Source organism: Mesoplodon mirus (genome assembly GCF_964341445.2).
Source record: "Mesoplodon mirus genome assembly, chromosome: 3".
Lineage (NCBI taxonomy): Eukaryota > Metazoa > Chordata > Mammalia > Artiodactyla > Ziphiidae > Mesoplodon > Mesoplodon mirus.
In genome coordinates, this window is record NC_138978.1 from 141,192,317 (window position 1) to 141,264,405 (window position 72,089).

A 72,089-nucleotide genomic window follows, 5' to 3' on the forward strand; every position below is an offset into this window, starting at 1 on the left:
CATGTCCTGGCGATTGTAAATACTGCCACAATGAACATGGTGGTACATGTCTCTTTTCGAATTATGGTTTTATTAGGGTATATGCCCAGTAGTGGGATTGCTGGGTCGTACGGTAGTTCTATTTTTAGTTTTTTAGGGAACCTCCATACTGTACTCAATAGTGGCTGTATCAATGTACATTCCCACCAACAGTGCAAGAGGGTTCCCTTTTCTCCACACCCTCTCCAGCATTTATTGTTTGTAGATTTTTTGATGATGGCCATTCTGACTGGTCACAGAAAGAACTTTGGCATGGTGTTCATCATCTAACTTATCCTAACATGCAGACATTTATGAGAGTAAAGTCATGTCTTTGCCAGAGTGGGTTGCTTATCTGGGCAACTGGGTCAAATCAAGAAGGGCAAATGTAGGCTGCCAGAGTAAATAAGGAGAGGAAAAACAAAAAGAACGAGCCATATCATTCATCAGTGATTTTCTCCCCAATATTCTTAGACTCCACCTATCTCCATCTTACTGGTAACACAGGAACTAGACTGAACAATCAGGTAAAAGGTCTCTACAGAAACTGAGGTAATATAGAAAATTAAAAAAAAAAAACTTAAAATTGTAAATTTTCTTCCTAGGGCTAATTGAGATGATACTTCAATAATAACATAAGATCAGGTGAAGTCTAAAGAAATTTTAGAAAACCTGGATACAGTAAGAAAACATCTGTTCGCCAGCATCCAAATGTTAGAGAGACACCAAGACATGTGGGCCAAGTTCTGGAGAGAAGGGAAACACAGATGCAAGCTTGACATTTGGTGCAGCTTTTCTCCTTGGGGCATTTGCTGATTCAAATGTTGCAGCCTAGGAGCTGAAAAGCCAAGGAGTTCAAAAGACTGTAACCACAGAAGCCAAACGGCAAGAGCTGAAGCTAAAAGCAACAACTAATGGAATGACAAGCTACACGTATCCTTAGTCTCACAGGGCTGGGGGAACCATTACATTTAAAGCCTAACAAATACAAGGGTAGTTGGGAATAGGGAGAATCCAAACTTTCACGTGGTAATCCCAAAAGGCAACACCCATAGAGGAAGGAGAAGACAGAAATAGAGCACCCTTCACACAGACTGAAAAAACAGCTTTGAATGAGCTGAATGAGAATGGACTAAGGTTTCCAGTCCCTATGGTAACTGTCTGCCATGGGCAAAAGGAAATCTTTTCAAGAGAACGATAACAACATCCAGAATATGGAGGTATCTTTATAGTTTCCTAAAATAAGTTAAGCCCAATTTTAATATAAAAAATAATTGGACATACCAGGAAAAAGACTAAATGATCAAAAGCTCAAAAAAGAAAGAAAGATAGATAGAAAAAAGACAATATAAATAGACACAGGAGGACAAGAGTTAGTAGGCATTGGTTAAAAAACAAAACACAACAACTATGATTAAACAAAGAAAATAGACACATGGCAAATAAGCATATGAAAAGATGCTACACATTCCATGTCATCAGGGAATTTTAAATTAGAATAACGAGATACCACTACACACCTATTCAAATAGCTAAAATCCAAATAATGAAATACCAAAGTTGTTGATGATGCAGAACAACTGAAATTCTCATTTGCTGCTAGCAGGGTACTTGGCAGTTTCTTACAAAACTAAACATACTTTTACCATACAGTGATCTAGTAATCATGCTCTTTGGTATTTACCCATAGGAACTGAAAAGTTATGTCCGCATAAAAACCTGCACATGGATGTTTATAACAGTTTCTTTCATAATTGCCAAAACTTGACATCAACCAAGATGTTTTTCAATAGGTGAATGGATAAACAAACTATGGTATATCGGTACAAAGGAATAGCATTGAGCAATAAAGAGAAAATGCTATGAAGCCATGAAAAGACATGGAAGAAGCTTAAATGCATATTGCTAAGTGAAAAAAAGCCAATCTGCAAAGGCTACATGCATATTATATGATTGCAGCTATATGAAATTTAGGAAAAGGCCAAAGTGTGGAGACAGTCAAAAGATCAATGGTTGCCAGAGGTTGCGGGGAGGGAGAAAAGGATGGGTGAAGCGCGGAATTTTAAGGGCAAAGAAACTCCTGTGTATGGTTCTGTAATGGTGGATACAGGTTATTGCACATTTGTCAAAAATCATATAATGTACAAAACAAAGGGTGAAGTCTAATGTAAACCATGGACATTAGTTAGTAATAATGTATCAATATGGGTTCATTAACTATAACAAACATCTTACGCTAATGTAAGATGTTAATAATAGGGGAAACTGGGTAGAGAGCTAAGGAGGTATGAGAACTCTGTCCTTTCTGCTTAATTTTTCTGTAAACCAGAAACTGCTCCGAAATAGTCTGTTAATTAAAAAAACAAATCTAGACCTGCATGCATAACTTGCACGTAACTCCAACCACAGCAGCATTATTCATAAGAGCCCCAAAGTGGAAATAACCAAATGGCCATTTACTGTGAATGGATAAATGAAACATAGTAATATCCACACCATGGAATATTATTCAGCCATAAAAAGACATCAAGTACTGATGCATGCTACAACATGGATGAACCTTGAAAACATGCTAAGTAATTGTATGATTCCATTTGTATGCAATGTCCAGTCTAGACAAATCTGTAGAGACAAACTATATTAGTGGCTGCCTAGGGTTTGGAGAAATGGGGGAGTGAGTGACCTATAATAGATTCTTTTTCTTTTGGGGGTGGATGAAAGTTCTAAAATTGATTGTGGTGGTAGATGCATAACACATTAAATTGTACACTTTAAATAATATGGAAAGTAAATTATATCTCAATGAAACTATTATTTAAAATTATGATTAATGTATTAAAAGAAGGGCAACATGTACAATTTAAGCAAAAATTATCTGTGAAATGCAACCAAAAGAAACTTCTAGAATTAAAAAAGTTGAAATTAAGCACTCAGAAGATTGGTTGAACAGTACCTTAGTCAAACAAAAGAAAGGAATACAAATGTCAATTAAAAAATAACTACACAAAAATTTGGAGGGAAAATGATGGAAAACAGAGAAATAAGTACTTAAGACATATAGAGTATATGTAAAACACTGTGTCTAGCCAGCCCCAAGTCACACAGCCTAGGAAGGAGACACACAGCCTACCTGAATCACAAGGACTTCTCCAAAGTAAAAATGAGGTTCTGAGGCCAGAAGTGGAAGGAATGAATTACAAAGGAAAAGAACAATGGTAAACTATAATGTAGATATACATCGGTAAATACATAGGTTCCCTGGGGTTGTGATCTGGTACAAACAATAAAGAGAAAAAAGATAAGACTCATAGTAGAGGCTGCTAGATTCTGCTGAGGAAAATGTCCAGGGAGGGAAGAGTTGATTTATTTCACTATTTTTTTAGAGTCCACATATAAGTGACATCATGCACTATTTGTCTTTGTCTTATTTCACTTAGCATCGTGGCCTCCAGTTTTATCCATGTTGACTTAAATGATAGGATTTTCTTCTTTTTTAAGGTTGAATAATATTCTATTCTATATATATACCATATTTCCTTTCTCCATTAATCTACTATGGACACTTAGGTGGTTTCCATACCTTGGCTCTTGTGCATAATGCTACAATAAACATGGGAGTACAGATATCTCTTCAAATTATGATGATATTTCCTTTGGATATATACTCAGAAGTGGGAGTGAGGAAGAACTTATGACACAAATCGACCATATGTAAAAGATGTTGTAGGAATGAAAAAGTCTGAACACCTAGAAAGAGTGTGGAGTATTTGGAAAGGTCATTGTTCAAGGTCATACATAGTTTAAAGTTATGACATTTCATTGAGCCTGTGTGCATGAAGGCTTGCTTATATTTTGGGATTTGAATACAGTGCAAAGAAGTGTTGTTAAATTTTCGATCAACATCAAAAAAAGTGTGGAAATGTTTTTTTCTTTGATTATGAAACTGCAGGAAAGGCAAGCCTAGAATTCTAGGCCCACTAGAATTTTCCCTGATGATAGTGCTAATTTAGGAGAAGAAGAAGGATCCAAGGCTATAGAACAATTTTGAAAGCAAAATAAGACTGCCGAGTCTTCACCCAGTGTATGAGATTAAGTTTTAATGGCATATGATGAAGTGGCCACGACACAGCCGGCAGAGCTCGTTGAGTTGTGGAAAATGGCTCTTGAAGCTACAGGAAATGGACAGTAGACATAGAAAAAGAACAAGGTAAATCCCAAAGAGTAGAAGGACAAAATTAATCAAGAGAAAAGTCAAAAATAGAGAAGAAAAGCAGTAAACGTGACAAAGAAAACCAAAAGCTTGCTCTTTACAAACACCAATAAAATAAGCAATATTTGGCAAATATGATAGAGATGGGACTAGCTATAAAACAGAGAGAATTTTTTTTTAATTACAAAAGAATACTATGGTAGCTTTATACCAACACATCTAAAAATCTGGACAAAGTGGCTGATTATGATTAGTTATATGCAGCCATTATTTACTCCTGTTTTGAGTAGAGAATACAAGAAGCTTTATGAAAATAGAAAACATAATCAAAGATATACACCTTAGAAAGACATCAGTTATTTTCCAATGTATATAAAAAATTAGAAGAGTCCTAATATGAAAATCAGATATGGGGCTTCCCTGGTGGCGCAGTGGTTGAGAGTCCGCCTGCCGATGCAGGGGACACAGGTTCGTGCCCCGGACCGGGAAGATCCCAGATGCCACGGAGTGGCTAGGCCCGTGAGCCATGGCCGCTGAGCCTGCGCGTCCAGAGCCTCTGCTCCGCAACGGGAGAGGCCACAACAGTGAGAGGCCCGCGTACTGCAAAAAAAAAAAAAAAAGTGAGTGACAACTTAAATGATATATGGAATATTTTGCTGACTTACAAGGGCATGCATAATTAAATATGACCCAGTTGAAATGTTAACTTTATTTTAATGTGTATGTTGGGATGGAGTCTTCAAGGTGCCAGAAAACAAGCATTCATCCATCCTGTTTGGAACTGCAGCACACAGACACCTTCAGTTACCAGTTCTGTTCATGCCACAGAATCATCTTCAGAAAACATACTGTTTTTTATGGACCTGGTATATATCTTAATTAGTTTGAAGAATTCCCCAAATACCTGTTAATATGTAGTGCTCCAATTCCAATCTTGCCACGTCCTGTACCAGTGACACAGCACATAGGAGTTTCATTTCTCTTTCTTTCTCTGGGTTGTTCAGAACCCAACGAAAGAACAATGGAATGACATCAAAGAGATCAGGGTTCTTGTCCCAGATTTACCATAAAATAATAGTGTCCTCTTGGGAAAATTAAAGTTATTCTAGGCCCCTTTCCTTTTCTTTACTTTGACAGAGCTGCACTAGATGACCCCAAGTAACATTGCACTCTTTGCAGTAGTAGCTTAGATGTTACTGGTTTTCTGAAACAAATGAAGACAATGACACATGAAACTGTGCCACATCTCTGTAACTATGTTTTCTTAGAGTTGCCTCCATTTTACAGATGATAAGATGGCTGAGCACAGAAGTAGATGTCTTGACCAGAGGTTGCAGAGTAGATGGAACTGAACCACAAGTTTCCTTCTTTCCTGAAGCTCACTTAGCCAAAACATAGCCTTCTGAATATTAAGCTGTAAAGCATATTATCAGTATGCTTTAAAAGAAGCGGTTCTTCTAGGATTTCCAATTAATAGCAGGAGGTTTTGAAATTCTTCAAAGATCATCTAATTTTGTGAGATTTACAGCTCAATTATCCTGTCAAGCAAGTTGTATTAGTGCCAATCATCTGAGCTGCTGGATGCTTCTCTGAACTTCTTGAAGTTTTCTTCTTGCTCTCTGAAATTCGTGCCAGATAAGCCTTTTTCTAGAGCGTATATACAGACTTGTGTATTTTTATAGAGAAAAGCAATGCAGTGAGTCAGGACGGGGGTTAAGCCCTCATTCTCAGAGTGGTATTGAGCTTCTGGTGAAATATAATCATCATTTCCTCAGAATCGAAAAGCAGTTATCTCTAGTTTTTAATCCCATTAACTATTTATACATTTATGTATGATACATGTATTTATTGTACCTACTAGGTGTGTTCTCTTTGGGAAGTACAAAGCTCTTTGAGATATAGGTTGTTCATTTTTTTGTTTTCCCACAAATACTGTGACCTTTTGAGCAGGAAGGTCTATATTTTACTAACATCTAGAACCAGCAGTTAACACGGTGTCTAAGATGTAGTCAATAAATATGAAATACATAAATGAACACATTTTTAAGGAAGGGCCAGGAAACGAACAAATAGAAATTTTTCATTTTCAGTCACAAAGCAACCAGAGACATAAAAATGATACAGACAACGAGTGCTACGGTCATTCAAATAAGGCATAGAATAGATACAACAAGGATCTCCTTATTGGCACAGGGAACTCTACTCAATATTTTGTAATAACTTATAAGGGAAAAGAATGTGAAAAAGGAATCACTGTGCTGTACACCTGAAAGTAACACAACATTGTAAATCAACTATACTTAAATTAAAAAACAAACAAACAGACAACAACAACAACAACAAAAAACCGAAAGAGGTCATAGAAGTTTTTATGAGATTCCATAAGAGAAGCCAAATGAGGACGGGCGAGACGGCTTTTGAATCAATTCAGAGGAGAGGTCACAGAGAAACTTGTCTTTGACCTGAACTTGAGTTTCCATTAAGATTGCAACTCAGGGATATTACAGATGAAGGTAATCACATAAACTTACTACACTGAAACTTGCAGAGCTTATGAGTGTTGTTCAAGATCCCAAAGCAAGTGCATTGTGGAATCAGAATTTTAAGTGAGACCTAATGAACTAAAAACAAGCAAACAAAAAAAAAAAACCTTTTCTGTGATAACATGTTGCCTTTGAAGTCGTTATTTTGGTGGGTTGGTAGAAAGTGGTTCCAGTGTTTCTGGCAGCAATGACTAGTTCTGTCCCCCCCGCGGCCCCCCACCCCCGAGTTGATCCTCAAAGTTTCCTTTGAATGGACTTGCTAAAATGCAGACATGCAAGTATTCATGACGCCTGTGTCCAATCATTTCTCCTGCCATTGCCTACTTCACTTCTGGATTATATGAACAATTCACTGTCTTCATTTATGCTTTTCCCTCCTCCAAGAATTCCTTTCTCCCTATGGGGCACCTGGGAAACCCACTTCAGTTTTCAAACCTCAGTTTACATATTATGTCTTTTGTGCAGTCTTCTTTTTAGTGTTGTGATCACATGCTCCTTTTTGCTACCCTTGCACTTCTGCATGCCTGATTGTTGCACTCGCTACACTGTATTGTGATTGTGTTGTTTACATATATCTGTGTTCTCCTGGGCAACGTTCCTTGGGGCCAGGGACTACCGTTTTTCATCTATTGATGTTACCTTAGCATGTTACTTGTTGCGAAGTAGTTAGTTATAAAAATGAGATTTGTTTAAATTGAAAATTGTTATGTACATATTAGTTATTATCATTTACAGATATAACAGGAAAAAATATTAACGCTGGTGCTGAAAGTTCACTTCTAGTAAATGATGGTGGTACTTGACTTCACTTATGTTATTTTCCCCACTATTTTATATCTTTCTACCCGATATCTCTTCTTTATTTCCATCTCTTTCTTTATTACTAAACCAAGAAAAACAGGGATGAGGGTAGGGCTAGGCCATACTTGGCTGGAATAGTAAAGAAATTGTGTGGGGGTTTTGGTGAGAAAATCCTGAAGCATACAGGTCTGCATCTTCCTTTTATTTTTATTTTTTTGCGGTACGCGGGCCTCTCACCGTTGTGGCCTCTCCCGTTGTGGAGCACAGGCTCCGGAGGCGCAGGCTCAGCGGCCGTGGCTCACGGGCCCAGCCGTTCCACGGCATGTGGGATCTTCCCGGACTGGGGCACGAACCCATGTCCCCTGCATCGGCAGGTGGACTCTCAACCACTGCGCCACCAGGGAAGCCCCTGTTTGAAGTTTTTTGATAAATTAGATTTGATAACACAGTTTTATAAAAACTTAGTTTGGACATTTCTGAACCTCTTTTTTTGTTTCCTTATGTAAGAAAGCTGCTTGTTTAGGGTTAATACTAATTCAATGGGGGTAAGATTTACACAGGACCAACCCTAACATTCATAGTGTGTGGCACAGGAAACAACTTTGAATGGCCATTTCAAGGAACAGTATACTTAAGTGTATACAATGAGTAAAATGGATGAACTACACAAATTTATGAGTTGAAAACCATAGAATCATAGAATTTTCTCACTGTAAAGGCTCTTACTTTTCCAACTGCTTAACTTCAACCTCTGTTAAAGCACTTCAGTAACAGGGAGTTCTTGAGTTTAAAATGCAGTCGCTCCATTTTATAGTTGAAAGGTTCTACTTGTCAAAATATTCATCCTTTTATCAACCTAAACCTCTCTACTTGGTCTAAAATCTTCAGTGTGGGACAGTCTAAACCCTTTTTCATAGGACAACTCCTAAAATCGTTTAGAGCGACCACCTACTTCTCTCCTGGTCTTGCTTCATGTCATCTATTCCCAGTTCCTTCAATTACTTCTTATTTTAGATTCCAGACACTTTACTGAATTCATCACTTTCTTCAGTATAATAACTCATTTGCTGAATGTGATATTTTAAGCCTAAAAGGATTTGTTTTCTGTAAAGAATTAAAACATAAAATGTCCAATCAACCAATAATTCTTCACCTAACATGATTCATATACACCAATTGATAAGGAAAATTTAAAAATTCAAATTACTTCATTCTTAAAGAGTGATCATAGTATGTCCTTATTTATAATGTACAGGAAACATGAATTTTCTTTCTGTGCATCTATAACAGTGCCCTCTTGCAGGGTACAGAGGATCCTCCATTGATGCTGCCTAATGATGTGTATGTGATATCCTGATATTTACTAAGAAGTTAGACATTCAGGAGGATTTTTTGTTCCCAGCAGACATACACATATGAATTTTTCTTCTCTATGTTTGTGTGTTTCTAACTTTTATTATTCATCTATTGGCACTTAAGTGCATTCACCAAACTGCATCATAAACATCAAAGTAGATTACTTCACTTTTCCTTTTATGAGATTATTATACTTATCAACCAATATTTGAGCCCTTAATATGGGCAAATCATCCTAGCCCGTTAAGCACAGAGGTAAAGAGCATGGAGTTGAGAGGGCACACACCAAGATTTGAACAAATTATGTAATCTCTCTAAGTCTTCATTTTTGTATGTGAAAAATGAGAATAATTACAATGATTGAACTCATAAGGTGGATCGTAGAAAACATCTAGGTGCTACGTGCAAAGAGCTTGTTTGACTACCTGGCAAATATATCCATTCTTTATTAACATGATGGTGATGATGTTGATGGTGATGATGATGATGAAGAAGCTACCAGCAGGTGTCCTTATTAGGTTGGTAAGGATGGTGAATAAGCCACAAGATCATGTCTGTGAACATTTGCATTCTAAGGCTACACTGCCTTTGCCTTCCCAACTCCGGCTCCACTCCTCATCTGTTTAAACATCTCCCAAGATAGCTCAGGTCTTCTCCTCTATGAAGCTATTCTGAACTACTCCTCTAGAATGAACTTAAAATACATTGCTTGCACTTATATTAATTTATATCAAGTACAAACTTCTGCAGTGGAATCACTCATCCTCCGTCAAACTTATATGGACCTTTACCTCCAACACTGATACCTAGCAAATCCTTCCACTACATTATAAATTATTAACCATAAGGTTTAGCATGTTCTCTCTTCCAAGGTATTTAGAACTTTAAAGGAGAAAGAAGCCTGCCCAAGTGGACAAAGCTAACACTTATCAAGCATGAGCTCCCAACATTTGCACCAGACAATTTCACATCATCTCATTATAAACTGACAATAATCTTTGTGAGGTTGGGGTCCTAACCTTCTTTTTACTGTGGATCCCTTTGACAATATGGAGTAGCCCATTTAAAGAGTCTTAAAATAACACTTTTAAATTCATAAAATATAATACATAGAATCTCAAAAGAAACTAGTTACTATGTTTTAAATGCAGTCATTAGACTATTTTAAGAACCAAATTTGTGATATAGAAACAAATGGGTATTTAAACTCATTAAATAAGAAGATATAACAGAGACTCTATTAACTACTATACTTAAAAATAGTGATGTTGGGGAGATGGGTTCACAACTCTGATACATGTGTACTGAAATTGAACAATTAAATAAATAGATGGTGGATGGTGGTAGCCACATTTCTCAATATTGAAGTATGAATTTACAGATAAACAAGAGGAGAAGGCTAAACTAATCTCAGAGTTAATGGATTATAGTTGCAGACATCAGTATACACTCAGCTCAATATAGATATAGATAGTTATATATAGAAATATTTACTGATATGTGTATATACATGGGTTAGTATACATATATATTTCTTTGTTCTCTCAGTTAAGAGAGCCTAATCAAATAATAGCCCATTAGCAACAGCACATCTAGAGCCCAGATCTTGGTTTCTATTACTACTCTCCAATTAAAGGAATCAGGGCTCCTCAGAGAAATGACTGATTCTAGGACTGGGGCAGGAAATACACAAAATGAGCCTGGAGCATCTTGTGGTACCAGAAAGTCAGGAAGTGTTAAACACACACACACAAACATGCATGCTAAACACAGATACACACAGATACACAGACACACACAAACTCACACACCCCAAAGGGAGTATGTCAAAGGAGCGCAGTCGCCAAAAGCAAAAGCTCCCAATGGCCAAAGCTGGAACAATTCAAACAACAAAATAAAGTAGTATTGGATTATAACCCAAAGGATAAAATAGATATCCATGAGTCTATACTGATATAAATAAATGTCAATAATTGAATAAATTAATGTTTAGGGGGAAATAGACAAATCTGTGTGGAAGAATTCCAAATACTTTATGTACATACTCTGTCCTCAAGGAGGTGGATCATAACTCTCCACTCTTTGGGTTTGTGCTTCACATAGTGACTTCCTTCCAACAAGTGTAGTGTGGAAGGGGTGGAGGAGTAACTTTACAGTGGAGAAATCTGAGACACTACCTCAGCCAGGTTATCAAGGTCAACATCAACAGGCAAATCACATTGATAGCATGTACCCTTGATAAGATGTTATAAAAAAGGCACTTTATCTGGTTGTCCTCCCAATAAACCATAATCCCAGTCTTACCATGAGAAAAGCATTGGACAGTTTACATTAGTGAGGTATGCTACAAAACACTTGATCACTGCTCCTCAAAACCATCAAAGTGGGGGCTTCCCTGGTGGCGCAGTGGTTGAGAGTCCACCTGCCAATGCAGGGGACACGGGTTCGAGCCCTGGCCTGGGAAGATCCCACATGCCAGGGAGCAACTAAGCCCGTGCGCCACAAATACTGAGTCCATATGATGCAACTACGGAGGCCCATGCGCCTACAGCCCGTGCTCCACAACGAGAGAGGCCACTGCAATGAGAGGCCGGCGCACTGCAACGAAGAGTAACCCCCGCTCTCCGCAACTAGAGAAAGCCCACACGTAGCAACGAACACCCAACACAGCCAAAAATAAATAAATTAAATAAATAAAATTTAAAAAGAAACTGTCAAGGTTATCAAAAACAAGAAAAGCCTGAGAAACTACCATAGCCCAGAGGAGCCTAAGGGGGCTTGATAACTAAATGTAATGTGGTGTCCTGGATGGAAGCCTGAAATGGAATTAAGGGCACTAGGCAAAAGCCAAGGAAATCTGAATAAAGTACAGACTCTGGTTAATATAATTGTATTAATATTGGCTCATTAATTGTAAAAAAGGTACCACACTAGTGTACGGTGTCAATAATAGAGGAAATTGGGAATGAGATATATAAGAACTCTGTATTATCCCCTTAATTTTTCTGTTTATCTAAAACCATTCTAAAATAGATATAGTCTATTAGATAAAACAAAAAAGGTAATGATGATTTGATTGTAACATCAGACTAGTGATACTTTGAGATATCTATAAAAACTGCCTTAGGAAATTGTCTGTGGAATCTGCTGGGGTATAGTCACAGGTACTCCTAATGTTATCGTGGTTTGTTGTCTGCATTTAGATTTAAAGGACATGCTAAATACTAAATTGCAGCTAGAGGTTAGTGAAATTAAAGATGTAATATTCCCATCCAGATTCCACATACACTTTGATACATATTAAGAATCCCCTGCTCTTTGGTGAGGTCTAATTTTATGAAAGTGAAACTCAGAGAGATGAATTAGGTTGTTCCAGCTTTTAAAAAGCCCGCATTCTAGGGTCAAGAATTCTTACTGAGCCTTGTTGAAACTGTTTGCTACACTACCTCCTAATTTTGGAACTGCTAAACAGAGAGTTGGGAACTCTTCCTAGATTAAAAGTACTGCCTTGGCCTTGTGCAATTATACTGTTTAGGTTGCTGGACAAATCCAAGGATAAAACTGGCCTGGACCTAGTGATGGGCAATTCCAAAAGCAAGCTGAATGTGAGAAGTTCACTCACAGAGAACCCTAGTGTCAAAGAGCCTCTCTACTTGGGAATGGTTCAACGCTGGGAAAATAAACCCTGTTTCAGCTGTAAAGAGAGCACATCCTTGGCCTTTTTTCCCCCTTAAGTCCAGAAACTGATGATCTGGTCAGCTTAGGAGAGGGAGGGAGGGAAGGAGGGAGGGAGGAAGATGAGACAGAGAGAGAAACCTGTTAATAGCTAGTGCCAATTTAAAGAGAGAAGGAAAGGGTTTATTATATACGTATATGCTAATATTATTCTTAAAGCCAATTCTGATAAATCCTTCGGGAAAGAAAGAGATGCAGTCATCTGTTAATGTGGCTTCAGCTTGTTTGTTTCCAAATGTTACAGCTGTCACCAGACCAGGCATTCCACTTGGGGCAAGGCCAGGGGGTTAGAGGGGGAACATCTGTCCACTAAGGACACCACTAAACAGCAACAAAATCTTGGGGCGACCCCTCTCTCTTTCCTCGAGTGCTTTTGCTAGCCGGTCCTACTTCCCTGTCAGAAGCCATCCTGGAGCCATTGCACCATGACAAAGTCATGAGCAACGGAAGGCGAAACTGCAAGGCAGCGCCGTGCCAGGAAGGTGGACTACAGCTCTGTTGTTATGTTTTATGATAATAAATTTACATACAGGGGCAATTTTGGGGGGATGTTGCTCCACGTGAAAGAAAAATTCCTCTAGGACTCCCCCTCCTGAAACTACCACAGAATGGGAAGTACCCACTAAAGCCCGGGGGAAATGGGTAAAGAATTAAGAGCCTGGAACTAAGGGGATGTTTTTATGAAAAACACCCTCTAGTATGGAGTTATGGCCATGGGCCGGAGTTTCTGATGACATAGGAAATTTATGGTTCTATTATAAAGGAAGATTAATTATAGAAAAGCAAATGACTAGAGCAGAATTGGTTGCCAGGATAGGGAGAAAACACTGTCTCAGTTGAAGGAAACAACGAGAAAGAGCATGCAGGTACATTGTAAATATTTTCATGGAACCATTGTAATAGGTTGTGCATGCAAGAAGAGAAATAGGAACAAGTAGCTCCAACTTTTACAATTAAAATAATCATATAACTGCTTGGCTTGGTTACTAAGAAATAACCTGTGATTAATGGGAACTTGGGGAAATAATAGGACATCTATAAACTAGGCGATATTTTTTAAAAAAAAATCTTTATAGAACATTTTGCGGTTTGATTGTGCTAAGATTGTTTGGCCACGTACCTGGTAATGTAATCAACTACAATATATAAACCTGTGATTGTAAACAATAGAAGAAGAATGAAGAATAAAGACATGAGAAAGAGAAACATGCAATGCTGATACTTTAAGAAGTGTAATAGAATTATTTCCTTTGCCGACGCTATCCATCCCTCGGGTATCCCTGGACTCGCTGGAGCTGGACTCCAGCAAGTGGCGCCCGAACAGGGACCTGAAGGGTAAGTGTAAATAGAGTGAGTTCGGGATAGCTAGGCTTCCACCTAGGGTGCTGCAGACCCCCTTGCAGAGTATAGGTAAGGTAAGTGAAGGGTGGATAATCTAATAAGTAATATAAAAGGTAAGTTAACTATGGGTCATAAGGAATCTAAAGAGAGAAAATTATTTATTGATATTATTAAACATATGTTATCTGGAAGAGGTATTAAGGTAACTACTAGTCAATTAGCTAACTTTTTAAACTTTATTCAAGAACAATGTCCATGGTTCCCAGAGGAAGGTACAGTTAATTTGGATACATGGGCTAAGGTAGGGGATCAATTAAAAACATATTATTCACTTCATGGGCCTGAAAAAGTTTCTGTAGATACTTTTGCTCTATGGAATCTCATTAGAGATACCTTAGATCCAGTACAAGAAAGACAGAGAATACCTTATATGGGAACTCCAGATGAAAGTACTCCCTTAATACCTCCAAAACCACCTCCTAAGAAAGTATTGGCAGCTACATTTGAAAAATGTAAAATAGATGATGATGATGATGATGAGTTGTCGCCTCAGGACCAAAAAGACCTGGAGGAGGCTGCTGCTGCTTATCATAGAGAGCCAAATCCTTGGGATTTTCCTGTTATTAATTCTGAGACAAAAACACCTTTGCCAAAAATTAGTTATCCTGCATTACCAGATTATAAACAAGAGATGCCTTTGAGACCACCGCCGCCTCCTCCAACTAACAAAATGATTAAAAATACATTTAATATTAAGCCAAAGACGCATTCCAGAAGAATGCAGGTCTCTGATGATCCAGAATTTGCTGCTTGTTTCCCTGTAGGTTTTGAAGGAGCCTTTGATGATGGGGTGACATGGGAACCTCTGCCTTATAAGATTCTCAAAGAATTAAAGGCTGCATGTGCTGATTATGGACCACTAGCTCCCTATACCCTCACTTTGCTAGATGCTCTTGCTAACAGATGGATGACACCATATGATTGGGTCGGCTCGAGTCTGTCTCTCAGGTGGGCAATATCTGTTGTGGAGAAGAGAATATGAAGACTTAGCTAGAAAACAAACTGCAATTAATAAAAGACAAAGGAAAGCTGATATCTTGTTGGATATGTTAATAGGTGAGGGAGATCATGATACTGCACAAAGTCAAATGTACCTAGATAAGGAAGTCTTGACGCAGGTCACTAGCTGTGCTGTTAATGCCTGGAAATCTCTTCCTTTGGTGGCTGGGAAAGCAACGACCTTGGGGGAAATTAAGCAAAGGGCTGATGAAGCATATGAAGACTTTGTGTCAAGATTAACACAGGCAGTACAGAGAGTAATTACCAATCAAGAGGCAGCTGATATGCTTGTTAAGCAATTGGCATTTGAAAATGCAAACAGTACCTGTCAAGCATTATTGAGACCTATTAGGAAAACTGGAAATATAACTGATTTTATTAAACAATGTGCAGATGTAGGACCTGCCTTTATACAGGGCGTTGCTATAGCAGCTGCATTAAAAGGGGAAATGTATCCACAATATGTACAAAATAAAGAAAAAAGGAGCTCCTGTCATTATGGCTCGGGGTACTCCCGGAAATTATTGTTATGCCTGTGGTAAGCCAGGTCATTTTACTAGAGCATGTCCTTATAAGAATGCAGATAACCAACAAGAAGCACCTAACATGCCTCCACTATCGGTTCCTTCACCTATAAATTCAAAAGTCAATCTTGCAAATACTTTATGTCCACGGTGTCAGAAGGGTTATCATTGGGCAAAAGAATGTAGATCTAAATTTCATAAGAATGGACAACTTTTACCACCTAATTCTGACACAGGCAATTTGGGAAACTTCCAGGGGGCCCTGCCCCAGGCCCCCAAAATGATAGGGGCAACACAAATAAATACATCCCAACATCTGAACCCCTTCCTTCCTTTTGTTCCATCTCAGAACTCTTCAGAGCAACCCCAGACAGTGCAGGATTGGACCTGTGTTCCACCACCTCAACAATATTAACTCCTGATGCTCCTCCAATAAAAATTCCTACTGGAATCAAAGGGCCATTGCCAGAAGGTGTATTGGGTCTCATATTGGGAAGAAGTTCATCATCTCTTGCAGGGTTAACAGTTTTGCCAGGTGTTATAGATTCTGACTATACAGGAGAACTACAAATTATGGTGGCTCCCCCTACAAAAACGCAACAAATATTTAAAGGTCAAAGAATAGCTCAATTGCTTTTGCTCCCATATTATCAGACGGGACAATCTGTAATTGATAAACCTAGAAATGAAGGAGGTTTTGGATCTAGTGATATGGCTTTTTGGGTAGAGGAAATTACCCAGTCTACACCTACAAAAGCACTAAGGGTTAATGGAAAAGAGATTATAGGATTATTGGATACTGGAGCAGATGTGACCTGTGTGGCTGGTAAGGATTGGCCTCCAGCCTGGCAACTAAAAGTACTCATAATGAGCTTACAGGTTTGGGGAAAGCTCCATCTGTAGCAAAAATTTCACAAATATTGCATTGGACCAATGCGGAAGGTCAATCAGGTAATTTTGTCCCTATGTAATACCTTCTTTGCCATTTACCCTTTGGGGAAGAGATATATTGGCACAAATGGGAATGCTATTATATAGCCCAGATGAAAAGGTTACTTCTCAAATGTTAAATATGAGATATGATCCCAATAAGGGATTAGGTAAGGAACAACAAGGTGATATGTTGCCCATACTAACTAAACAACATAAATTTAGGCAAGGTTTGGGTTATCCAAATTTATAAATATGGCCATTGCTTGAGCTGCTGACCCCATTTCTTGGAAATCAGATCTTCCTGTATGGGTAGAACAATGGCCGTTAACTATGGTAAAAATTGTCAGCAGCAAGACAATTGGTACAACAGCAATTAGAAGCAGGACATATTGAAAGTTCTAACAGTCCATGGAATACACCAATTTTTGTAATAAAGAAGAAATCAGGAAAATGGAGACTCTTACAAGATCTAACGGCAATTAATAATACTATGGAAGATATGGGAGCTTTACAGCCTGGATTGCCCTCTTCTGTTGCTGTTTCAATAAATTATAATATAATTATTATAGACTTACAAGATTGCTTTTTTACTATTCCTTTGGACCCTCAAGATAGAAAAAGATTTGCTTTTAGTGTACCCTCTACTAATTTTAAACAACCTTATCAAAGATATCAATGGAAAATATTACCTCAGGGAATGAAAAATAGTCCAAACTTATGTCAAAAATTTGTGGATAAGGCTATAACAGAAATAAGAATTAATAATCCGGAAGTACATATGATACACTATATGGATGATATATTGTTGTCCCATTCACATAGAGGATATTTACAAGAAGTCTTACAGCATTTAACAGAGGCATTGCAAAAAAAAATGGACTCCAAATAGCTCCGGAAAAGATTCAAACTGAACCACCTATGACTTATTTAGGGAGAATAATACATACATAAACTGTGACACATCAACCATTACAACTTTGGAAAGATAATTTACGAACATTAAATGACTATCAAAAACTATTGGGAGATATTAATTGGATTAGGCCTTATTTAAAAATAACTACAGCAGAATTGAAGCCTTTATTTAACATATTACAGGGAAATTCAGATCCAACCTCATCTAGAAATATGACTCCTGAAGCAGAAAAGGCTTTTCAGTCTATTGAATCTGCTTTAAACAACTGCTTCTTACAAAGAATAGATTCCACAAAAGAATGGTGTTTGCTAATCTTGCCCACTCCAGTTACACCTACAGGTATACTTTGGCAGGAAGGACCTTTGGAATGGATCCATTTACCAGCTACTTCAAAGAAAATAGTTTGTTCCTATCCTATGTTAACAGCAACTTTAATAGCTAAAGGAAGAAAAAGAAGTAAGGAATTGTTTGGAAAGGATGTAACTAATATAATTATCCCTTATAATAAAGATCAACTAAAAATTTTATTACAGAATGATGAAGTCTGGCAAATAGCTCTTAGTTCTTATACTGGACAAATTCTGTTTCATTTGCCAAAACATCCGCTATTACAATTTTTTGCTACACTCCAGTTATATTTCCTAAATTCTACGTTGATCAGCCAATAGAAGATGCAGCTTTAGTTTTTACAGATGGATCATCTAATGGAAAAGCTGCTTTACTTATTAATAATGTTCCAAAGGTAATTCAAACTCAGGAAACTTCTGCTCAAAAAGCAGAATTAATTGCAATAATACATGCTTTCGCTGAGCTGCAGAACCAGACTTTTAATTTATATTCAGACTCACAGTATGTGGTTAAGCTATTTCCTCATATAGAAACCGCTGCTGCAGCAGATACAAAACCTCACCATCGGAGAGAGACCAATTCTTTGTCTGCCGCGTCCGCGCCCAAGACCTCGCAAGAGACAAGCCATCTCTATGAGAACTTCGAATCCACCAACTTGGGGTCAGATTAAACGACTTGCTGACGACGCCGAGAAAGTGGTAACAGACCAGGGAGCTACCTTAACACCTGGAAATCTTTTTGTTGCTATGCTTGCTATATTGGCCTTCCAGGTAACTAGGGGAAATGTTTTGGGTAATTCTTATTGGACTTATCTCCCTGATCCACCGATTTTACAAACTGTAGCCTGGGATAATGAGGATATACCAGTATCTACTACTATGCCCAGGTTAATGGGAGGAGCCCTAAGCTCCTATCCATATAATAAATTTAAAACAAATAATAATTTTACTTTTCATGGAAAATCAAGGTTCCATCCTATATGTTTTATATTTCCATCAATTAATAATTCTGTAGCCTCTCGTAAGGATGGATGTATACCGGTTTTTCTTAAAGGACAGCTTACTGCTTCTCCTTCGAGTCAATCTAATAAGAGACTTCTTTGGTCTTTGATTTATCTAGCACCCGGAGAAGATCCAACTTATAATCAACCTTCCTCTCATCCTTTAAAATTTCCTCCTTGTAATCCTCCTTATGGTATTCGTACAGGAGTACAATCATCTATATTACAATCTCCGGAAGACCAATTGGATAGTAACTGGGATGCTGTAGATACCAATACAGGATTTCCTACATGGAATTATTGTATATATTCTTCAAGAATCGATATTCCCATACAGGATACCACAAAAAATGTGCATGATTGGAGTAATCCTGATCCATCTAAGGATTATAGATCTTATTTACAACATCATGCACGTTATGATTGGAATAATTCATTCATTCCTGCTTCTATGCGTGTTAATAGATGGCACACTGGAGGATGGGTGCCTCCTATCCTAACTATGGCTCAAGATAATATGTATTATGCACAGACCCAGCTTTGGAAAGCTATTGCTGCACCATCGCCAGTTATTCTTCATAGACCTAAAAATATGGGCATTTATTTTGTGCAGGGTTGTATGTCAGCGCCTTATGTATTCTTGGTAGCCCCAAAATATGTGGATCTAAATATTTATCATAATACTTCTGGTTCTACATTTTGGACACATTGCTATGATTGTATTTTGACAAGTTGTATAAATCCCTCTATGAATGTATGAGTTTTAATGATTCTTAAACGACCACCATACATTATGTTGCCTGTAAAACTATCCTCTGCCTGGTATGATGATTATGGCTTACAAGTTTTGCATGAAACTGAAGTTTTATTACATTCAAAGAGAGTTGTTGCAGCTTTGATTCTAGGAATATCTACATTTATAGCTGTAATAGCACATTTTCTCTTTCAATAAGTTCCTTAGCTCAACAAGTACCTACAGCTCAACATGTAAACGAGCTTTCAAAAAATGTATCTTTAGCTCTGGCTACTCAGGAAGTTATAGACAGAAAGTTAGAAGCAAAGGTGGATGCCTTAGAAGAAGCAATTTTACACATAGGGCAGGAATTAACAGCGCTCAAAGTAAGATTAGCTTTGAGGTGTCATAAAAAATATAGATGGTTTTGTGTTACTCCTCTAAAAGTGAATGAATCATTATATTCTTGGGAACAAATTCAGACTCATATTATGGGAGTTTGGAACAAAAGAGATGTTAGTTTAGACCTTACTAAATTACATCAAGAGATTCATGACATAGGAAATACAAACTTAGATTTATCTCCGGCACAGTCTGCTCAGAACTTTTTTGAAAGTATTAAGTCATTTGTGTCACATAAAACCTTATTCTCAATGCTCATTAATGGAGGAATCATTGCAGTAGTTGTACTAATTCTGATATTTTTACTTCCAGTCATCGTCAGAATAATTATTAAAAGCATCAAACAACTTTCCGTGGAGCTACATACTGCACTTTTAAAAAATAAAGAAGGGGGAGATGTCGGAAGCCATCCTGGAGCCATTGCACCATGACAAAGTCATGAGCAACGGAAGGCGAAACTGCAAGGCAGCGCCGTGCCAGGAAGGTGGACTACAGCTCCGTTGTTATGTTTTATGATAATAAATTTACATACAGGGGCAATTTTGGGGGGATGTTGCTCCACGTGAAAGAAAAATTCCTCTAGGACTCCCCCTCCTGAAACTACCACAGAATGGGAAGTACCCACTAAAGCCCCGGGGAAATAGGTCAAGAATTAAGAGCCTGGGGCCTCCCTGGTGGCGCAGTGGTTGGGAGTCCGCCTGCCGATGCAGGGGATACGGGTTCGTGCCCCGGTCTGGGAGGATCCCATATGCCGCGGAGCGGCTGGGCCCGTGAGCCATGGCCGCTGGGCCTGCGCATCCGGAGCCTGTGCTCCGCAACGGGGGAGGCCACAACAGTGAGAGGCCCGCATACCGCAAAAAAAAAAAAAAAAAAAAAAAAAGAATTAAGAGCCTGGAACTAAGGGGATGTTTTTATGAAAAACGCCCTCTAGTATGGAGCTATGGCCATGGGCCGGAGTTTCTGATGACATAGGAAATTTATGGTTCTATTATAAAGGAAGATTAATTATAGAAAAGCAAATGACTAGAGCAGAATTGGTTGCCAGGGTAGGGAGAAAACGCTGTCTCAGTTGAAGGAAACAAGGAGAAAGAGCATGCAGGTATATTGTAAATATTTTCATGGAACCATTGTAATAGGTTGCGCATGCAAGAAGAGAAATAGGAACAAGTAGCTCCAACTTTTACAATTGAAATAATCATATAACTGCTTGGCTTGGTTACTAAGAAATAACCTGTGATTAATGGGAACTTGGGGAAATATTTTAATAGGACATCTAGAAACTAGGGGATATTTTTTTAAAAAAATCTTTGTAGAACATTTTGCGGTTCGATTGTGCTAAGATTGTTTGGCCACGTACCTGGTAATGTAATCAACTACAATATATAAACCTGTGATTGTGAAGAATAAAGACATAAGAGAAACATGCAATGCTGATACTTTAAGAAGTGTAATAGAATTATTTCCTTCACCGACGCTATCCATCCCTCGGGTATCCCTGGACTCGCTGGAGCTGGACTCCGGCACACGTTCAGCATAAAAAGAGCCTATCCAGCAACGGAGTGGGGTCACCTTTTGCGGCGGTGTCCGGGCCCGGTTAGGCCGGAACACCCCTCCCCCGCTCCCACCCCTTCCCGCCCGCTTCACGAACTGGGGCTTCTCGGCTCTCCCTAGAGGCTCTGCGCTCTGGGGAGGCCGAAACCTCGACTCTCCGCTTCCCCCTCTCACCTGCCTGCCCCCTGCCCACCCCCCGCTCCCAGCGCCGCGCCGGGTGCGCTGGAGAAGCTCAACACGTGTCAATTGAATTGAACTGCTGCGGGCGCAGGCTGTACGCCGCCGCCGAGCTCCGATCAGCACGACGTTACCGAGTGGAAATTTATGGAGTGAACGGTGTAAGCCAAAAGTTGCTCCCTGCCAAGGAAAATAAAACGCGGGTGATAATCTCCCAAGGCAGGGGTGAGGGGCCAGGACAGACCCTCTAATCATCTGAGGTGCAGACTGTGAAATGCCTGAGAACGGGGAGAAATTCTGGTGGATCTCCACTCCCCTACCGCCCCCACTCCCGCCTCCTTGTGCTCCACGGGCTGCCTCCTCCATCCCCCGCCTCTCCAAACAATTCCCACACAATCGAAACATCCGGGGAACTCGGGCGCGGAGTTCGGGCGGAACGGCCACCGTTGCCCACGGTAGTGTTTTCAGGTAGCTCTGGACACCGAAATGGTAAAGGGCTTCTCCGGGAGGAAGGGGGGACCCAGTGTGGGGATGGGCACCGACGCGCACTCGCCCAGGCTCTGCTTGCTCTCGGAGGGGACGCACGACCGGGAGAGCGCAGCGCTGGTGGCGAGAGGAGGCAGCGGCAGCTGCCGCTGGGGTTTGACAGCTTTGGCTGAGCCGAGTGCTAGGCGCTTTACAGTAATTGCGGTCCTCCACCGGCCTTCTGGGTAGCGAGGGGAGTCTCGGCGCGCGGCTGGGAGAGCCGTCCCCGCCGCCCCCCATCCCCTCGGCTCAGGATCAACGGGCCGCCCGCGCCGCCGCCGCCGCCGCCCGAGTCGGTCTCTCGCTCGCCCAGGACGCGCGCCCGGGCGGGGTGTGCGCAGCCAACTCGGTCCAAGCGGGGGAGGGGAGGACAAGGGGCGAGGGGGACGCCACCCAAGTGGTCTGGGGTTCGAACCCAGATAGGCGAAACGCGCCGGGAATCGATGACGGCTGGGGAAACTCGGGCAAACCTTTTTGAGGAATCACCGCTCCGACACCCCACCGCCCAGGCGCTGCAACGGAGGGTGAGCGGAGGGTGAGCGGAGGCTGGGGGAGCTCAAACTTGTGAGAGCTGGAGGCGGCGGCGGGCGGGCGGCTGGCTGTCGCCTGAGCGCTGCGCCTGCAGGGGGAGGGGAGGCGGCTGCTGGGAGGGAGGGAGGGAGGCCGGGCGGGCGGGCGGGCGAGAGGGCGGAGGGAGGGGGAGGAGGAAGAGGAGGGAACCAGGGAGGGGGGACGCGTTGGGATCGCGGCGTGCGGCGGCAGACGGAGCCTGGGCTCCCAGCGGCGAGGGGAGGCAGGGCTACGCTCCTTGCTGAACGCGGACCGAGCTCGGCGGCAGCGGGGAAGACGCGCCGGAGCCCAGACCGCGACCGAGAGCGGGAGCGAGGCGGCAGCGGCGGCGGAGGGGGAGCCCGCGAGCTGCCGGGCGGGGAGCCCAAGCCGCGCTGTCGCCGCGCAGGGAAGACTTGGCCAACACACTCACACACACATAAACACCCAGCCCGAGCGGGCGCTCGCGGCTAATCGTCAGCATGGCTCTGGGGCTCCTGCCCGAGCGCGGGCGGCAGCAGCGGCGACGCGAGAGCTGCTGAGCCCGGCCCAGCCGCCGGAGCCCGGAGGATCGCGTGGGGCTGTCGCCACCTGCCCGGAGGCTTTGAGCCCACCCCCGCCCCCACCCGGCCCAGAGCCCACCCCTCGGCGTGGCCGACCCCGAGGGCAGCCGGCTGGCAGCAGACGGCGAGGGAGGCGAGCGAGCGCGGCCCCGCGAGCGGGTTGCGGGCAGCGGGGGACGGCAAACTTTGCTGTTCGCCGCGCTTCCCCGGCCCGGCCCCTTCTCCCATCGCCAAGGTCGCCACCCCACTTTCCTCCAACCCCGCACACCTCTCCCCACCCACCCCACCTCCCGTCGCTCCTCCTCGCCGCCTCGACTCTGCTCCGGGGAAAACTTCAAAGCGCCGGATCGCAGGCTCCCTGCTTACTCCCCGGCTGGGGATTTCAGGTCAGTGCCCGGAACACCTTTCCCCGCGGAGGCCGCGCGGGCTGGCGGGCGTGCGTGCGGCGGGCTGCAGTCGGCCCCCTCCCTCGGGGCCCAGACTAGCGGCGGGTGGCTCCTCTGACTCTCTGGCGTACCCCTCGAAGCTTGTGCCTCGCGCTTCACTTTGGCTGCTTTGCTCGCGTTCGTTTTTATTTCCTAGCTGTAAGTTATTAAAAATGCAGCCAACCTAAGCGGCCCGGCGTGGGCTTCGGGGAGGGAGGGGCGCGGCGGGGGTGGCTGCCGCCCCCCTGGGGGCTGGGAGGAGAGCAGGGAGTTCGCGGATTAGAAGTTTGCAGGCAGTGTGTGTCTGTGTGCGCGGGAGCGCGGTCGTCGCTGAGTGCCGCGAGTCCGGCGGCGGGGGGCGTGGGGGTGAGCTGGGCTGGAAGCTGGGAAGCTCGGCTCGGCGTTAGCTTGCTAGCAGGAAGGGGAGGGCGGCGGGTTCCCGTCTGCTTTCGTTTTCGACTCGGGAAAGAACTGTAAAAACCTCCAGCCGCCGCTGCCTCGTCTCACCTCTCCGGGGGCAGCTCGTTCTTGCTCGTGGAACGACGGCGTGTGCGTGCGCGAGGGTGTGTGTGGCGGGCGCCCCGGGCCGAGCCGAGCTCGAGCTGCCGCCGCTGCCGCGCGACTCGGGAGGGGAGTCCCGGTTTTTTGGTTTTTTTCGCTATTTTTGGATTGCTCCAAAGCGTGAATCACATGGATTAAAAAAAAACTACTAGGAAATCGAAACAGGCGACAGCCAGTTCCGACTCGGCCCGCCCGCCAGCCAGCCAGTTAGGTCAGACGCTTTGTTTTGTAAATGTTCTTTAAAAATTTTAATCTGCCACTCTGGTCCACCCGCACCTTCCCCGCGACGTCGTGGGGTTGGTTTTAAGTTGGTTTTAAGTTTAAGATCTACCCCCAGGGGTGGGGGTAGATCGTGCGGAGGCGGGGGCGGCGGCGGGCCGGGGGGCGAGACCTGGGTCCTCCTCTGGGTAGTGTGGAGTCTGGTGGAAAGCCCTGTAGGGCGTGTGCGAGTCTGCGGCCGGAGGAAGTTGGTCCCACTCGGAGGGCGTGCGGCGCAGAGGCCGAGGGCGAAGAGGAACTTGCGCACCCGGGCGCGATCCTCGGCCGAGGCGGGGAGGGCGAGGCGCCGCTGCACCGCGGGGCCCGCGCTCGGAGCAGGCGGGCGGCTGCGCTGCAGAGCCTCCGCCAACTAGGGGGCTCGGGGCGGCGGCGACGTGCTCCTGCTGTTGACCAAGCAAGCCCCGGGGCGCCGTGTGCGGAGTAGGGCGGCTCGAGGCACGCGTGGTCCCGGCGGGCTTCCCGCCGCCTGCACTCTCGAGTGGGCACGTCTCCGGGTCCCTGAGATGGCTGAGCCTGGCCGCGTGTAGGCCGAAGCCGGGGCGAGGCTTAATTTGCAGTTAATGAATCTTTTCCAGAAAGTCCGCGATCTCCAGCTAGAGGCTGTGAGTGCCCGCGCGCGAGGGCGCGCGCCGCCGGCGTCTAAAGGGTTGGGGGGTTGCGGGGATGGAAGAGCGAAGGAGGGGGGAGGGTTATGTGTATTTAAAAACAAACCTTAAAAAAAGAAACCAGCGCGCTTCAAATAGGTATTCGTACAGCCTCTTGTGTCTAGAGTAGACAGCTCAGGGTTTTAGCTGGGTTTTTTTGTTTGTTTGTTTCTTTTTTGAGAGAAGGCCAGAGGAGGGGTAGTGGTATTTGATTCTAGGGGTAGTCTCTGAAGAAAAATCCTTAAAATGACTTGGGAATAAAAACGAGGAGGAAATGGCCCACCCCAGAAGGTGGTGGGTGGTGAACGCAGACAGACTTGGGTATTTGTAGCCATCTGACACTTCCTGTGGCACTGGAAACGGACACCGCGGGCCGAAATCAATCCTTACGAGGTGCTGGATTCGGTTTGGCCAACAGAATTGCTTGTGTGGAAGTCATTTTAATTGTCGGCCTCCGAGACTCCTGTACGTGGACACTTGGAAAATACATTTGCTTCTCGACCCTTCCCACTCCACCCCCGACCTGTTATCTGGTCTGGGCTTTGCAGTGTTGGTTCCCGTGTTTATTTTGGGCATGATTTCACCGCGAGGAGGAAGCGGGGAGATGGCGGTGATTAATATGCCGTCCAGGTTTAACCCGAGGCTGGCCTTTAGTGTGCGGGTTTACGCCGCCACTCACCGGGATTGCCTGGGGTAGTGGGGGGGCGCGCGCGGGGTTCGGGCGCCAGGCGCTCCACGGGCAGGTCGGGGTTAGGGCTCGGACGGCCCCAGCGCTGTCCTTTGAGGCGCTGTCACCAGTAGGTGACTGAGAGTTAATTGGGAAGTGTTCTCCGGATCAATGGGCCGCACAGCTCATTAGCGATTCTCTCCAGCCCTTTGCAGGGCCGGCCGGGCCTGTGCCTCCCACAGAGGCCGGGGCCCCGCGGCCCGGGCTGCGGAGAGCGCCTCTGGGAAGTGGGGAGGGATGGGCGGCGAGGGGCGACCGGGAGGCGAGTGTAACTTGGCCGGGCGGCGCGTTGCGTGCGGCGCCTCGAGGCCCGCGCAGCCCGCTCTTTCTTCCTGCTCTCGGTCGCCTCGACCGTGTCTTTAACTCGCTCCCGCTCGCGTCGCTGCCTGGCTGCTCCTCCCCGCCTCCCTCGCCTATCTCTTGTTCTCTAAGCACGACGTCTGTGCTCCCCGCCCAGTTTGGGATTAGACAAGATAAAAATAGGACTGCCCAGCGCACAGAGCTGTGACTGTGCCCCGGCAGCCGTGTTGGCGGGAGCGCTGTGGGCCGGGGCCAGGGCGGACCCGCTGTGCGCTCGGGGCAGCCCGAGCCCGTAGAGTCCCACCCCGACCCTGCAGGCGCGGTCACGCTCCAGCGTTCTGTCCACCGGGAACCGTGCAGGCAGGGGGACCTGGGTAGGGTCTCCGCGCTCTCGCGGGTGTTGTTGGTGTGCCTGTGATAGATGGGTCTAGACAGGCATGCAGGCTCCCTCCCGGCTGAAGGACGGGAAGGGGGGGGGGCGGGCCGCGGAGGCGGCGGCAGACTCCCGTGAGCGAGCGAGCCTTCGGGCCCAGCGACCAGGGTGGAGGGAAGGCTGCGAGGGTTTCTCTTAACCCTTTAAAGACGATAGGGAGAGTGGGGGTGGGGAGTGTAGTAGAAATCCTGGAGGCAAAGTAGCCCCCTGGGGAGAGGAGGCGGGAGTCTGGGCTTAGGGTTTTCCTTTCTCTTCTGTGTATGCAGTCTCACATCCTGGTACATTGGGCTCGATTCTTCGACGAACCAAACGCAGCTGCTAGGTGATCTAATTTGACCCGATACTTCTCAATGGGGAAGGTGTGAACACACACGGTGGGCACCCTCACTTAAGGAACTGAGTTGGGGAGATGCAGAGGTTAGACCTTACCGTTCCCAGAGGCCCAGTATGTGAAGGTCTGCTCAGAGCTTTAGTCAGTGGGGCCTCTGACCGAGAGTGTTGCCTACCAAAGACCCAAGCCTGAAATGCCTGGCCAGTGCGTACAGGTATGCGTCGGAGAGAGCAAAGGGGTCCTTGAGTTGTCTACGTAAATAAAAACACTTTTAACCATGAACTTGTGGCGAGTTCAAATAAAATATGTGCAGGGAGGCAGCCTCCAAACAGGAGTTGGACAGTGATGTGTACAAGACCGATCATTTGTATACACATCCATGGGGTCAACATTGAATGGGTCTAAAAATTGAATACAACTCTGCAGGCATTGGTCTCGTTCTTTCCCTGAGGTAGAAATTGGTGGGTGGGTTACCCTATAGAGAAATGAATCATTAGTCACACTCCTCTCTCCTTCCCCCTCCTCTTCCTTTTAGGGTTTGGAGTCTTAGGGGATCCTCTAGTTACATTAAACTGCAAACCCATATTGGTCTGGGAACGAGCCCCATTATAGACAAAGCAAGAATGTAATTCGTGGGGAGGTGTACGTGTTAGACAGGAATGCACAGATTAAGATGTGCGCCTGAATGACATGTGCTGAGACAAATCAAGACACTTGGACTCTGGTGCCCACATGGAACAAGAGATACAGAAGAGAGAAAGAACTGGCCGCGAGGAATGTAAACATGGGTATGCAAATACTGAGACCTAGAGCGAGATTCTAGGAGAAAATCCCAGACTTTGTTGAGCTGGAAACTGGAGCAGAATTTCTGTAAGTTCGTTCGAGAGACAAAAGCCCATTTAAAGGTGTGAAGAGGGTCACTTGGAAACACAAAAAGCATTCACATGCATACGTCCATGCTTAGATACACAGGCTGAATGACAAAAACCCCTCCATGCCTGATGAAGATTTTCCTGCCCGGTGAGACAGAGCAGGGCACGGAAGTGTGGGCCACACAACCACATTCGCACACTCATTCACTGGGAAATACTGTGTCTTCGGCTAGAGGGAAACTGAGGGCGACGGTGCCTAGCTAAGGGTGGATGGCCCTTGGTTACTAAGATTGCTTCTGGTTATAGTTTCTTCCCACCTAGAGTGGGGAAGAGAGTATGTCTTGAGCAGGTAGGAGGATTTCTGAAAGATTTTTGAGTTCTGGACCCTGAGAGGATGGATGGTGGAGGAAAAAGAGGAGTAGCTTTGCATTCTGGGTCGGAAGCAAGGGATGTTGCGCTCCTCTAAGCCCTGTTTGCTAAGGTGGCGCAGGGCCTAGTGAACTGAGAGAGACTGAACCGAAAGAAGTGCGAAGCTCGGCCTCTGGGCGGAATCAAGGGGAGGTATGCTTTCTTTCCCTTTTTTTTTCCCCCTTGAGGAGACCGTGCGGGGACGGCCAGCGTAGGGAGGATTAGCAGGCGCCTCTGTGACCCCAGACGCGCGCGTAAACTCGGCTTGGGTTTGGTTTGCCCGCGGCGTCGATTTGCCGCGGCCCCTCTTTGTCTGAGCCCAGCCGGGAATTCCAGCTTTTATTGGGAAGACCGCACTCGGGTGGAGCCCGCGCTGGGTCGGGCACGACAGCCGGGCCCACGGGGCTGGGCAGGAGGCTCGCCGGCCTCCGAGCCGCCCGAACCCCAGGACGGTCCTCGGGGTGCCCAGCGGCCCCGGCAATGCCACCTCGGTGGTTTCCTCGAGGGCGGCGGGCCCGGCAGACCCAGCCCGGCGGGGCGTGGGGCCTCACGGGTCCCCTTGGGCCGCCGTACCGCCCCTCTCCCCCTGGCCCCACCGCTCCCCCCGCCAGCCCGAGGCCCAAAGGAGCTCTGAAGGCCCTTTGTTAAGCTCCAGGGTCACATCCGTGCCCCGGGGGCCGCGCAGGGGCGGGAGGACCTTCTCCTGGCTGGAGGCCTCCAGCCCTCGGCTCACATGGTTCGGGCCTGGAGGGGCCTCGCGCAGTCAGGAGGCCCGGCCCGACCGGGCTGCCTCGCCGGAGTGTACGGCCGGCAGGATTCCGTCTGTTTGCAAGGCTGGCTGCGCTGCTGGGGCCTAGATGGTGGCGCTGGCTTGAGAAGCAGCCGGGGCAGGAGTGGAAGGTCTTCTCAGGCCACCCCCGTGGCAGCCAAGCCGCCTGTGCCCCGAGCACTTGGCCGTGGACGTCTCCCAACCTCCAGCCCGGCCCGACGGCTTTCGCTGGTTGCCCCCCATGTGTTCCTCCGGAAGGGATAGCTGACTTTCTGTTGGATGGGAATTAACCAACGAGCTCTTCCCCCCGCAACGTTTCTGTAAGAAGGTCCCCTTTCCCAGCGCAGGCTCATTTCCGCCGGCCCCTAGTTGAGGGTGTTGGAAATGTGGGGGGGGGGGGGGCGTCCCCGCACTTTGTTATTTCTTAGAACCATGTCTCCCCGGCCAGCCATCGCCCCTCAGCACCCATGGGCTCCGGCGCCCCGTGATTAGACTAGCGGGGAAGTTCGCCAGGAGAAGATCCTGACAGCCTAAAATAGAATTTGATCTAAAAGACAGTTTCCAGTATAATCTCATTATGCATCACAGACTCCCGGTGTTATTTTGTGGAAGGCGGACAATGATCAATTTACATTGACCCGGGGCTGGGCGAGCTTTTAGATGGTAATTGCCATATTGATGTGCATGCAAAAAGGAGACCTGCTAAAATTAAAGACCGGAAGCTAAATGAAACTAAATTTCTTGTCTAGGTGCAAACCAGAGGAACTACTGGGGGGAAGAGGGTGAGTCAGGTCAGGGTGCCAGGGGCAAGAGCAGGTGAGAGGCCCAAGAGCTCCGGGAGGTCACAGATTTGGGAGCGATCTTTGCCCTGGTGATTTCAAAACGTGAGGAGGGGGCTTGTATAGGGTATGGGGACCCAGCAGGGAAAAGTTATAAACAGGCACTATTGCATTGAAGGCACTGGGATCTTTTAATGCTAGTAGTAACTGCGAGGGGGGAGGAGAGGTTTATAGGGTTATAGGGGTCTTCCTGCACCATTTCCGGCACCCCCCATTTCTATTGTTCTACCCGAGCGCTCATAACCGTGCCAAGGGCACCCACATTCTTGCATCTGAAGAGTTAAATTTTTTTTTAAAGACAGGCCTTAAACTTCCTCCGCACCCCCCTGCCCCCGCGTCTGGTCTTTCGAAGAGAGCGAGAGTAGGGGGCGGTTCTGCATGCCGCTGCGGGCAGGCCTGGACCTTTGGAGGCTGCGGGAGTTCCTCCCCGGACGCAGCAGCAGCCCCGGACTCGGCCGCACGACGATCGCTTTGGGAAGCGGCTCGCTCCAGGTGGCCCAGGGGACTCACGGTGCCCGGGGGCGGGGGTCACCTCCTTGGAGGTTGGAAGGGCCTGCACGGAGGGTGTGGAGGCGGGAAGGCGGGGGCTGGAAATCCTGTCCCAATCGGCGGTGATGGCCAAGGCCGGAAAGTTTAAAAAAGAGAGAAAGCCACTGGCTGCGAGCCAGGGGCTGCCGGGCCGCCGGGGCGTGTTTGGCTGACTAGAGGGGTGAGGACCCGGCTCCGCCATCGCCTCGGTCCCTCCCGCTGCGGAGGCCCTGGCCTGCCCCAGGCGCTCCTGGAGCCATTTCACACATCCGGAGCCTCGGCCACTGGAGGAGCCACCCGCCCGGGGCCGGGAAGGCGCAGGGGCGGCTGAGTGTCCGGCGCTCCTGCCCGTTCCCCTTCCCACCGAGCTGAGCTGGAGACGGCCCTCGGTCGTGGAGCCTGTGGCGTCTGTGGCATCGGGTGTGGATGGTTCCCGGAGCTTCTGAAAGCCCGGGGCAGAGCAGGAAATTGAAGATGGGGTGGGGAGGGGATGTTGAGCGCTGACCCTGCGCTGCTGGGATGAGAAGTTGGGGAGAGGAGAGATAACCCCAACCTCCGGCTTGTCTCGGGACTTGGCTTTTTGTGGGGACCCCCAGGAGTCCAGGAGGGTCCAGCATCTTGCAAGCCGCTTCCCCCTCAGTTGCCTCCCCAGCCCACTTTGGTCCCTGAGTTTTTCATTAAAGTCCTAGGAAAGGTAGATGTAGGCAGTCTTTCCAAAGGGCTTTTGCTCTGTCTAGATAATTTGATTTATTGCTTTATGTGGCAAGCCTTCTTCTAGTTCCAGGTGTCAGCACTTTTTATAGAGACCTAAGAGTAGCACCCACCTCCCACTGCCTGTTCTGGGCTCCTGGAGGAGGGGAAAGTGGAGCCTTGTTGGGAACCCCTGGCCTCACACCAGGGTGTTCCAGTGTAGGGAGATGGGTAGGATGTTGGCAGAAATTTCGAAAGACTTCACATGGACCAAGAGATTTCTGGGTGTAGGAGAAACTAGGGTGCGGGCTCCTTGTGGACCGAATTTCATACGTGTTAAGTGCTATCCTTTTACCCTGTATTGGAGTACAAGGGCTAAGGAAGGCTTCCGAACTTCTTGGGGATTCTGGATGGCACAATTTGACCAATAATTGGCTCCTCTCCTCAACTCCAGGACTGAGTTTGACCGTGGCCCATTTTTACTAGCTGTGTGACCTTGGGGGCAGGTTATTTATGGCCTCTGAGCCTCAGTAAGTTTCTTCATTTGTAAGACTGGGAATAATTTTCCACCTTTAGGATCAAAGAATACTTGGCACATAGTAGGCCCGGAGGATTAGTAATTGCTTTGAATGACTGGTCAGATTCCTATAGGTTGCTTCTCCGTTCCCTGCTGCCCCTGAGATGCCAGCCCCCCCCCCCCAACCAAGACCTGCGTAGGCCAGTGTCTGGGGACCAAACTTCAGGTTAAGCTCCCCTCCAAGGGTATTCCTGAGGCTATTCCTCCAGGTCTGCCTCCGTGGGTTCCTCTTTCCCTTTGTTACAGTTCTTTGCATTCTGGGCTTTAAAGGAATCCATATGAAAAGGCTGGGATTTTTTTTTTCTCCCCCTAAGTGGGATCATTTATATGGTTAGGAATTGATTCCAGTACCGGTATCTAGGTGCTCTTTGGCAAGTTCTCCCGTCATTCTTTTGGGGAGAGGGAACAGCAACGGCTGGAGGGGAGAGACCTGGTGGGAAGAGGTGAAAGGGTCTGGCCCACTGCAGGGGCCAGAGGTGCTGTGGTTTGTCTGATAGGGATTAAGTCTGGATGTTATGAGGTCTCAGTGTGGTTTTCAATAAAAGTCTGTCAGGGATTGCTTCTTTTCTATCGATATGTATTTAAAAAAATTACTAGCATGAGAAGAAAACCAGACCTGTATGGATCCAGGCCGGTAGTAAGCTACTGTGATCAGGTTTCCTACTAGACTCCCAGAGGGGAAGTCAGCGTTTGATTGAAGCTACACTTGGTTCTTGACTCTCTGGGGATGCCTGCTCTGAAACAGGAGCGCTGCCTTTCTCTCCTCCCCGCCCCCACCCTCCTTTTCCCTTCTTCCCCTAAAAGACTTTGTGCTGAAAGAGCTTCAGTAGGCATGAGTCCCTGGTACCTCTCTAAAGAATGCCTTTCAGCCTTTGCTGACATTGTTTTGTGAACAGTGGGTTTTACCAGGCCAGCAGTTTTCCCCCATCTTAGCTCACTATTTTAGAAGTTCGAGTATGCCCAGGATGCGCCCAACTGCAGTGCTTTCCAGTGTGTGTAGCCAGGGCCTTGCCTGTAATCTGAAGACACCTTAACCTTTGCCCTAGGTGCCCCCCCCGGGGGTGGGGGTGGTGAAGGTGGGGAGAGCAAGGACAGGGGATCGTTGTTGAGTGTCTGTTTGTTTTCTCCAGCCACAGAGGCAGAAGGGTGGAGTGGGGCGAGGCCGAGAGTACGTTCCAGCCTTGGGTCTGATTTAAAACTTGGTTTAATTGGAGAAACTCTTAGGCATTTAACAGTTCTGTACAAATGCAAACTTGAAATAGCTCTAGGCCTACGTCAATTAGGAAAGAATAAATGAAGTACAGAGATGTCCAAACTATGTAAATCCTAGAGTTGTCTGCCCTCCCATAAACACATGACAAGTGCCAAGGCATTTCCAGTCAAAACACCCATGGAACCAGCAGCCTCCATCCTTTGTATTTATTATTTTATTAACAGCATTTTACACAGCATTTAACAAGCACAGCCTGCCTGCTTTCCACCACGGCTCTCAGCAGACTGAGGGGTGGAAAACAGATGGGGGTGGCGAGGAGTGGTCTCTAGAAGAGACTTCTAAGCTGGAGAGATCTCTTCAGATGGGCAAGGAAAAGGAACATTTGGGGTTCCTTTCTCCTGGCCCCAAAGAGAAGACAAAAGTAATGCTTTGGAGGAAGAAATCCCCTCTCCCTTCTCCGGAGGAAAGTTGTGCAGATGTGGTCTGTCTAGTCTCCACTTGGATTCCAGAAGGTGTGAAGCAGGGTCTGCTTTCCCAACACTCTGCCCATCAGTTATTGGTGCTTTTCAAAGAATAAGTGTATGTCTGCTATCAGTATTCTATATCCTGGTGGAAAGTTTATAACGAAAACTAATGCCTTTCTTAAGTCATAAAATGAGCCTTGTATGATTATTTAATTAAAATCTATTTAAGGACCGATTAGGCATGTAATTTGCGCTAATAATGACGATTATGGAAATGTTCGACTTAACCAAAAATCATAAAAGGAGACATTTTGGTCAGTGGGGCGACCAGGAAGGATTCAGGGAGTTGGACGGTTTTCCGAAACACACGAGGCTTTGGGCTGCAGAAAGTGCCGGGCTGCCTAGCCTCTGGGACCACGGTAGAGAGGGCTGCAGGACCCCAGGCCTGGCCGGGGCAGGCCGACCCACACTTTGCTGAGCAGAGAAACCGACCCTGGGAGTCTGAACAACCTTTATTCCCAGCTGAGGAAATGGGGGAGGGGGCCTGGGAGGAGGAAACTCTGGGAGAGCTGATGAACCGCACAGAACTCTGCGCGAAATGGCTGTGTTGTCTTGCTTTAACAATCAGCAGCGACACACGCATTGCTGCCTCGGCTAGCCTTGGCTGGAGCCTGGAGGGGTGGGGGGAGGGCGGTCTCTTGTTCCGGAGAAACCTGCCAGCTGCTGGGCTTGGTGCGAAGGCAGACACAATGCTGCTGTTGTTGGTTTGATCTCTAACTGGATTGTTAGTCTGGCCTTAACTGTGTGGTAAGGGGGGAGTGTGAAGGCTGTTTACAGCGAGTGCAAATAATGTGACAGCTGTTGGCGCACGAGCAGCGCTGTGCCTCCTCGGCGCTCACACAGAGCGCGCACCGTGCAGGCCCGCGGAGAGCTGCAGAGGTGGCCGCCCCTTGCTGGCCCGGGAGCCCTCGGATGCGCTGCGAGAGAGCCCTCGGCGGCGGCACCCGCCCCCCGCGACACGCATCTTTCTGGCTCCTGGGATCGTGGTGGACGTGCGCGCTGGTTGGTGTGTTGTGGTTTAGGGAACTTGTTAGGCAGAGGTGGCAGGAGAAGGCCTGCGGGGTCATGAGTGTCAACTGTCTGGAGGGGTTTGGCCGGGATCTGTTGACCTGGGGCCTCAGTGGCTTGTGACCGGGTTGTTAAGATTTGGGAAAATAACTTTCCGCCCTAAAGCAAGCCTGTTGGAAAGAATGTATTATTAACTGAAGGCTTTCTGGAAATTGCAGAGGCTCTGAAGGCCGTTGTTCTTCCTCTGAAATGGCCCTGTTATTCAGACAAGTTCAAGAGACGGGCGGCCGCTGTGTTCTATGCCCTCGGCCCTGTTTCCTGGATTGGAAACACAAGTGGGTAGGTTCAGGACCCGAAGGGGGGGTGAATGGGGGTGGGGAGGGGTGCAAGTCGGCTTTTGATCACCCGCCTCCCTTTGCCTTCCCGGTTTTTAAGAGCGCGCTTGCCTTTCAGCTGCAGGACCAACGGTGCTGTCTTGAGGTCTGCCCACAGCGCCACCCACTCTGTGACTTAATCAACTAAATGCCCAGAGCCCGGCCTTCTCTGAGTTCCTGGTCCTCTGCCAGGCACTGCGGGGAGGCGCCAGGGTGGGAGGGAGAACAGTTGGTGGGTGGCAGCAATACCCCGCTGGGCCGGTCCAAGCTGGCGGGCTCAGGATGGTCCTCAGGTTGGTCCAGAAGATGGGCCTGCCCCTGGGCTGTCCTGGGGCAAGCTGGGTGTAAACACCACTCCCCCCAACCTCAAGGTTGAAGGCTTCCGCAGCCCTGGCCCCCGGGCTTTGGAGGATCATTTAGAGCTGACTTAACTCTATATCGTGCCCTTCTGTGTGACTTCGGCCCCTGAGTGTACAGCTTGCAGGATATCTGCAAATTATGGGTCCACCTCCGCCCCACCCTGCCCCCAGATCTACTCTCTGAGTTATAATGTGGACTTCTACATCTAGTTGGGTTCCCTAGAGGGGAGCTGGGAGATGCTTCTGGAATGATACATGAACTTCGGTGCCAGTTCTATAAACTGGTCTCTTTTTATGACGTGTGCCATTTTCTGTAGGAATGTTGCTTGCAAAACGAGTTTCGCCTTGGAGGAAAGGCGGAAAGATAGACAAGCCTGCAACGCCAAAGCGCTGGCAGTCTTTCCCTCCTTCCAGCTCTCTTAAAGCAGCCGGGCTGCATTTCCAGGATTAGACTCGTGCTTGTGAAGAGGGACTCTGGTTGGCTTTTTTTTCCCCCGAAGCAAATGCAAATCAGAGAAAAATAATTTTCTTTCAACGATATGCAACGTATTAGTCACTTGTTATCGTGCTCCGAGGCAGGCCTCATTTGCGCGTCTGCCAGCTCGCTCACATCTGCTCGGCGCTGTTTGGGGCATTTTAACCTTGGTGGTGTCGTGTCTGGTCCCACGGATCAAGGAGGAGTAATTAAGCTCTGAACAGCTAGAAGAATTCACGGGCCCCCACGTCTACCGCAGTTTTCCCACAGCTTTGTTTGGGGTGTTCCGGGTTCCAAGATGAACAGACGTGGGGTTCCTATTGTTCCTCGTAAAGAAAGTGGGAGCCCCTGTCCTCCTCTGACCCTCATCCCCAGCCTTCCCAGGACTCCCAGGCTGCACACAATCAGCAGGGAAGCCGGGTGCAGATCACAGGACCCTGTGTTTTATGCATCTTTTATTCGTAAAAAGTTCCTTTGTGCTTCCTGTGTGTACTAATGATAGCTGTCGTTAATAGCTTTCTGGTATAGCTTGTTCCTTGTGGGGGGAGGAGTTTGCAGTGAGTTCACTTTATTTCTACAAAGCCCTGATGGAGGCTGCAGTGCAGTGACACCCCCTCTAGAGTCGTGGTCTATGGATCGTTTATTCTGGATTTGTTTCCAGGTTGTGTAGACTCCAAGTGGGATCCCAGCCTGTAGGGACCAGACCCGGGGGGGTGTGGAGGGTGGGTGGGCGGGGAGGAGTGGAGTCAGGTCGATTAATTGCATTCAACCTCGGTTTCCTGTCCTGGGCTGCTGCCTCCTGTTGAGGGACACCAGCTTCCAAATGGGGCCCCCTCTTGCATACACGCGTGGTTGTGTGTGGCACAACCGTGAAAGAAAGTGAAAGGAACAAAAAGCCGAGGCCTGGCGTGGGGGGGGGCGGGTTGGCGGGGGGAAGGGGAAGTGTCTGAGGTTGGTCCAAGAGCTGACGGGGGGCCACGGCTCTGCTTTTGGGAAAGGGGGTGTGTGGCGGGCAGCCCCGGTTTGGCAGCGGCTCTCCCGGTCGATCCTTGCTGGTGCCCCCCTCCCCAAGCCCCCGAGCCCCCTTTTACAGTTGGCTACACCTGGCTTGCATCTTTGAATCGGGGAAGGTGGGGGAGGCGTCCACGGAGAGAACACTCCAGACTGGCCGAAGGGAGCGCAGGACGATGGGCCGGAGCGGTCTCCAGTCAGTGCCCACTCCCCTGGGGCGCGCCGCCGCACATCCTGGGTTCTCCGTGCGCCCACCCAAAGTTGCTTTTTGTCAGAGATTCAGCGGCAGGCGCCTGGGAAGGGGGATCCCAGAGGAGCGCGCGGGCGGGGTGAGCTGGGGTCGGGGGCTGGCCGAGAGAGCCGGTGGTCCTGGAAGGTCGGGCGGGGGGTGCGTGTGCGGGACCGGCCCCGCGCGGGGACCTGGCGGAGGAGGGGCGAGGAGCCTGCGGCAGCGCGGGTGTGTGTGGTGGGAGAGAAAATCCCTTTGATGCCGACCGATCCGTGCTCAGGGCTGAGGCGGGGGAGGGGGCGCCCTTCCCCCACTCGCCGCCGCCGCTGCAGGCCAAGTTCACTCCCGACTGACCCGAGTGGCTCGCGGCGCTATCCTGGCGCCCTGGGAGGAGGCAGGGAAGGTTCTGGTTGCTCAAAAGGTCAGGGCCAGCCACGTGAGTTTCCCGTCCCCCACCCCGTCACACCCGCACTCCTGCTCCGCAGCTCTGTTACTAATGCAAAACTTGGGTCGTGAGTGGGGACGCCTCTGGAGGCGGCGACAGCCATGACTTGGAGTGTGCCAAGAGACAGAGCCTGGGCAGGCTGGATCACTCCTCCCACCCTCCACTCCCCCCCAGCACCCATGCCCGGCTGCAGGACCCAGTCAGGCGACCTCCTTCAGCCACACCCCAGGAAGCCTGCGACCCTCCCCCCGACCTGGGTGCATCCTTGGGGTTCCCTTCTCCCCACTGCTACGCATACTGGGGAAAACATCCCAGGAGGACTTGCCCCAACGCTGCACACCCTGGACCGCTTTTTCTCATCTCCCACCTCCTCGCGGCCCCCAGTGCTAAAATAGGAACTTCTTCATCCCTCCCTTCCTTGACGCCAGTAGAGAAGTGCCTGTGTGTGACTCAGTCTGCACTTGGAGCAGTCCCAGGAAGGGCTCCCGCGCCATGAGCTTTGGGCTTCCATGAAAGCCACACACTCTGCAGAAGGTCACCCCTCCCTGGCCCCCTCTGTGTCCCTGCCTCAGCCTTCCCTCTGCCGCAAGGAAACTATGTAGCCATTCTGGGGTTTGTTTGTTACGTAGAATGTTTAGTGGAGTCAGATGCTGTTTAATGGGTTAGATGTGGCCTGCACCAGCTATTGCCAGGCAGAACTCAAGTCCATAGTGCAGTTTAATCCTCTGGAAAACACGGTGCCAAAGATTTACAGATGAGGGGGTCAAAGTTGAAGAGGTCCGGCCACCTGCCCAGAGACACGCCATGGATGAGAGTGGGAGCTGGGAGGCTGTGGTGACTGCGCGCGCGCGCGTGTCCTCCACAGAGAACCAGCCATGCCCGTGCAGTGAGAGACACCCCTTCCCCGAAGAGGTCCCCAGCCTACGGAGGACCGTGGCACATGGCATGCTGGCTGGGAGCCCTGCCGTCTGCCCGGCCTTCTGAGCCGGAAGCTCCCCAAAACCCGTCCAGGTCTTCTTGGTCACTAACTGGATAAGTGCCTGATGCGGCATGGGGTGCCTAGAGAGTGAGGCCCTAGGAAGGGGCACCGTTAGTATTGGAGTGGAGTTGGGATGGTTTGGTGGCGCTGCTTCCCATTCCGTCGCTGTCACTTGACAAGCGTGCTGTGCAGACTTGAACCAATCCATCAGCGCCTCAAGGGCGGAGGCAGTGGAAAGTGGCCCGGTGCCAGGAGGAGCTGGGGTGGAGAGAAAGGAGAGGTGGCAGGAGTGGCCTGGTGCTGCCTTCCTCCCTGCGCTCACGCCAGCCTCTCACTGCCACTGCTCCTTCCTTTGCAATCTGTTTGTTGCCTGCCAAGGGGAGTCGCCTTTAAAGAAAAAAAACAAAACAAACGTTCTCTCCTTCTCCTCATTCCATAATGGTGTCTTCATAGCAGGAATCGGCAGAACGGTGGTGGGTACAGCTGGGGACCCGTGTGCCCCCTCGTGTCTTTTCACAGAGGGCCAAGGTGCCCTCACTCAGGGATGCCGAGGTTGGGGGGACAGCTCCTAATCTTGGTCCCTCTGACCTCTTTCTGCCAATCAGGCTCTTCTCCCCAGCGTCCAGGCCAAGCTCGGATGCTAATCATAACTCTTGGTTCCCGGACCAGATGACTGCCCAAGTCTGTCGAGGGAGACTCAAGCTCTCCTGTGCTTGGCCCTAGGGCCAGACCGAAAGCCGGAGACCACGCGGCGAGTCTGCGTTTTGCAAGCCGGGTCTCTCCCAGAACTGGGTGTTCAGCGGGCAGCCACCACAATTCCTGGTCTGTTCTTCAGAAACCAGACCCTCCTCCGTCTCCCCGGCTGACCCCTTCTCTTGGCCACCTTCCCTCTTCATCCCTATCCCACATCCTTGCCCCCTTCTCTCCACTGCTGGAAAAAAGGGTTAAAACCCAGAGCCAAGGTGTAGCTTAGCAGCTCCCACTGGAAACAGGTTGGTGCTTGTAAAGTGCTTTTCATGACTGACTTCACACATCTTGGCACTTCCAGAAGCATCACCCACCTGTGGAAGAAAAGGGGGGGGTCGTTGAGAAATAAGGGCAGATGAGCCTCTTATATACAGCAGCAAAGCGCCTGCTCTGTCTGTCATCTAAATCACGTCATTTGCCCCCTGCAGCATGACCCACAGCCAAGGGTGAGGGAAGTCACTTTTGAAGAACTTTTCCTTGGAGGTTAAAAAAAAAAAGAAGAAAGTAAGAAAGACCCCCAACTATTTCAATAGCCGCTTTTAGAAGAGGAATGGGGTGAGTGTGGCGGTGTCTCTGACCCTATCTCTGTGTCCCTTGTGCCCAAGATCCCCTTAGTTAGTTCTACATCCCAGAGAGATGGGGCGTGGGCCCGTTTCTCAGTGATGGTGGGGTGTACGCAGTACGGCCTTTGCCCAGGATGAGGGTGTTCCTGCCCAGGATTTGGGCTGTCGCTCTGGAGAAGGGCCTCACGCCAGGCAGGGCCCCCGGCTCCTTGGCCCTTTCCGCTCAGGTCCATCTTTGGCCTGGAACCTGAAGAGTTAACAGTCTTTAGCTCGTTGCAATGAAATTATGGCTGGCAGTGGCGCCGCTGTTTGTTCAACAGACCTCCAGTTTTAAACAGTTCACAAAAAGTTCATGGGGCAGCTAAAGATTATAAGTGTGTGTGTGGGTGTGTGTGTGTGTGTGTGGGTGTGGGTGTGTGTGTGTAGTCAGCAGGATCCAGTACTGAGCCTTGCCCCTCCTCCTCTTGTTTCTTCACGGCCAGCCCCCCGCCCCGCCCCCACTCCCGTGACACTGGACCACGCTCGGGGCCTCAACCCTCCATCTGACCCTGTGCACGTAAGAACACTTCATCCTGACACTGGGTGTTATTTCTCTGTGCGGCGTTAATATTGAAAACCCCACCAGACAAGACCTGGAAGGGCGGGGAGAGGCTTTGAAAGCACCCCGTGGTCCCAGGTGTCTCTAAACTGCATTCCCCTGTCATGCTAAGTCCAGGCCGCCCTTTCTAAAGAAAAGCCCTTTCAAGGGAAGGGGGCTGCTGGCCCTTTTTGAGGGGAGGGGAGAGGGCTCAGTAGGATGATTGTGGCAGCGGCCTTTCTGTTTCCTCAGTCAGGTGCTCAGAGGTCCTTGTCCCAAGGTGACAACTAAAGGAGACATGTAAGAGGCAGCTTGTGTAAGTTTTGAAGACTGGAGCACCAGAAGATTGGGGCTTCGAGGGCACACATGCTTCGTCCCTCATCCTTTTCTTGAGGGTTTGGTGGAGTGACCCTTTGGCTTCTGGTATAATGTCCAAATTTCATCATGACACCCAGCCAGGGGGTGGCATGGTGTGGTCCTCCCGCTGCAGCCGCGGCCAGGACACTTGCACCGAGGAATGTTGCTCCTCCACCTTGTAGATGAGGCTTCCCTGGACATCTTCCTTTTGGTCTTCCTTTTGTTAGAAGGGGCTGCAGGGGTTAGGGAGGGGACACTTTGTTGACGTGCCTTCTGGTCGGCCCTGCACTAGTGGTGGCCTGCCCCCACCTTGATTTGTATGTTCGAAACACGGAAGAACAGCCCGTGAGCCCCCCACAGGACCTTCCTTGATGCCCAAGTCCATCTGAGTCCACCTTTTCGGGGCACTGTGGCCAGCCACTGGAAATGCCCCAGTCTGTCTGAAGAAAGGGACGCTTCCTAAAGAAATAGCTTCTCTAGAATCCCACCAGGCCGGACACAACTGGGAGATCCCTGCCTCTCCTCCAGCTTCATCGTTGAGCTCTAACTCCGCGCCGTGTGTCTGCGGCGTGGGGCTCTTGGTGAACAGACGGTGTTCTCTTCTGTATAGGGGCCGACGGGGGATGCTGGTGGACAAAAGCCTGTGTTAGGACAAAGAAATGCAGAGGGATAGGCTGGCTGGCTTTGGGATTCATAACATATCTTTGGGCTCATAACATATCTAACAAGATATAGCAATCTTTTTTGATTTTTTTTGAAGTTTAAACAAATAGTGTACTCTGCATGAATTTTGTCTTTGAAATGAATCATTCTACTGTGGGATTTATGATGCTATAGAACTAGTTTACGAAGAAAGTGTAGTAGGCTTCACATATCTCCATATCTTATATTGATGGCATTTAAATTCTAATACCAAACTGTTATTGTTTCATAAACTAGGAGAAAATTGCGCTGATAACAAGCAGGAGAAGCTGGCAGAACCAATAGATTTTCTACTCTTTCTTTCTATTGTTTGTAAGCCTAGTTACCCTAGTTGACCAGTTAATGACAACACAAAATGAAATTTTCCTGGCTGCTAATTAATTAGCTCTAATTTCACTAGTTTTGTTACTGGTAAGGCTTCCACTAATTCTATGTGTGAATGTCTTCTTACCCTACTCATCCTATTTTCCTCTCTGAGCTTCCTCATATGTAGAGAACCCATTTGATTGACTTAAGAGTCAGAAGAGACTTACAATCAGAGAAAAAGCAAAAAAGAACGACTATAATGCCAACTAGTATAACTATTAATTAGAACTTATGTTTTGAGGATTTTCAGACAGAAGAGGGGTAGAAATGATAATAGTTTAGTTTTAGGAAGGCTGTAGTACACAAATAGAACCCCAAATCACACCACAGATAATTTTCCAGGAATTTAATATATCTGATATACACTCAATTTGTGCCCATGAATGGTGAGCAACTGGAAGTAAAGGAGAATCACAGAGTTACATTTCCGGACAAATCAGGTTATCAGAATGATGCAATAATGACAGTTTACCTCAGTCACTTCTTAGGCTTTCTTATTTACTATGCTAAATGTTAAATGAGATTCCTGAGTAAAAGCATTACAATGACTTCAGCATTGTGGGACATGAAACACAGTGAGAACTCAGAGCAGGGAAGGAAATAAGTCAGGTAAGCAGGAAAAAGAATTGAAAGAGCTGAAAGATGTATTACTTGGCTGTCAGGTGTTAGGAGAGTTTATTTGTGCTTTTTCTTACTCTTCATAACGCTCTTGTCAGAATGGTAGTAACATACCCATGTTTTTAGATGAGCGACCTTTAACTGTAGGTTGCACTTGATTGTCTGCCAGGTTTTCAAGTCTGTGATGGGGACAGTAATGTCAGAAATTTCAATCCCAGTCAAATCAAGAGCTGGTAGAAACACCATTAAGGAAGTGCATAGTTTTGACCCAAATTTAACCACATTAAAATGTTGTCCTTTCTTCTCCAGGATGATAGTCTGTATTTCAAGAAGAATTCTAATTCTTGCCCCATAACAATTTCTCTGAGTTCTTTGTGCCAACTAAAGCCTTTGATTGATTTTCGTATTAGCAAAGCCCTGGAATTCTATGCAAAATGCTATGAATAGTTATCTACCTATCTAATTATTTTTAGCAAAAGGATGCAGAGCCGTTATCAGATTCTCAAAACTCAATCAGATTATCTAAGAGTTTACATTAAATGAGGTAATGAATGCCCTTTCTGGATCCAAACATTATAATATTTTTAATCCTTACCGTGGTCCCTGAAATGTCTATTATCTCTAATTATCAGTAAGGGAACTGAGGCGTCGTAAAGTCTTAAGTAAGTGAGAGGTCTGGAATTCAAATCCAGGTCAGTTTCAGTCTTGAACACCACTAATTCTATAGCCTACACTGCATTCTATACTCTTAACTGTAGATAATCAATAAATGTTCATTTATTTCCTTTACCCCAGTTGGGGACAAAGAACATGGGTGTGTGAAAGTACAGATTAGTTTTAATGTAAATGATATAACAAGAATGCTAGTCAGCAGTTACGGAATATTCATATTGTTCTAGGAGTTGAGCATTAAGTACTTTACAGGCATTCTTTTATTTAAAATCTCATATATATAATACCTACCTTAGGAAGTAGGTAATATAAATGTGCCAAGGTGATTGAAATAACGTGGTCATGTACAGGCAATGAAACTGGGAAAGAGTTTTCTGGGCTGATGGTTGAATTTTGGCCAAGACATTAAGGGGAGAAGGGATGAGCACTGGTGGGGAGACTGAAAACTTATTCATCGTAGGGAGAAAGCACTGGTGGAAGCATTGTGCTGCTTGCTTAAGAACTGTTACCCTCATAACCCGAAAACTGAGGTTTTGCTGAAAGCTGAAGGCAGATTTCTTGCAGTGTGAAAAAGAATTTACTGATATCTCTTCATCTCTTCACGTTTGAACACGACTGTTTTGCAGATTTGTTGAAATGACTCAAGTTCTCTTTCAGATCTGGACTAAATGTCTATATCACAGCATTAGGGCCCATGGAGCAGCATTTGCAAGCCCATACTCACCTCCCCCCTTTTTAGTGTTTTGCACTCTGGAAAAGCAAACAACAGCAACAACAATATCTTATTTCCTTTTATCTATAGTTATTATTAATCTTGTCAGGAAACCCAATTTGATATATTTATGCTAAAATATAAATGAGATTTTTCCAGTTTTATTGAGATTTAATTGATATATAATATTGTATCTGTCCAAGGTGTACAATGTGATGATTGATATATATAGATATAGTGTGAAATGATTACCACAATAAGTTTAGTTAACCTTAATTCACATAATTACAAATTTTATTTTTGTGATGAGAACTTTCAAGATCTACTCTCTTAGCAACTTTCAAACATAAAATACGGTATTGTTAACTTCAGTGACCAAGCTGTACATGACATCACCATTACTCACTTATCTTATAACTAGAAGTTTTTATCTTTTGATCATCTTCACTCATTTTCCTCACCTCCAACCCCCAGCTCTGGCAACCATCATTCCATCCTTTCTATCATGAGTTCAGTATTTTAGATTTCACATGTGAGATCCTAAAGTATTTATCTTTCTCTGTCTGACATTTCATTTAGCTTAATGACCCCCAAATCTACCCATGTGGTCACAAATAGCCAGGTTTCTTTCTTTATCATGGCTGAATAATAGTAGGTTGTATGCACCCCATTTTCTTCATCCATTCATCCACAAAAAAACAATGAGGTTGTTTCCATGTCTTGGCTACTGTATTAGGTTGGCCAGAAAGTTCATACAGTTAATGAATACACTGTTCAATAAAACTTGGTGAAAATGAAAAATGTGTCTTTTATTTTTACTTAAAATAAATCTTTGACAAAGCCAGCTAGGCATCCCTTTGAGTAATGACTTATATCATGTTGAAATATTTTAAACATATGAACAGTAATAGCTTAAATGACAAATGTTACTAATATTGACACAATTGATCAAGGAGAATATGTTAGAATATGTTAAAATGCAGATGGACAGTGAAAGAACAAATATAACTTTTAACTAAATATTGTCTTGATATTTAGACCATTGGTTAAGAACATAACAGGTTTCATCCATTTCAAGAAAGCAGAATATTTGCAGATCACTTAACATTTACTAGGTATGTTCTCAGTCTGGAAGGATATATTTCATTTACATGTGTCATTTAATTTAACCCCATCCCTCTGTAATAGATAGTGTTATCCCTATTTGCAGATAGGAAACAGGCTCAGAAAGATTAAGAATGTTACCTAGTTTTAGTAGGTAGCCAAACCTAAACTGATCTAATTCCAGGGCACAGCTCTTTCTGACAGGTCAGTGTGGGTCTTTATCTCTTTGAGAATTGTTGAACATTAAAAGCCTTCTTCCAGGTAAATGCATAAAGAAACAACATGAGCAATGATATAACAATACAAGTCTCACTAAATAATTAGTGTGTTTGGCCTTGCTTTTGCTGACAGATCTTTTGCAAAATTGCTTTTCTCTGAGATAGTGGACTTCAAATATTTTCTTTGAAGACTTTCCTAAATTATACCTATCAGAAAGCTACTTTGCTTTAAGGCTAAAGAAAAATGAAAGCTTACTTAACTACACTTAGGTGCCACGGTCATACTATGGACTCTACACCTGCCAGGATTCACGCTAAGATAGGGTGGCTCCGCAAACTGTCCATAGTACTGTGATTTCTTTCTGATACTTTGAAGTAGAAATAATTTAATAACTATTCACAAAAGAGAGAAACACTGTTTCTTGGTCCTCAATATCATACTGCTGTAGGCTAATTCTCTCTTGTTACCCCTTAGTATAGAGAGTGTGTTTTGGGGACCCTCCTTCACGATCTTCTCCATTCCAAGAGCATCTTACATAAATCCAGGACTTCTCAAGCAGCCAGTTTTGCCAGATGGTCTTAGGGTTGGTTGTACCCATATATGTATAATCCTGAACTTCTCAAGTAAGGTCCTTATAGAGCATAATGGTTAAGAGAATTGGTGCTGATACCAGACCTGAGTCCAAATACTGCCTATGCCCCTAACTAGCTGTGTAACCTTGGAGAAATAACTTAAGCCCCTTAAACGGATTAGATTTCTCACCCGGAAAATGGTATAATAAATACATCTACCCCATATGGTTAGTGTGTAAATTAATGTAACTTGAGATAGTGCATGTTAAGCATTAGCACAGTGCCTGTCTCTTGTTAGTCATACCTGCTTTTATTATTAATTATTCTCTTTATATTCCCAGTTTCAGCTAGGTGCCTAACATATAATAGTTGTTCAGCAAATATTTACTGGATTGAACTAGCTCTGAAATTTAAGCATTGGGTCAACAGCAAAGTAGTCACCCCACCATCATTTCTCCCACAGAAAGGGAGAATAGATGGAAGCCAGCCATCATACTTTCTTTTCTTATTCTAAACTTCCCATCCAGGCCCAGCAATAAAATAATCTTCCTGAACCCCAACAATTTCGAGAATTTTTCAAATCACACTATTTGAAAATAGTTGGGTTTCCCTAATCTAATATGTCCCCAGACCCCAAGGTCACCAAGCTTATATTAATGAAGTCTAGTTAAGATAAATGATTACAGTTAGTAAACCAACTGCTTATGAGCTCATTGGGCTTTTTAAAATTTACTATCTGCACTTCATAGAGACACAAGTAGTTTGCTTTTGTAGGACACTCCACAGTCAAAGTAGTCTTTTAAAAAGCACAAATCAGATGCTATTATCGCACTGCTTCTAATCTCTAAAGGCTGTCTATTGTAAAGAGATGAAAATTTCAACTACTTAGCCAGGTTCACAGGGACCATGTGCTCTGGTCACTTACTACATGTTTCCCTGACCTTCATGGGGTTCGAGGCACAGTTGTCTTTTTCAGTCCCTCAGATGCAACAAGCTCTAGTTCTTGCTCTCCCAGCTTTAGATTGGCTAATCCTTCTACCCAGACCAATTTCCCTCTGATCACTAAGGTCTCGGTTCAAACGCCACCACTACTATCTTGACCAAAGAGACCTGCCTCCTCACTGCCTCTCCATCCCACTGTCCAGTCGTATTTCTGTCGCTGTACAAAATGTATTTACATGTTGACTCTGTCTTCCTCCACCACTGGACACTTGCTTAAGAGCAAGGACTTTGTAATTTTTTGCTCACCACTGAATCTTCCAAGGCTTGCAGCAGACACTGGCACATAGAAGGTGTGTAGGAAATATGTGTCTAATAAATGATTAAATATGTGAATAAAAAAATACTGTGAAACACTAACACAAGAATAATCTTCTTTCAAAAGAATAATGAAAAATAATTTCATTCAATAAGAGTCAATCTTAGTTACTGATACATGACTTAGTAGTTTCCATTCAATTTAAAATGTTCCATTTTTTTCTGATACTTCACAAGTCATTAATTAAATGTTGCTCACTTTTAAGGCTAATCTGTGAGACATTATTTAACTTGTCTACTCTAAATTTCCGGCATTAACTCAGGCGGGGCTTCACCAAGTACTGATCATGTGACCTTGGCCTCTCATTGCCTCAGTTTTCTCATTTGTAACATGGATATAATAATAGGCTTATTTCATAGGCCTATGAGGAGGAAAACCTCATATATATATATGTATGTGTATATATATATGTATTTAAACAGTGTCTTAGAATAGTGTCTGGCACATGGTAAGCATTAAAGAGTATTGACTGCTGCTCTTAGTACTGTTATTATGAGAACTAACTGTTGAGAATAATCCTTCATATAGTGGTTTATTCCACTGAAGATAAAGGAAACTAACAGAATATTAGAAATCAGATTAAACACAGAAAGCCAGTAAAATATACCAAGACAGAAGATGATGAGAGTGTAAAAGCATAGAAGAAAAGAAACGGTTTTTGTTTTTCTTTTTCTTTTTCTTTTTTAAAGAAGGAAAGAGCCTAGAATTAGGACAAAAACTATTCATTGGCTATACTGACATGGAGATCGCTGGTGACCGTCATAAGTAAAATTTCAGGACAGTGGGCAAAGAGCTTACGGTGAGAGAAGTCAGATGGATGTAAATTATAGAGTAAATGCGACGTGAGGACATGGAAACAATACATGAAGATAACAATTTTGAAAAGTTCAGACATGAATTGGCTAAAGAAGATATGCAGGGATTAGGGGAGGAGGGAGGCTTTCATGTTACACGTATAGTTTTTAACATTTTAAGTTGGAGTTACTAGTCTAGAATGAGGTTGAATTTTGGCAAGAATCATTCCTAAGGAGTAGCTGGGTTGTAGAAAACGCAGTGCTGTGAAGTACTTGAGAAGATGAGAGAAAATGAAATGCTGTCTGTAGTGCACATGGCCTTTTGAGTCCTGTAGTAAAAGGGAATACAAAGAGCAACGCAAATGCTAATGAATTAATGGATTTGGCAGTGGACTATTTACTGACTTCTGTGTTCTTAATGAGTCATGAAGCACCTCACCGGCTCAGAGTGAAGGAAGTGGAGAGGATGGAGGAACATTTGAGGAGGGCAGGTAAAGCTTCTCAGAATATAGTCCTTAAGGAGAATTAGAAAGAACGTGCTGTAAGTCAGAGCAATATTTCCAGTCTTGAAAATCCATTTGAAGTTGGTGATTATTAATTTATTGGAATACCAATTTGCCCTGCCACATGATTTTTCTCCAGCTACCTGGATATAAGTTACACAGAGGCATTAAAGAGTGAGAGATAACAATCGAGGGAAAATACAATTAGTATTTTTTTTAGCTTTTTCCACTTTCCCGCTCCAACTCTGGGGAGCCTTCACGGACATGGCTGCCCTCCCAGCCTCCAGCCTCAAAGAATTCAAAGAAATGGAACATAGGTTTCCAACTTATTAATTTATTAGCAAAATCAAAAATTATATATAATGTCTTCTGTTGGCAAAGATTTTTGCAATATAATTTGGTTCCATCTTTAGACAAGTAATTTGGCAATGTCTAGCAAGATAAAAATGTTAATAGCTTTTTACACATTAATTCTAATTCTGGAAGCTTATGCCAATAAATAATTTATAATCCAGAAAATTATTATATAAAGATGCTCATTGTCATGTCATTTGTAATAACAAAAAATTGGAAACACCTTTAATTGTTAACAGTAGGAAAACAGTTAAGGAAATTATATCCACTTAGTAGAAAGCTACACAGTTACTATATTATAATTACAAGGTGATGGAGCAAAATAGAATAATGCTTAATAAAGAAAGAATGAAGAAAGCTGACCTAAAATTGTCTTCCTTATGACAGTAATTATGTAAACATATAAATATTTATTAACACTTAAAACCAAAATAAGGTTTTAAAAGCTCTGTACCAGTAATGGGGATTTTATGTTTGTTTCAAAATATTTTTTAACATAACTCTTATAATTTTGTTTTTTCTACTCCTTTGCTTAAGAATTTCTGATTATTACCTCATTTTTCATTTCATAGTTTCAAATAAAGTCAGCAATTTTATCATCAGAGGAGATTAGACTTATTTGACAGTTCATAATTCCAAGTTTTTTGGTATAAAAAGACCATATACACTTGTAGGTGCTTTCAAAATAAAATTTCGAGAATTTTTTTTTTTTTTTTTTGCTTAGTCTTTCCTAGTATGGAGATTAAGCAAACTACCTAAAATTGCTAGCCATTCTTTTTTCATTTTTCTCATTTTATTCATTTATCTTGCCCTTCACAGGAATGATAACAAATGAGTCTGCAGTTGCATCTGCCAATTTCTTAAATCCTCTATTATCCACAATATGAAACCATACTAATATGAATGTTTCCAATATTTTCAGAGCTCTTTAGTTATTATACTTCAGCATTCTGTATGAAGTATCTTATGTAAGTGTAAACTTTAGACTCAACTTCTGGAAGCTTTTGATTTCTTAGTTCAAAAGTGAGAGATCCTTAGTTCAGCCATATGATTAACAATTACTTGTATAGTAGGAAGCTCCTAAATTATTGTTTTATGGATACCTGGTAGTTTTCTTGCCATTTCTCAGAAGTTCTCTATTAAACACATTCTCTCTCTCTCTCTCTCTCTCTCTCTCTCACACACACACACACACACACACACATACTGTGATTAAAAGCACAGACTTTGGCATTATGAAGTCTAAGGTTCAATTTCCAGTTCTTTAGTTTCTGGGCCACCTCACTTTAGGCAAGTAACCTAATGTCTCTGAACCTTGTTATTTTCATCTGTAAAATGGAGATTACAATTATATCAGATAATCCTCAAAACATCCATAATGATTTTAGAGTTTCAGAGTCACGTACAAGCAGGCACTCAGTAAATGGCTAGTGCTTTTATTACTTTATTATTATTTAGGTTTTGGTTTTCCTTGAGTCTGTGAGTCCCCATAATGAAATGTAATTTCCAGTTGATTGAGTAACACCTGTTTTCACCAAAAATTTTAACTGAGTTCATTACTTTCTGTGAAACCCAGATTAGTTTTCTGCCTTCTTTTCTGTGCCATATGTAGGTGTTCAATAGGTTTATTTAATATATGTATGAATGCATGAGTGCGTAGATGAATTTTTAAATGCTTCTTTTTGAGAAGGTAGAACAGATGTGACACAGTAGAACAGATAAGAAAATAGTGCATGGAAAAAATGGCAAAGTCACGTATGTGCCCAGGGCCAGCCTAAGGAGAATTACTTTTTTTTTTTTTTAAGGGGAAATGTGTTGAATAGCTTATTTTAATTATTTTTAAAAGTTAAATACAGGGACTTCCCTGGCGGTCCAGTGGTTAAGACTTCGTCTTGAATGCAGGGGGTGTGGGTTCAATCTCTAATCGGGGAGCTATGGTCCCACATGCCTCACGGCCAAAAAACCAAAACATAAAACAGAAGCAGTATTGTAACAAATTCAACAAAGACTTTAAAAAGTGGTCCACATCAAAGAAAAAAAGTTAAGTACAAAAATTTGCTGACGATTTACATATTTAGCACCAATAATATAATGTGAGATTAGCTGTACTAAAACAGAATGTTGAGCTACATTCACATTAAGTGACATTATATAGTCTAAATTTGTGGAAAACTTCTGAGATGGCTGAGAAAAAGTAAGATGGTGAGTGACCTTTGAGCAGAAAAAGACAGAAAGAGAAATGGCCTTTTCTACATCCTATTGCGCCTCTAAGTAAAATGCTTGGTAATCTAGCTACAAAGCTATATGTCATTTGGCTTTAGGCACCTACTGTGATTTACCTTGTGAAGATCAGCTTTTGCCATGGAGAGGATTTGTAAAAGTGTCACACATTCCAGTACCATTGGCAACCACAGCTACCAAAAACTCCAATTTAAATTGATGAACCTAATATCAGATGATAGTATCATTTCCTTGTGGGTGTTTTGGGAAAAGGTGGGTAGGAAATGTATAAAAGTGAATACTTTATTAACTGAAAAAACAATTCATTATTTTGAAAACATAAAATACATTAAAGTTGTTATAGCATCAGGCATTAATATTTCACTGTACTTTAGTCATTGCCTACAATCAACATTTTCTGCCCTTGGAAACAGAATCATGCTTGTGGTATGCATTAATCCTATAAAAGATTAAGCACTGAAAAGAAATTCAGCTTTTAAAGATAATTTGCTTTGATTTATTCAGTGGGTTCTTCCAAAAAGTTAATACCAAGAATTATTGCTTGTTGAATTGGAGTTACAAATTCTTTCAGAGTTACTTAGTATTTTCTGTAATATCAGTATCAAGGAAGGTAAAGCAAATTTACATATTTATTAGGAAATACAGGCACATAATCATAAAACAAGAAAACACAGCGTTTTTATAGACTTTATTTTTTAGAAGTGTTTTAATTTTACAGAAAAATTGAAAAGATAGTATAAAGTGTTTCCATATACACTAGACCCATTTCCCTCTATGATGATCCACTTATATTAGTATGTTACATTGTTACAATCAATTAACAAATATTGATACATTTTCATTTACTATAGTTCATACATTAGTCCAGTTCCTTAGTTTTTACCTAATGTCCTTTTTCTATTCCAGGATTTCATCCAAAACATCACATTACGTTTAGTTGCCGTGTTTCCTTCAGCTCCTCTTGGGTTTGATAGCTTCTCAGATTTTCCGTGGATGACCTTGACAATTTTGAGTACTTAGGTTTTTGTAGGATGCCCACTACTAGAATTTGTTTGATGCATTTTTCATGATAATATTGGGATTATGTGTTTTGGGGAGGAAGACCACAGAGTAGAAGGGTTATTTTGTCAGATCACATCAAGTGTATAAAGTATCAATATGCATTATGAATGCTGAGGTGGACCTTGATCACCAGGCTGAGGTAGTGTTTTTCAGGATTCTCCATAGTAAGATTACTGTTTTCCCTTTTTCATACTGTACTTGTTTGGAAGGAAGTCAATATGCTCAGCCCACAACTAAGGAATAGGGAGTTATGCTTAAGATGGAGTACTACATAAACTATTTGGAATTCCCTTGCACTGGAGATTTATCTATTCTCCTGCATTTATGTATCCAATTATTTATTCATATCAGAAGAACTCATGGATTTTTATTTTATACTTTGGGTTATAATCTAATTCTACTTTAGTTACTTTGTTCCTCAAATTGCTCTAGTCCTGACCCTTGTGAACTCTTTTCAGTTGGCTCTTGTCCCACTCTGAGGTATCCCCATCCTATATATTTTTTTGGAACTTCCTTACTTTCTGACACTGTAGGATGGCCTTGTATATAAATCTTGTATATTTACTGCCCCAGTCCTAGAATCAGCTATTTCTTCAAGGATAACTAGGTCTTTTTAGTGGAGAACGGTATTAGACAGCAGGATCTGGGTGTGGGGTGTGCTAATTGCTGCTCAGATGTCATTGCTTCTAGATCTTCTCAGCTGACAGAGCAAAGAGATAATATGTGTGTACATTTCCCATGTATATGCACATATCTGTAAGTATCTCTCTACATGACCCTGTGTATTAAGGTAATATGAAGCAATATTAAGCTAAACATGAATGTATATTGATATTTCCAACTTTAATCTGTTACCACATAGATCATCTTAGCCTCATCTCTTGCTTATCTTTAAATTTCAACTCCAGCAAAACACATGGCTTCTAGAAGTATGAAAATCAAATTGTAGCAACTTTGGGAAGCCACATCATCTAGCAGAATAATTCTTAAAGGGCAAGGTGTGTATCATCAAATTTTAATTTACAGTCAGCAGTACTTTTTAACATCAAAAGACCTCCAGACCTCTGCTTCCAAGAAGATGAAGTAGCCCATTTCTCCCAGGTTCTCCCACTTAAAACTAAAACCCTGAACATAACAACAAACAAACATAGGAAGACGCTGAAAGGTGGAAATGAGAAGGCAGACTTAACTAAGGACTTTGGGACTTGAGGAATGACATGGTGATGAGTCCCCTGTGTTTCCTGTTGCTTCCCATACATCCTGGAGAGGGTATTACAGGACCCCCAATCAATAACCACCAACAGAACAACAGACAAAAAAACTTCAAAAAAACCCCCATAAAACCCTGTTCCCCCTAGCCAAAGTATGAGGAAAGGGGTTGCTAAAGACAGAAGACCATTTGGGCAATAATATACACACTACTCGAGCCAAGTGCCAGTGGAATATTGCACCCATCCCCTATGTCCTGTCGTTTCACTTGGGCCAAGGTAGGATTTGATCTTCCACACCACCCCACTCCTGCCCTCCAGAAGAGCCAGTGCTCTGATTCCCCACCAGGGTTGTTTCAGTGAGGTCCAGTGGTGAGCTGAGGCTCCACCCCTTTCCATTAGCAAACAGACTTTAAAAGGTGGTGCCTGACAGGCTAGTTAACACTGGGCTGCCCTCACACAGTCGTGGGGTCCACTGGTGGGACTTAGCCTCCATCTCTCCCTGACATCAATAAGAATAGGATGTTACAGGTTGGAGGGAGTAGGCACCCCACTAACCCCCAACACATGATGTCAGTGAGACCCACTGGGGTGCTGAATCCCCATAACCATCCTGAGGCAGTAAGACGGAATGAGACGGCACAAGCAGGGCTAGTTGGCACTTCTCTTCCTCTTACCCTGGTGTCAGTGGGGCCAGCAGGTAGCTGACCCTCTACCCACACCCGGCATCAACAAGAAGGAATGAAGCGGGAGGAAGGACAGCAAACACTTCACTTCTCCCCTCCCCTGGTGTCAAGAAAACTACTGGGGAGATGAACTTCCACTCCTACTAAAAGGCAACACAATGATATTAATGTTCCACTTTGGGGGGAAGGTGTCAGAAGGGCCATAGGCTAGCTGAACTTCTCCTTGATCTGTCTGCAGTGAGACAATGTAAGTGCCCACTTTTGCTGGGGTATTGTCAGTAGGGCCCAATGGAAATCTGTACGTAACCCCCCAGTCCTCATACTATGCCTCAAATAGGATGACTTCCTTCTAAAAAGTAATAATAAAATTAAATGGGATACAGAGTCATATAATAACTCACAATGTTTAGAATACAATTGAAAAATACTCATGACACCAAGAACCAGGAAATCACAGAATAAATGAGAAAAGACAGTAAACACACACCAACACTGAGATAAACATCTATTGAAATGATCAGACAAGGATTTTAAATAAGCTGTCACATAAATGCTTCAATTAGCAATTATGTGTTCCTTGACAGAAATGGGAAAAATAGAAAATGTAAACAAAGAACTAGAAGTTATAACAATAAAAACAAATGAGAACAGTAGAACTGAAAAATACAACAATCAAAAAACTTAGCTCAAGAGTAGAGTGGAGATTACAAAGCATAGAATCATGAATTTAGAAGAGATCAATACAATCCACCAAATGTACAGAGAAAGTAGACTGAGGGGTAAAGATGGGAGAAAGAACAGGGACTCAAGAACGTGTAAACAGTAACAAAAGCACTAACATTCATATCATCAAAGTTCCAGAATGAAAAAAGAGAACAAGCAGGACTGACAAAGTATTCAAAGAAATCACGACTAAAAAGTTCCCAATTTTTTAGAAGACATAAATACAAATTCAAGAATCTGAACAAACCCAAAGAGGAAAAACGCAAAGATATCCTTGGCAAGACGCGTCATAATTAAACTTCTGAAAAGTAGAGACAAAAAAATTCTCGCAAGTGGACAGGCAGAAACAATGCATCACTTATTGAGAAACACCAATTCCAATGACAGCATATTTCTTGTCTAAAACTCTGGAGTCAGAAGCATTGACATAACATTTTTCAAGTGCTAAGAGAAAAGAACGCTCAGCCACAAATTCACACTTTTTATCTCCACTTTCTTGTTTGACTTACATTAATGGAGTACTAACTCATCTTTCTATATCCGGGACTGCCGTCACCCTTCTCCAAAAATCTAGTCACAGTATTTCCAGAGTGATCGTTCTGAAAATGAAACAAATTTTTCTTATAAAAATACCTGATTGTGTTATGAAACTTGTCTCTCTTCTAAGTTACCAGTTAAAATCCTTCAGTGGATTCCCATCTTTCTTGGAGTAAAATCTCACATCCAAACTCTCTTTGTCCTTTTGGGCTGCTGTAAGATTATATTGCAGGTTGGGTGGCTCATAAACAACAGGCATTTTTTTCTCACAGTTCTGGAGGCTGCAAGTGCAAGAATAGGGTGCCAGTATGGTCAGATGAGGGCCCTCTTTTGAGTTCCAGACTTCTCATTGTAACCTCACATGGCAGAAGAGCTTCAGGAGCTCTGTGGAGTCTCTTTTGTAAGAGCACTAATACCATAATCATTTCCCAAAGGCCCCACCTACTAATACTATCACCTCCGGAAATTAAGATTTCAACGTATAAATTTGGAGGGGAACACAAAGACTAGACCATAGCACTTAGTATACATACATGGACCATTCATGGTCTGGCTTCTACCACCCTCTCCATTGTCTTCTTTTCTTACACTCCAGTGAGCATTTCTTTTTTTTTTTTTTTTTTTTGCGGTACGCAGGCCTCTCACTGTTGTGGCCTCTCCCGTTGCGGAGCCCAGGCTCCGGACGCGCAGGCTCAGCAGCCATGGCTCACGGGCCCAGCCGCTCTGTGGCATGTGGGATCTTCCCGGACCGGGGCACAAACCCGTGTCCCCTGCATCGGCAGGCGGACTCTCAACCACTGCGCCACCAGGGAAGCCCCAGTGAGCATTTCTTATACTGATTATGAATGGAACTCCTTTCTGGACTGATCCTTAACCATTCATTTTCTGGCAAACATGAATTTATCTTCTTTTTCTCAAAAATTCACCCTTCCTTCATGTTACATATCCATTTCAATTGCCTTCTACAGGAAGCCCTACTGATATCCCCCATATACTACTCTCCACAGAATGCATTAAGGTCTCACCGTGTCTTCCTAGAGCATTCTGTAATAATTTTTATGGTAACTATGGATTTTCTTATTTGAGTGTCACAATATATTGACTTCTAGGTGGCACGATAATGATTTTAGTAACAGTAACACTGGTGCCTAGTTTAACCCATGGCTTACTTTAGGTGTTCAATAAATGTTTGTTGAAGGAGTGAATGAATGAATGAATGGTCAATTTGAAATCTTAATCATGTTACTTTACAAAAATCTGTTAAAAGATACCCACAGTTTTCCAGAAGATTAGGGACTTAGGATCATTTTTTTTTTTTTTTTTTTTTTTTTGCGGTACGCGGGCCTCTCACTCTTGTGGCCTCTCCCGTTGTGGAGCACAGGCTCTGGACGCACAGGCTCAGCGGCCATGGCTCACGGGCCCAGCCGCTCCACGGCATGTGGGATCCTCCCGGACTGGGGCACGAACCCGTGTCCCCTGCATCGGCAGTTGGACTCCCAACCACCGCGCCACCAGGGAAGCCCTTCAGAAGATTTTATGAGCCCAGTTTCTTTTATCTTCTCATATCTAGAAAAGCACTAAAATCATTAATGGAGACATCTGCTCCTTGTGACTAGCAGGCACCATTTTGTGACTAGCAGCAAATTTCTGCCAAAATGTGTCCCTGATTACATGTGTCCCCCTTCACCAAAATCATATACATACTGTGACCTTCCCCTTAACTCTTTCGAGCAGTTCCTCAGAGCTATCTGAGAGGCTGTTTCCTTGGCAATAGTCCTCATTTTGCCCCAAATAAAACTTAACTCACAACTCTCGGTTTGTGCTTTTTTTTTTTTCAGTTGACAGTTTAAAACTTTCCCAATTTGGCTGTTCAAGGAGACACTGTTTTGGGAAAATCCCTGGTGTTCTCCTTACTTGCTGCAAGTAATAAACCCTTCCTTCTCCTGCCCTTTGGCTTGGTTGTGTCTTTTGGCTCAACAAAAGAAGTGTTTCAGGTAACACTTTTAGCTGGTCTAAGAATTAAATTGACATGAGACTGATTAACAGGAGAAAATAAAACAAAAGTTTAGTAATATGTATATCTAGGAGTCATTTTTGGCCTAAGCCATTTTGCCATCTAAGCCTGGCCAGGATGCTTGCCGTTGAAAGGGTCTCAGTAATTAATGATCTTAAGGGAACAAAATAATGCCGAATCAAAGGACTGTTTTCAGGTAAAAGAAGTAACAATAACAAAGATAATTGTAAAGACTCCCAGTTCTCTTTCAATGGTAAAGATTAGCCTGATCAACTGGGAACATAAGGAATGATGATATTGACCTTTTCTGACCCTCATGACTTCAGTCCACTAAAGCTTGGACTCTGTGGACCACCCAAACCCCTTCATGAATATGCATATACCCTTAGCTTAAAAATTCCCCAATTTTGCTGTTCAGGAAGACACTGCTTTGGTAAAGGCCCCCGGTGTTCTCTTTACTTGCTGCAAGTAATAAATCCTTTCTTCTCCCAATCTTTGTTTTTGATGTGCCTTTCAGCTTGACACCCACCAAGAGGCAAACCCAGGTTTTTGGGTAACATTAGCTCTTTGGCTGGCAATGAAAATGACATAAGGCAGATTAACAAGAGAAAATTAAATTATTATGTGCACATGGGGAATTCACATAAGTATGAAGAATTCCAAAGACAGCAAGACAAGGTGACATATATATATTCTTGACTAAAGAGAAGTGAAACTGAGCAGGACATTGTGGGGCTCCTGGGCACTAAAGTCTTTCTGTGTCCCCCATTTCTTGTTTGCAGGGACTAGGCTTCAGCCTCCACAACCTTCCCTGAATTCCAAAGGGTAGGGTCAAGTAGTTGCTAATCAGGGAAGGGAGGGGCTGCAGAGACAAGGGAGGAACTGTCAAGAAACAATAGTGCAGCTTTGGGACAAGATCCTGGTTCTGCCTCAAGGGAAACATATAACAATAACTTTGAGCTCTTCTACAGAACTAAAACCCCCAACAAATGGAAGATGTTAACTACTTGATGAAGCATCCTTCATTCTAGAGAGAAGGTCACAGTTTGATAACCTTGAGAAGCATAGAAGCTCATCAGGAGACCACCTGAGGCCAGATTAAAGGATTGCAGGCCCTGAACACACCATAATCCTTATCAGCAACCCTGACCTTGAACCATTGCTATAAAACTCCTCACCAAATCCCCCCAGGTTGGGACACACAGTTTTGAGGGCATTAGCCTGCTGTGTCCCTCTTTGCCTGGCAATGCAATAAACCTATTCTTTTCTACTTCACCCAAACTCTGCCTCCGAATTCAATTCCATACCAGTGCACAGAGGCCAAATTTCCGCATCAGAAGGAGGTATGGGTCTGAAATTTCAAGGGGAAGTAAGGTAATTCACAGGAAGTTAAAAAGAGTTAATGTTTGGTAAACAAATGTTTGCTGAGCCATCCAAAGACAATGAGACACAGAGAGGATTTTTTATTTTTATTTTTTTATTTTTTTTTGTGGTACGCCGGCCTCTCACTGTTGTGGCCTCTCCCATTGCAGAGCACAGACTCCGGACGCGCAGGCCCAGCGGCCATGGCTCACGGGCCCAGCCGCTCCACGGCATGTGGGATCTTCCCAGACCGGGGCACGAACCCGTGTCCCCTGCATCGGCAGGCGGACTCTCAACCACTGCGCCACCAGGGAAGCCCCACAGAGAGGATTTTGATCAAATGGGCTTTTCAATGTTCCTCCTGTTCTACCACACCTAGTATTATACTACATTTATCTCTAGTGATAGCTTCTTCCTGGGACAGGCCTCCTGTCTTAAATTATTTTAGGGAATAGGGGGGAAGTTCAAAGGCTCTTCCTGAGTCTTTTGGGACTTGATTGTTTTCAGCTCAAAATAATCCACATGCCATAGTGGCACATCTTGTGGTGGCCTGCACTTAGACCCATTGGCTCCCACGTGCAAATGAGAACCATGCAATGACTCAGGGAGAGCCCTGAGCACATTATTCAGATAGACACCAACATGATGCAATTTTTCTTCGGTGTGTTCAGTGAGAGAAAGCAATACAAGAGGCACTGCCCTTTTACTTTGGGGGAGGTTGAAAGTCCCTTCTTGGAAAGGAAAAAGAAGTACTTTTAGAGCATTTAGAAAACCTAAAACCTGTGACTCAATTTTTTTAAGTGCAGAGTTAATTTTACCCAAATGTGTTTTCTTAAAAATTGCAACCAGTCAAGATCAGTCTCTTCACGGGGTGCACCAGCTGTGATATTTGCTGACTTTACACTGTTCTGAAGTTGAGGACACCTGCCCTCTACTCAGTTAATGTTTATTTTTATTAAGTTTTAAAACTGTTTTAAGTAGGAGATCTTTTACTGGAGCCTGAGGATTGATAATGTTAACCACTGTGACACTGCTCTGTTACCTCACATCAACCAATCAAAGAACGGTGCAGGAGCTGATCACATACCCTGTGATTCCCCTCTCTCACCTGGTATTTAAAAATGCTTTCATGAAACCCATCAGGAAAGGGAGTTCAGGGGTTTTGAGCACTAGCTGACCTGAACTCCCTGCCTGGCACCTGCAGTAAACGCCGCACTTTCCTTTGCCATAACCTGGTGTCAGTAGATTTGCTTTACTGCACATGGGAGAGCAGACCCACGTTTTTTTCATCAGCATATTTATATATATTATTATATATTGTAGGCAATGGAGATATTTTACTTCTTTCCTATTGTGCTGTTTTATTTTTTAATTGAGTTAACCATGAAAGTCAATTTTTGTTGATAGGAAAGAAAGGTACAAATTAATTCGCTATCGTTAAAAATTTAAAGCTTTCAAAATGCTTGTTATTTATAATGAGATTTATATAACAGAGAGTTAGGAAATAATTCTGTATTTAAATGGTTCGATTGTGATTGTGGAACATGAAATTGGTAGTCCACAGGACATATACTAAATTTTCACCCTTAGTGATACTATATTTGTACTGTCCATGTCAAGCTAAAATGTTGTTTTTCAACAATCTTTAACAAACATATCTTAGTTTTATTATTCAGAGGGAATATAGGAGCTCAATTTGTTATAGGGAACTTGAGCATTCCATCAACATGAATTTGAAGAATACACTAAGAATATCTTCTACATTACATTGGAGTAGTGAATTACTGATAATTATTTAGGGAATTCTTTTGAAAAATATAGTCATCAGGGGCCGATAATTGAATTCTATTGAAATATAGAGATAGATATTAATAAGAATGGAAAATCATATTTTCATTTTATATTGCCCATATCTTCATTTTATTTGTAGTTTTTGAAAGTTTGCAAGAGAAAGATATCAGAATTTATACTTCATTCAGCAGAATCCCTTGGACCAAATGATCACACACTCAGAATACATAAGTGGAGACATTACTGACTGTGGCCCAGGAGACAAGGACAAGACCTAGAAAAGACACAGTAAATAATGGGGGGAAAAAAGATTGGAATAGACAGGCATTTCTCTTAATGAAAAATGTTAACAGTAGAATCCTTGAGGGAGAATCTTTGAAAACATTGGATTTCTATAACAATAAAAAATTGAGTCCCAAAGTACAATGAGAAATAACAATAATGAATAAATAGGATAAAGAAATTATATGTTAACTGGCATATATTCCAGGAGATTATCAGACTCCTGCAGAAACCAGGGCTTTCTGGCCTTTAATTCCCCTTGGGCAGAACTGCAGTGCCCCTGTGCCCAGCCTTCAGCCATCAACTCCAGGACTACAGAGGCAGAGTCCTGGCCCTCAAGTCAGGCTGCCTCACTGACTTGAATGCCCATGGAAAAGGGAACTTTGATCCTGACCTGAGACACAGCCCTCAGATGTTTGTAAGCTGGAAAGTCTGCGTCAGACTTCCTCCTTGCATCTCTCTAGGGTGAACTAGGGAAAACAAGACATCACAAAACCCTTTCCCACAGAAGAAGTCTGGGAAAAAACACATGACGATCTTGGCCTTGGTGCCAGGTGAGGCTGATATAACTAGAGCACACCTTCTCCTGGGTTTGGTACCAGAATCCAGGGCCCTGGTGGGAGGACCTGGGCTCTGCCCTGGGTTCCATGGACACAGACAAGCAAGTATGATCTCAGCAACCTTCAAGGACCCAGATGTAAGAAAGAGGCAATGAAGACACAATGGCTTCTTCAGGGTGGCTTGGTGTCAGCCTAGAATAGCTGGACTTCATAAGGAGTAACACACTGTGGAGGGAAATAATAAAGAATTTATAATAGGAACAGAAAACAGTTTTATTTGAGCCAAGCTGAGGGCTATAATCTAGGAGGCAGCCCCTCAAAAGCCTCTAAGGAACTTCTCCGCTGAAGCATGGTAGTCTTATACTTTATCAGAACAAAGAACATATATCAAACATGACAGGGGTCTATTCCTTAAAGATTTCAAAAGAGACAGATTGAGGACATGTATAGTGAGACAGTAGGATCCTGGTACCTGGGAAAGGAAGCTCGTCTTCGAGAGGGTGTTAACATGGGCATCGTAAGAAGGGAGTCATTTCTCCTTATTTTTGAATCAGGCATTTCTTTTCCTTAATGGTTAAAGCAGATGTGCTGTGTGTGTTTGACAGGCTCTTTCAGTTCACACAAAGTTTAGACTGAACCATGTATAAACCTAAATGACTTCCCCATACCTCACTACGTGAAAAATTTCTCCCTCAACACTATAATTTGGGGCTTGACTAATCTTGGCGATAAACCAGACACATAATACCCTCAGCTCTCTAGGCCTCTCCACCTGCAGATCCTGCTGTCTCCTCCCTCCAGGGCCCAGCACCACAAGAGGCTGTCAGGTGAGGGGTTTGAGACTCAGAGAATTGACTCCCGAAAGTGTTTCTGTTTTCCAAGATAAATAACAATACAGTTTGGATTCTAAAAATCATCCAAATAAGTGAAAAAAAAAAATGCTAGACCAACAGTGAATCACAGCATTTTTCATAAGATAAATGAATGTTATATAATGAAAGAGTAAATAGAGCCCAGAGGCTTTAATACATAGAATTAAAATGGAGTTCAGTAGTGTTTAAAACACATCCAAAGGTCATATTTATGAGCTGCAAGTCCAACTGTATTCCACAAGAATTTAGGCAAATGCATGAAAGATGAGTTATGAGTAAAGCACTATCCCCAAACTGTGGGTGTGGGGAAACTCATCCTAGCACTTTGTGCAGAACTAATACATTGCAACCATATCTGGTTTCAAAATTGATATTTTCTGTAACTAAAAAGGCAGAAATAAGCTAAATAAGCTACCTATCCCCCCTCTGTCCTTCACTTATTAAGACTCCTATTTCTTCCTCTCATCTATTTTTTAAATTCCAATTTCAAATGCCAAAATATTCAACTATTATATATGTTATTGTTCTCTTAATTTAGTCTCTACACAGCCTGAAATTTCTTTTTAATTTCCCTATTATATAATTAGTGTTATATTCATCAATTATGTGATATTTCCAGCAGGTACTGAGCTTTTATACTCCAAATGTATGCCCTTCCATACTTTAATGCACATAAATATACTTTATACTTTTACATCAACTTAAAAAGTAATCTGTTGAGTGCAAATTCTGTCTTCAGCATTTTGTTGGGGTCAGCAGTGGGGAGAGAAAATGTAGAAGAAGGAAAAGACATGGCTTATTGTTCTCAAAAGAAGTTACAGAGAAACCTCTGGCTTCCTTATCAAAAGGAGGCCCATTTCTTTTTCAATGTCTTTTCTATTGACTTCAAATCTATCGGGCTTTAAAATTATTTGTGTGTGTGCTCATATTCTGACTGTCTCTCCCAGCAGATTGTGAGTTTTGTGAAAGTGAGGCAGGAGATAGATGGGCCCCAGGGTAAGCAGCAGGAGTTCATTCCCTCTGGACAGAAACTCCAAAATATCAATAACAGGACAATCGAGAAAGGAGGCTGTGCCCTGCCCAGATAAGAGATAAAAGACTAGATATTCCTCATTCTCAAGTCAAGGAGACCTTCCCAGCTACACATGTGCAGAAGGGTTCCTTGGAGGTCAAAAAGGGAGAGGGCACCACCCCATAGTAAGTGATGTCAACTACCCATAGGCCTCTTCACTAGAATCCATCTTGGCTAAGAGATGCACATGAACACGGGAGGACCCTGAGGTATACCAAATATGAACTCAGAACCAGGCAAAGCAAGATGATTGGTCAAAGGAAACCTGGAAGAAATTCCCCATAAAAATGATTCAAACTACCATGCGAGCGCAACTCTCTCTCTGAGCCCGCCCATATGTCTATCCACATGTATTCTTTGTCCTCCTAATGAACACTTTACTTGTTTCACTACTTTCCATCTCTGTGGAAATTCATTTCTACACAGCAGACAGGCCAGGACCTTGTCACTGGCCACTAGTTCCTAGTGGTCTAGTGGCTAGGATTTAGTGCTTTCACTGCCCCGGCCTGACTTCAATCTCTGGTCAGGAACCAAAATCCTGCTTCAAGCAGCTGCAGGCTGAGGCCACCTGAGATGAAAACAGGGGCAATGTTTATCTTGTTTAAGGTCATGTCTTGTTAAAAAACAAAATTCAACTGAGTCAATTTGAAAATCTGATTGGACTTATTTGATGCTTTATGAATTGGGCAGCATCCCATCTAGTGAATAGAAGGGCACTTTGAGAAGTTATACAGAATGGAAGGTTTTTATAGAAAGGAGGGTGGGCAAGAAAGTCATTAGCAAAAGAAAAAAGGTTATTTGGGACCAGTACTATCTTCTCTTTGTAGGGAAGGGAAGCCTTGAGTTTTATCATGCAGATTGCCTCTTCTTCTTGGGTTGGGGGAGATGGAGAGGGCCCCTGTGACAGATTACCACATTGGTGCTGACCAGAAAATTCCAGATTTCAGAATTAAGATAACATTTCTGGTGAAGGTCGAAATTGCAAGTAGGTTAAGTATTAAATATATGCGTGGTATCATGGGCTTTAGCACAAATGAAACCATTTTGTGTCAGTGGTTTTCCTCCTTAATAGTCCCTAATGTAGAACTAGCAGAAGCACAACAAAGATTTGTGGAAAAGTAAATGAGTGCCTAACTCAATTGATCAACTGGTGTAAAGAATGTGGCATAAGAATAAAAAGATCTAGAGAGCAGATGAAAGAAGCTTTTGTGTATATTTTTAAAAGGAATGTCTTCTGTGTTTTCAAATTACTGCAAACCTAATCAGCAATGTTGATGTGACTATTAAAAATGATGCTTTTTGAAAGGTTAGAGAAAGGAAAAACAAGAAAAAAAATAAGGATGTTTGGCATTCTGGATGTTGGCTAAATGGCAATTTAATCACTAAGAACATATTTTATTCTATTGTCATGATATATATGTAATATATGTAAACATTTATTTATATGTCATACATAATATATATTTCTTTTTAATCACCCCTATTGGGGTACAATTTACATACAACTAATAGTACTCATGTTAAGTGTATAGCACAGTTAGATAAATTTTGACAAATATATACAGTTGTGTAATCACTACCACAGTCATGATACAGAAAATTTCCATTACCCAGAAAGTTTCCTTAGGCTCCTTTGTGGTCAATCCTCACCTTCCTACAAAAGTGATATGATGATTTGCTTTCAGTGACTGTAGTTTTCCCATTCTCAAATTTACATAAATAGAATCTAACAGTGTGTATTTGGTTCCTGTTTTCTTTCACTCAGCATGTTTTGAGATTCATCCATGTTATGTATATTAATATTTCATTGCCCTTTACTGCGGATGTGAATTACTCATTCACTTGATGATGAACATTTGAGCTGTTTACAGTTTGCAGCCTTAACCTTTATGAAACCACTGGGATTTCCATTAGAATTCTTTAATTTCTTACCCAATTCAACAGTATGATTTGAAAGTTATCAGAAACCTGCACTTGTCAGAAAGTCTTTAGTATGAATCTTCCTGAAGATGAAGCATTTTTGCAAAAGCATCTATGAATGATAAAAAGATTTAAAAAGACACAGTTAAAGATCTGGTTAAAATGCAATTGACAAAAAAAAATTTGTTTACTGCTGTAACATACAAATTTGACATATTCAAATTTTAGAAATTTTATTTAATTTCATATAACTTATAAGAATATCTATATTAATGATATTTAGTATAATCTAAGTGTATAACCTAAGAAGGTTGGAGATACATTTATCTCTAATCAATTGACAGTGCCTCCTATAACATACCAAATAATCCTAATTAGTTTAATATCTCTCTTTGAGATGACTTAGGGGTCCTCTGAAACATCCCAAAGCTATCTAGAGGTCAAACTAACTTTAATTAGGATTCTATCCTTGAGAAGTTTATCCAAAATGTTAAAAAGTTTCAAAACACTTGGTCAAATAGGATTACAGATCACTGTGAAACAATGCTTATCCATTTAACCAAAGTGACAATGAAAGATTTTAAAAGCAAATACAGAAAGTTATAACAGATTATTTAAAAGGTAAAGAAAATTTACAATCTGTAATCAAAAGCAAATCAGTATTCCAAGAAAACTTTTTCCTCTTAACAGAGAGAGAAAAAAATTTCAAGTTTTTATACCACTTTACTTTTAATCTTAAAATTCATTTACTCAATTAAATTCATTCTAATCTTAGTGAGTCCTGACAACACATAGAATTTCTTTCTAAAGATTACTTTTTCTCCAGAAATCTACAACTTTCTATATTCATATTAACTTGCCCTTTATTTCCTATTTAGAAATAACCAGCATTAAGACAAAATTACTTCCTTTTTCTTTAACAAAATAAATTTCTATTCTTCATACCTTCTTTTAATGAAAACACACATCCTAATACCCTGTATACTAAAATGTTCTCATTATTTCTAGTAGCTTTAATTACATATTTAATTAGAATTCTCAAGTCTTAAAAACCTAAATTCCTAGTGAAAATTAAGAAGTAAGCAATTATGAGCTGTTCTTTACATTAGCATTCTGTAGATTGGCAAATTTATAAATAAATGCTATTTATAATTTCTAAAAATATGTGCTTTCTTACGGAAAATGTCTCAGTGTGACAGCAAACATATTTATTAATAGTCTTAAATATCTTTACTTTCTCTGTAAAAGGAAGCCAATGTTTAGTAATTAATATTTCAGTATATTATTTTATTTGGAAAAGACCTCGATATTCAATGAATTCTCATCATTTAGCTTAACTTAGTTAAACTCTAAAATTTCAAGTTACTAAAACTTCCAGAAAAGCTATTTTTAAGTAGACATTCCTAAAACATAATTATTCCCAGAGTTCACCTAAAAACTCTTGTCTCATTTACCTCTGTTTTATTCACTTGTTCTCAAAAATTATGTTTAGATTACCCAAGAAAACTTTATGAGACATTAGGCCAAGTCAGCCATTATCCCACATTTAATATTGAATATTTTTCAGATCACATGAATCTGAAATTCATTCAAGTTAGTTTCTTTTATATTTCTGAGAATTTCTATAAGTGCTTAATTTCCTTTAAGTCAATTAAATAGAGCTCATTTACAAACTAACTTTGATAATACCATCCAAAGGAAAAGAGACATATTTATAATGTACACATGGACATACATACATCCAGACAAACAGAGATTTCACAGTTTTCCTGCCTGAGTTTAAAAAGGACTCTTCTCCCCTTTTTTCCCCCCTCAGTCTCAGGAATTGGCGATGGTATAGACAAGAGTGAGTGGGAGTACATTAGAGCCCAGGGTAGAACATTTACATTTCAAAGGCACAGGGAGAAAAATGTAAGTTCCTCCTAGTAAGATTCGTTTCCTTCTGGTCAGAATAGTGAAGAGATACTTTTAACAAGCCAGCTTTTTCATATGCAAAAACAAGTTTTAGAATGTCAAAAAGTGCCCCATCTGGGTCATTATTCTCCAGAGCCTAAAGAATACTGTGACAAGCCAGCTTTTTCATATGCAAAAACAAGTTTTAGAATGTCAAAAAGTGCCCCATCTGGGTCATTATTCTCCAGAGCCTAAAGAATACTGTGACCACATGATTTTAGAAAAATATCACCTTCTCCTTTTCATGGGTATGAGCCCATGAAATGAAGAGCTAAGAATTTCCCAATTCTGCAAAATACACCGTAGGGAATATAAGATGAAACAGAGCTCTGATTACCCATTCTCAGTTGTTTATGGCTGGTAATCTTAAAATCTCAAACAAACAAACAAATGTAGTCTCTCAGTGTTGCAAACTCCTCAGCCCAAAAGGGAAAATCCCAAAAATGTTTAGCCACTGACAGACCCAAATGGCTAAGAGAATGAATACCCTGGTATTATCACACACAAGTTCCACTACTTACTAGAGAAATCTCAACCAGCAAAGCATGTGTCTTTTTCCCTTTACCACAGAAATGAAAAGTGCCATGGGCCAATGATGCCTGGTCAGTGGCAAGTGTTCAGGGCCATCTCTGAGACAAAGGTGCTCAAGCAGCTGCTGAGTAGTATCCATGAGCTGCCACTGGTCAGGGGCCAGTGTGCTATGGTTGAGATGCCCACTAGGGATGGTGGCCCCTTCATGGTTGCCAAAATTATTGCCAAACCAAACACAGATTCACTCACCCAATACAGAGCAAAGCCAATCTACTGATACCAGTTGTGGTGAAGGGTTTTATTTGCAGGATGCCAAGCAAGGATAACAAGCAGCTAATGCTCAAAAGACCCAAACTCCCTGAAGACTTTTGGGCAAGTGTTTCTAAAGGCAACATTAGGAGTGAGGGTCTCAGGGTGAATTATCAGTTCATGGACATTCTTTGGATTAGTTGGTGGAGAGGTGACAGGGTGATGTTTTGGGAACCTTAATCATCAGCCTTCTTGTTCCAACCAGTCTGGGACCTACATGCTTGTGATCAGCATGTAGTCAAATCCTCCATCAGGTGGAGAGCCTTAGTGTCTACAAAAAACGCTCAAGTGTCGTGGTCCAAACGTGGGTTGGAAAAGAATTTCCAGACACAAGGCAGAATGTAAAGAAGATAGAATTTATTGGGGGAAAGTGTCTCTGCCAGAACAGCAGGCTGACTTCCTAGTAGTCTGGGGGAGTCGACCCCAAACATGTGCTATTGATCAGTTTTTATAGCCAGAAAACAAAAGAATGGTCCAAGGGGAAAATTTCGTTTACTAATTGGTGGAGGCACATATACTTTCCTTCTGTAGGGTGGCAGTGGGACAGGGAAGATGCCTTTTCTTATTTGGGACAGGTCTCATGGCCCAGCTGGGCTCAGGAATTTCATAACCATCACAACATGGTGGGGAGGGCAATTAAGGGTCTGATAAGGGGTGTAACGCTGACACTTTTTCAGAGAGGGTTGTCCTTTGTCCTTGAAGCACCATTGTCCTTGGAGCACCACATCAAGGATATGTGTCAGACTGTTATCTATATCCCTTGAGGAGAAAGGGATATAGATAACACTGTTTTTCAATCTATTGTTACTTTTCTTGCTTGACTGCTTTTCCTTTGTTTCTGAGTTTTGTCAGTTCTATAATCATTAACTGCTCTTTGGAAATCAAGGGAGGCCTAGGAGACTAAAGCTTTTTTCTACAAACAAGAAGCAGGGAACACTGGGAGTCTGTCACTGGGAAGGCCCCACAGGATTCTACTCAGTTTCACAATCATGAATAAAGTTGTTTCTATGAACGTTCATGTACAAATTTTGTGTGGACATATTTTTCTCATTTAAATTCCTAGGGGGTGAAATTAGGGGGTTGTATTAATGCTAAACTGTTTTCAAAAATAGTACATCATTTCACATTTTCTTCAGGAATGTATGGGACTTCTGGTTGTTCTCCATCCTTACTAACATTTGATGCTATCAATCTTTTTAATTTTAGTCATTCTAGTAGATGTGAAGTTATTTGCATCGTGGTTTTAATTTTTCTTTGATGACTAATAATGCTGAACATTTTTAAAAGTTGCTTATTTACCATTCATGTATCTTCTTTGGTTAAGTGTCTTATTAAATTTTTTGCCCAATTTAAATTAAACTGTTTGTCTACTAAGTAGTGTTTTAGTAAAAGCTGGAGAAGAAGTAAGTTTGGCTGGATTACAGAAAACAAGGGGGAGAGTGGTAGGAATGAGGCCAAGAGAGACATGGGAGAAGGGGAGAACAGATCAAAAAGGACTTTGAGGCCTTGGTGCAAACTTTGGATTTATTGTAATTAAATTGAATTCACTGGATGATTTTGAGTATAGAGTGGCACAATCAGGCTTAAATTTTAAGGGACCACTTTGGCAGCTCTGTGAACAGGCCAGAGGAATGGGAGTAAACACAGGATAGACTAGGAGGTTATTGCAGCAGTCAGAAAGAGAGAAACTGGTTAGTTGCAGTTCTGAATGATCTTTCCCCTCACTCTTGTTCCTGACATTCCAAACTGTATAATTTCAGATGTGGAAGACTGAGAAATTTCCTGGATTTTCTCAACAGAATATTGACTTACTCAAGGCCTTTAAGTGGAACACACTCTACTGAGGGTTGAGAGAAAGCTGACAATAGTGGCTTGCTTAGCTTAACTCAGTGGTTATGGTTGTTAGTTGTGGTTGCAATATTATGGTTGTGTGACTCTTTGGTTAGTATTCACTTTCTCCATCTTGGAATATAAGTTTGATGAGGATGGAAAAATTACCTCTTTTTTTAACTCACCACTGTAGCCTCAGTTTGAGCACAGTGCCTGCCAATTAGCATTTAGTCAATGAGTTTTTTTGTAGGGGAGTGAATGTGTGTATGTGTGAGGGAGAGAGAGAAGAGGGGCAGAAACAGAGAGGGGAAGAGACAGACATAGGGACAGGGGAACAAGTCCATATTGCAAAAGAACAGGACAATATTTTCTGTGAGTAGAATGCTCAGAGCCTGTGTACTGTGTTCTTTTCTACTTTCTCAGGTTAGATGTATCACTTCATAAATTTTCTTTATCTTATCCAAAATGAATCTACATATTTTTTTCTTATAAGTATAAAGAAAAAGATTTTGGGGGGGGGAAATTTTTAATGTCTCACTACAATTCAAGTACCATAGATGTCTCTTTCTATTATTTGTATATCTTGAAAATATACCAGTATTATTGTCTAACACAAAGGAAGCACTAAATAAAACTTTTTCTTTGAAACATTGGTACTATAAATTATAAGAGACAGGAGCTATGTTTTCACAGCTCTGTTTCTTGAGCACCCAGCCCAATGGTATTGTGGAGATGGAATAACAATCACCATGAGCACAGGTCACTGCTGACATAGGGACTTGCTTTCTCTCTAAACCATTTGACTTTGTTGGTGCCCAGGGCAGGATGCTCCAAAGTATGCCTCAGTGGAATATTACTTTGAATTAAAGTTACTGAAGAAATGACTGATGCAAGAGAAACACACTGACCTTCCTATCTGTCTCCATGAAAGCAGGAAATTAATATCTCATGTGAATGGTGCCCTCCCTGTACCAGGAGGTAGAAAGACATCATTAGCACCAGAGATAGGGAATGCAGGGTCAAGAAGACTGTATAAACCTTTTTACTTCTTTAACTCAAGAAGGTTGGCAGGGACATTTCTTCCTCCTCAACAGCTGACAAGACAACCAAGAGGCTGGCTAAACCCTGCTTCCCACCACAAGACTGCTGCAGCTGAGAGATCCTAGGACACATGACAAAGGCCAGCAGAAGGTAAAATTTCTTATCTCCTCAACTTCCCAGGCCTTTAAGGTCTGGTGGGAGGGAAAGTGCTTAAGAATCTCCTTTTCTCTATCTCTAAATTTAGATTAGCAGAAGAAAATACTTATGGAGCAAGATCCTTGTGACATAGAAAATCTGGTATTTGGAAATGAGTAATCTCGTCTCAGTTTTTCTTAATCCTTTCCTCCCAGAGACAGTCACTGTTTTTCTTTGTCTCTGTCTCCTGAGTCATGTTTCATAAGAAGAAAGAACCATAGGGCAGAATACAGGCGTAGGCCCTATAAGCCTGCTGTCTGAGACAGCCTCACAGACTGGTGAGTTAACAGTTCTCTCCAGTCCAGTGCCTATTAAGACAAACTTTGCTGTCAGTCCTCTGTATAAAAACTGGATGAGATTTTTCCTTCTGTATTTTTCTATGTCCTGAGAGTTTGGCTTTTTGTCCAGTGAGAATATTATCTCTGGTCTCCACCATCTGGATGGTGTATTTACTGGGGTGCATCTGGTAACCCGTTGAATTGACTGGGGTTCTGAGACACAAAGTCACAAACAGCACACTCTAGTCTTGTTGTGCCAGCTGTCAGAGGAGTTTGTCCTAAGGGGACCCAGTCCATAAGGGGCCTTTGTTGTTTCAACCTTCATTGCCTTGTTAGTGTTGGAAAAGTCCCATTCCAGTAGCATATGCCTGATGTCACAGATTAGTAGGTTTGGGATCAGAGGTGCCTCAAATTCCCAGGAGAGACCAGGGACACCGTTTGCATTATACCACCCTTACTGCCTGTGCAATGAAGGCCTTTGCTTTCTTAGATTATCCTTGGAAATGAATTTTCACATTATAGGGGCTATATCATCTGTGCCCTCTCCATCTGAAAGTCTGCTTATTTTATCCATGGTAAGGATTTATTCTAAGCCTGAAAAGTTACCTCTGGGTCGTTCCATTAAAAGGCTTACTGATTTGAGTCACTATTTGAAATTAATGTAAGGTCTTACTCCTCAATGGCCAGATGATGGATCCTTTAAATTTGCTGTATTTAAAAGATTGCCTTTTTGAGAGCTCTCATCATAAACAGCTGTCATATTGATATTTATGGAAGGATCAAATTGAAAGGAAAAATAATGTATAACAGCTAGCCTTAGGGAATCGTTATTAAGATGAAATAACAGAAATTAGACTTAAAGATCCAACATGAATTCCCCTTTTTAAGAAAAATTTTAAAAATTGCCCCATCTCCTCAGCAATTCCTTAGGTCCTCCTACAAATAATTAGGAAAAGATCAGTTGGAAGCCAATATTCAAGAGCTAATAGAAACAATTATCTTTGTCTTCCAAATCTCTACAAAACCAGAAATGCAACTTAGGAACGAGTCAAGGCCCATTTATCTTCACCAACCCTGAAACCTATTCCTCTCAAATTCTTGTAGATATTATAAAAGTTAAGGATAATTGGAACAAAATTGTCCTGTACTTAAGAAGAAAA

General features: G+C 43.5%; 1 protein-coding gene across 1 annotated transcript; it reads left to right on the forward strand.

The window, feature by feature from the left end:
• Positions 1-21,921: 21,921 nt before the first annotated feature.
• Positions 21,922-55,905, forward strand: LOC309799266 (uncharacterized protein; the record flags this gene model as incomplete). Its single annotated transcript, XM_082612234.1, has 3 exons — positions 21,922-22,115; positions 22,330-22,696; positions 55,192-55,905. 3 exons carry the CDS (start codon positions 21,922-21,924, stop codon positions 55,216-55,218), a joined length of 588 nt encoding a protein of 195 aa, XP_082468360.1. The 3' UTR covers positions 55,219-55,905.
• Between the last annotated feature and the right edge of the window lie 16,184 nt (positions 55,906-72,089).